The following is a 72,089-nucleotide window of genomic DNA, read 5'->3' on the forward strand; positions in this document are numbered from 1 at the left end:
AATGTTGGGTTGAGGTATACCGATTGGTCAAACACATGTCATACTGTCATACACGAAAAGCGGCGGCCGTTTGTACTAATTTGACTCCATAATATTTTCATACTATGTCGATGCCTAACAACTACATGGCTTGCCGTTTGGTAAGCAGGCTCCGTAGTGTATGGACGCCTGCAACTCCAGAAGTGGTACATTCGCGTTGCCGACCTTTATTTCGCACCCTCGTAGAAGGTATAAGGCCTAGGGTCTATTCGTTAGGTACTACTACATCAATGATAATATAGAAGTAGTTATTTGTTTTACAAGGGGGCAAGTTGTTGCCACCGGGTTGTCACCAAATGAAACACAATTTTTTGTACCACACGAACACGAACAAAATACTGACCATAGAACATGCCATCAATTTGTTCAATAGTTAAGATTCAAAATCATCTATAGGTAAATTCTACCAGCCAGATTAAGACACCTAGTTAAAATTTATGTGAAATCACTTTGCACTCTTGTGGATAAAATGCAATTTTGCCATCTGTTTTTTAATAGCAAAGATAACCTTTATTATTTGGTGTGTCCGCGACATACATATTTCCAAGCGAGAGTAGCATCAGTCGCACGCCTAGCGAATATTTTTTTTTTTTTTTTTTTATTTGGGGGCTGTTTCGTTTCAAGAAGATGTCGCCCAGCCTAGCGAATGTAAGCTTACATATTGTATAAGTTTACGTAATTAATCCGTACGTAAAACCCCTCATTTTATTACGCTCTATTGAGAACGTATACCTAAAAAGCAACTTCCGAGAAGCGTAACGATTCACGTCAAATTTACGAAAGTGGTCTTTTCTGCCCCAAATAAAGGTTAAAATGCTTCCGTTGAGCCTTTTATTACTGGCAGACAATAATCCCACATCAACTGCTTTAGAAGAAGAGTTGGCCCTTTGATCGGACAAGTTATAAAGACTTGTTTAACGGACGATGATTTCAATGGACATTTACTTGTAAATTCAACAAGGCATTTTAGATACAGGTACGGTCTACCAATTTCAATCCTAAGCTAGAACTCTCTCTTATTATAAACTGAAAACTCTCTCTTATTGACAGGATTTCATTTAGCTTAGAAGTCAATATGACGTTTAATGTGAAAAGGATTTTTTTTTTTATACTACGTCGGTGGCAAACAAGTATACGGCCCGCCTGATGTAAAGCGGTCACCGTAACCTATGGACGCCTGCAACTCAAACAGTGTCACATGCGCGTTGCCACCCCATTAGAAACTTGTACATTCCCTTTTGCTGTGTTAAGTACACAGCAAAAAGGAGTGTACAAGTTCCAAGGAGGGTTCGGGTTGCCGACGACTCAAAGGACAATAAACGGAACAAGTTAGTTCCGTAAGTCCTCCCGTCATCAGCACACCGCACCCTCGTTGAGCTCTGGCAGCCTTACTCACCGACAGGAACACAGTGGTAGTATTCAAATTGGTTGACTGTACACTCGTTAACATAGCGACTATGTGCATGACCTATGTTGTAGGAATGTGTTACTGTTATAGACATTGGACAAGGCCTAGCTTACCCTCTGGGTTGGAACGTGGAAGGTCAAATGGCAACCGCTTTCGTAATAACAAAAAATAAAACCGCCTTCAAAAATAAGCGCGTTACAAAACACGGAGAAACTAAAAAGCAAAAAATAATAAACCTTTGAATTCAGATTTCTTATCGTATTGCAATAATCTAAACATCCAAATTATAAACAAATCAATTATTTTTGTGGTCGGTACCAGACCTGTTCGTCTTGCTATTGCCTGTTTGCCCCACCCAACCATACACAGGCTGGTACCGACTCCAAAAATAATTGATTTGTTTATAATTTGGATGTTTAGATTATTGCAATACGATAAGAAATCTGAATTCAAAGGTTTATTATTTTTTGCTTTTTAGTTTCTCCGTGTTTTGTAACGCGCTTATTTTTGAAGGCGGTTTTATTTTTTGTTAAAAAGTTAATTTATTTGTTAATTTTTAGTGGTTCCTAGTGATATTACATGTATCAGTCCGAATATATGTACAGTAGTGAAAGAATTATCCTTTAACTCCTAACTATTGAGGAGTTGACCTTCCATCATCAGCTCAGCCACATAAAATTACTACCGTCAGGCGTAAATACTGGTGTACCTTTGAAAAATACACTAAAAACATTACATGTGCCTATAACATTTGAAGAGTTCCCTCGATTTCTCCAAGATCCCATCATCAGACCCTGACTTGGTGCCAATGGGACCATCTCGGGGTTATACCCGTTCGATCAAAAAAAAATTTTTGAAAATCGGTCCACGATTCTCGGAGATATCGAGTAACATACATACAAAAAAAAAATAAAAAAAAAAATAAAAAAAAAACATTCAGTCGAATTGAGAACCTCCTCCTTTTTTGAAGTCGGTTAAAAACTAGTGAATATGCCAAATCCTAAGATTAGTTGCTAATGCGATTGGTTAGGTTTAGGTGTCTAACTTATCTTATCTTATACTTTTAAACGAGCAATTCTTGTATATTTATTTATTTATTTATACCGACGATCTCGGAAACCGCTTTAACTATTTCGCTGAAATTTGTTATGTGGGGGTTTTCGGGGGTGAAAAATCGATCTAGCGTAGCCTTAGATCCCGGAAAACGCGAATTTTCGAGTTTTCATGAGTTTTTCTTTCGCGTTAGTAAACGTAAAATATGATCGTTAATTTCGCCGCGCGTGCATCGATTCCGCTTAGCTCAGTCGTACCTACGAGGTCGGTCTAATGTACGCAGATAGATCGTAGGTCGTCAGGGTTTCGAATCCCGGCCAGAAATTAAGTTTTTGTTTTTTGTCTTATTTTTTGTTTTTGAATTTATAAGAGTTTTTTTTATCTAAAGACGTAATATATTAAAATAGAACCGAGCGAAAGCATAGATAGAGGAATAAGTAAGGGAGGAGTTGTAACTCCATACATCAGTAAATGAGGGTTATTTGTAGTGACATCTAGCGACAATCACGTGTCAATCACGCGTCAATAAGCGTCAATTATCAGTACCACTACTCGATACTAGGTATCAATAGTGTCTCGTCTGCCAAAAATTGAATATTAGAACAGTTTACAACTTATATTACAAGCAGAAGGAATTGAAAACAGAATACTGATTAATACTATTGTAATATTAGATAAAAATTGGTGAACATTAGATTCTTCGTTCGCGACGAACATCTATTGACAAGTAGCAGTACTGATAATTTACGCTATTTGACGCGTGATTGTTGCGTAATTGTCACTAGACAACTTATATTACAAGCAGAAGGAATTGAAAACAGAATACTGATTAATACTATTGTAATATTAGATAAAAATTGGTGAACATTAGACTCTTCGTTCGCGACGAACATCTATTGACAAGTAGCAGTACTGATAATTTACGCTATTTGACGCGTGATTGACGCGTAATTGTCACTAGATGTCACTACAAAGAACCCGCATTTACTGATGTATGGAGTTATAAGATAGAGGCGAAAAAATAATATTAGATAAATGACTGCAAAATAGTAAATCTGCATATATCTGTTAGAATCGCATATAATTAAATGTGTTTGAATCTCATTTAACAAGATTTATTACACTGTTCTACATGTTTTTAAACAAACGTATTTTAGTTGCAATACATGCAGCTTAAACCACATTTACCAGGCGTGCTTTGTAAATTTAACACACATTTTGTAGTGTGTACAGCTTTTGTGAATATTGTTAACAATGCTCCGTATATGACAATAATAAACATGGTTATAATTTCTGGTATATATAAAGCTAGATTCAGAAATAGAACCAAATATACTGCTACTCTCCAAAACCGGTGACGATGTAGGTATAGATTTGTGTCCTCTTCTGTGACGCGCAAATTTGCCAATCTGACTTTTAATAGCATGACAATACTAACTAAAGATATAACTAGATATAATAAAGGACGATTATTTAACCTGACTGACAATCTTACCTATACAAAAAATGTTAATCTAATATGGTCCTTCGTGGATAAAACTAGATAGTGATGTTTTGAGGCCGGGAGTGGCAAATATCATATTATTTTCATCAATGTTTTTATATTTTTTAAAGAACAATGACATATTTTTGTGTATTAATATCATGATAATATTATACATATTTTGAAAAAAAAAAAAAAGAATTGCTTGTATGTAGGTCTCATCAGTGTAGTTACGATAGTATTTAATAGATGTCGCTAATAAACATAATTACGATGCGTAGTATGAAGATTATCAATCATCTATCATTCTTGGGTACAGCCAAGGTATGAAATATGGACACTACACATGTTATATGCCATAAATATGTATACACAACATTCCACGCATTAGCTAGTGCGTACATATCTGGCGTTTTGTCCATGTATTTACTGTACAATATCCGTTTTCCATGGCCCATCAAAATTCCAATAACACCGGCGACATTTCGCTTGCATTTAATTTCCAACTGCGTAATGAGCCTGAGATGCATATTTCACAGCGGCGGGCCGTTTGCCGGCGTTAAGTGGGGTATTTTATTGGCTTATTATACAATATTCTAAGCTAAAAATCGTGGAAAGAGTAGGTTTTTAATTGGGCAACGAGCTCGCGTGGTGCTGACGGGCGGGTAATTCATGGCTGCTTCAGAGCTTCGCTCCGTCGCGCCGTTAATTCTACTCGAGTTTTTTTATTACGCCCTTTATTCTCCTAGATTGAACTTTTTGAATATTATATTTGACCGGTTAAGATCGGTTTGCTCCTTTTTTCGTTGAATTTAAAAGTTATCCATACTAATATTATAAATGGGAAGGTGTGTGTGTCTGTTTGTTTGTCCGCCTTTCAAAAATGGAGCGACGAATTGTCGTGCTTTTTTAAGTGAAGATAGTTGAAAGGATGGAGAGTGACATAGGCTACTTTTTGTCTCGCGACCGTCGCCGTCGCGTCTCATACTTCCATATCGATAAGGTTTGATTTCGTATGCGTCGCATCGCCGTCGCGCGACCATCGCGCGACCGTCGCCCACGCAAGCCACGGCGTTAGCCTCTAACGAGTACAAAATACATAATTCGATGCCTCAATAGTGAGAACTTTAATAAGTAAAAAAATAAATAGAATCTAAAATTACAGACATTTTCCGTTGTCGCTACAAGTCCCATTTTCTGAACTTATCGCAGCCACATTGGACACGTCACGTCATATTCATTATTACTACCAAAGAGGATCGAGTGTTATAGAGAGTAACGCTGTGGCTTGCGTGGGCGACGGTCGCGCGATGGTCGCGCGACGGCGATGCGACGCATACGAAATCAAACCTTATCGATATGGAAGTATGAGACGCGACGGCGACCGTCGCGCGACGGTCGAGCGACCGTCGCCCACGCAAGACACGGCGTTACTGTCAAAATAAAATGTGTAATCACAGTGCATAGACTGCCATCCCTCGACACAGGCTTAAAACTTTTGGACCTCAGTTTTGACAATTTAACCTTTGACCCATATTGTTAGCTTGATATGTGTTAAAATGTCAAATATTAATATTAGCGCCATCTAGGCCACCGTACCTTTTTCTCTATGGCTTTGAGGTACGTTTTTTTCTTAGACCTTATCCGTCTATACGGAGTTACATATGTCTTTTACTCTTTCGGCAAATAATGTTCATTAAATTGCAAAAATAATAAAATGTGAATATTACCTACCCCACACATGGATAAGTAATCAGAAACGTAAAGGAGTCTTAGCTTTAAGCATAAGCAAACTGCAAGATAAACACGCAAAATGAAAGACCCATATACAAATTCATGTTTACTAAAGACCGACTGTTTACACTAGTTATCGCTCACCAGGAAACTCGCAAAAACGGTCAGTTACGAGCCAAATCTCACATGAATTATTCGAAGCAAATATTCATATCACTTCCCATAATATATCAAACAACAGTCGCGGCAGCTTGGCAGGCTAATTTAGCGTTCCGAGCCTGCGAGTCGGCTTGCAGGATTCACTTTTTCTTTTTAAAACTGCATATCTTTCCTCACAATATATTCAGAAGCACACTTTATTTTTACGTTCTAAGGTTACTTTTCAAAGAGCACACAATTAAGACCTATTTACACGGTGCGAGAACGTAAGCGAGTTTCAATACATTGCGGTATTTGATTGTATGCTGAATTGTACGTAAGCTCAACAGTCCGCAATGCAACTACAATCGCTTGTAAGTTCACGCGTATGGGCCCTTAGGAAGCATGATGTTTAGTAAATTATTTGACGTTTCTTGTAGAAACCGAGAGAGGGCGCACGGAACCTATTTCACGGGCATTACGCATCTGAATTATGAGTTATTAGAGCCGTAAAACTCAGCAGTACATCAGTTCATTTACTTCTATTTAAAAACTCAGCAGCACATCAGTTCATTTACTTTTATTTTGTGTTAATTTGGCAATGTAACTGTTAATACAAGACGTTTCAAACGATTGTGTTGGTATTAAAATCTATGCTATGTTTACAATGTTGACCTGTAGTCCAGGCAGGCGCACTATTTATTTTGTAAGTTCGATAGGGACGGCCTGTGTGCGTAGCCGAATCCACAAACGCTCACGAAACGCTCACGATAATATCTCTTTCATAGCTATCTACTTACCTCTATTGCTCTTGCGTATTGGCGCGACGAGTCAGACTACATTTCTGCGGCGTTTCGGTGGCGTTTCGCGTAGCAGAAATGCCATTCGGCTACGGCATGCTTGTCTGCCAGGTCCCGTGTTACGTGTTTATTTCGATGTTGTTTTGTTCAGTTCCCGGTGATAATGATTGCACATCGGTTTTTCGTCTTCATAGAGCGTTGTCTGTTACTTAATTGCCTATGTGATGTTAATTGTCTCTTTCCAAAGACCGATATGCATTATTCATCGCCGTTTTCATTGTTTAATCGTTATTACAAACAGCAACACCCTTAACTAACCATCGGTAGACTTTATGTCCTTGGAAAATGTTGTAATAAGGATTGACCACAACTTTTACGTTAATGATTATTTACAGCTAACAGTGTTGCTAATTAGAGCAAGATGAATGTCTTTCACAAGCCTAGTTCTTGTGAACTAGTAAAAATTTACAAAAATTTAAACAAAGTGAAGTATTTATTTTGAAAGCCAATAACCGCTTTAAAACATAGTGGACTGTGTGATATTAAATAGGCAATTGATCAAATGACGCATTGTAATGAAATCGCATGCGAGATCTCTCACCATGTAAACCAGCCCTTATAAAGCAGACTTTACGAATTAGCAAGCAATTAAGCAAGTCAAGTGATGAGTGTGATGACTTTTAATCATAACTCGGAGCTCTCGAAATATATTGCAACCTCTTTATAATGTGTTTTATAAATGACATCGAAACTTCTTAATGAACACGACTGCCATAAGGTCAACAACTTTGTACTTAGTAATTACCTATGTTATGCGTCGAAAATATATATATGTATTTGAGTCAGAAGATAAACGAATATTAAATATCTCATGCAAAAGCGGACCTTTTATACACCGTCAGTTTGTTTTATCAAAACTGTGAAACAATTATAGGTAACCTTCTTGAAGGGTCATCCCTTCCCATCCCAGAGTGATATATAGGCTACTTTTTGTCTCTTTCTAAAGCGAGCGAAGCCGCGGGAAAAATCTAGTATTATATATAATTAAATAAATATTTTTAGTTACCAAAGTTTTAAAAGTATATCGTGATTTTGTTTTTTTATACAATTGATAAGACAACTGAAAGTACCAGCACCTGAAAGTAGCTATCAGATAATGACCAAAGCATTCATTTAATGAAATTATTACCATTAGTTTAGTTAGGGCCGGTTGCATCAAACTATCTGTCACCGTTAAAGCGTTCGTTAAATTTTATTGTATGGAAAGTTCCATAGACGTCTGCAGCGTGACGATGATGTGTCTCTCAAATGTCGTTGATGCAACTGGCCCATAATCTTTCAGATTTCTGCCGTGTTAAGCCAAACTCACGTATCTTGAGATACTTGAGTTTAGGTTTAACCGGGTTTATTCGATTCTAAATAGTTCCTTTGTATATACACATTTAAAAAAAGATGTGTTTTCACGGTAGATGTTTGTCATAGCGACTGTGCTCTGGCAAAGCAGCAGGTCGCAGTTTCGAGTCCTGCCCGAGGTGTGAATTTCTCCATTTTTCCTTTAATTTAATAATATGTTTTAGACGTTTCTGAGAATTATTTATATACACATCATTTTTATTTTTATGAACCTTATCTTTTTTTTTCATAATGTGACATGAAACTGGAATTACAGATGTTGTCCATAAATCTCTGCCAATCCGAGACTTTCCTAGTCACCCGTGTATGGAGTGTCGCCGGTTGATTACCTCCAGTGCACAGCGGAGTGTGATATTATATCGCCCGAGTCGAGACTGTCCGGCGCCGCAAGGAGGAACGACCACTCTATGGTTGTACAACATGTGTGTCACATTATGTGTTATTTAATACTTATTAAGATCTTTAAGTAGCATTTGGTAATACACAGTGATGATATCTCTAATTACGATTCCTACTGGTAAACCTCATAATTATATTGACTCTGGTAAGTTCAAAATGTCGTAGGGGACAAGAAACAATAAAAAATCATAACTTGGAAATTATAAATTCTATTAAGACGGGTCTTAAATTAGTACTTTCTATAAAACTTTGCCTATGTCAATATAATTATTAATTAATTATTACTAAATATGTATAGTTGCCATAGTTTAGAAAATAGTGCCCCTTATGGTGCTCCCAGACTGACTGTTATTTATAACGTTATATAACACGGAGTGACAGGGACAGCGCGCCATCGCGCCATCGCGTTGTCCTTGTCACACCATGTTATATTATTGCCAGTGTGGGAGCACACATTATACGCCAAATATATTTTAGCTAATCCATACTAATATAATAAATGAGAAAGAGTGTGTGTCTGTTTGTTTGTCCGTCTTTCACGACAAAAGGGAGCGACGAATTGACGTGATTTTTTTAAGTGGAGATAGTTGAAGGGATGGATGAGGGATGGTGACATAGGCTACAGATGTAGTGCGGAAAGAGTTTCCTTCGTATTGTTACGGAAACGTTCGTATTTGTCATCCTAGTCGCTCCATAATTATTTCGATTTGTCCAGAATATCATATTCTCAAACTAGTTTAAAACTCACCTAGTGTGTGTCGTTCCTTTATTATTGAACTCTAACGGTTCACGGGTTACAACAGTACTTAAATATTCTGCTATTGCAATGAATGGTTCTCTATTTTCCCATATACTCGCATGGATGTTTCTCTATGCGGTTATTTCAACATAATAGGTGCAGCATACATACCTACTGTATAAAACAACGCGCAAAAAGTAGTTGCCATTCTCGAATACTTTTAGAAACAAATATATAAGTATGTCGACAGAAACGTACCATGATGACACATTTATTCACAAACAACAATTATATTATAGTTTATATTATAGCTTTTTTAAACATACACACACACATAGACATACACAATACACACACAACAAACGTGCTGCATGCGCTAGTAACCTATAAGTATAGGTATGTTAAGTTAGGGCACTGGTCTCATCGCGAGCTAGTAAGCTATGAGCTATCGGCTATAAAAACGAACAAAAGATAGGCACCCCCGTGCAAATAAAAGAGACGGCGATTTTGATAGCTCACCGCTGGGCGAGTAACTATAATTATCGCCGTGTCTCATTTATTTCCACGGGAGTGCTTATCTTGTGTTCGTTTTTATAGCCGATAGCTCATATCTTACTAGCTCGCGGTGGGACCAGTGCCTAATGCTATTTTGTTAAGACACTGGTCCCACCGCAAGCTAGTAAGCTATGAGCTATCGGCTATAAAAACGAACAAAAGATAGGCACCCCCGTGCAAATAAAAGAGACACGGCGATTTTGATAGCTCGCCGCTGGGCGAGTAACTATAAACATCGCCAATTTTGTGATTAGGTTAGTAACACTTGTCAAGTAAACGATATGGGTCAAATTGTCATTGCTGGCTTTTATTTTATCTTGAAATAGTGCAAGTTTGGTAGCTTTTAGTTTTTTTTTCCCTTTTGAACTAATACGGAACAGACATAACTATGATATGCCACCGATTAGGGCTTGTCTACCTAGCATGGTCTTGAAGATCTTGAAGTAACGTAAATTGTATATTACTTATTAAATTCTATTATAGATATTCAATTGTTAACCTCTTAACACATTTCTTTCTCAGCCCTACCATAAATATTTTCCTGCGAAACAATTTCTATCCCCCAACAAAGGCAATAAAGTTCTCAGTATTCCGAGAAACAACTCCCTGAAATCGACTATCGCCGTAATGACGTCACATTATAACTGTTCTCGTATCTGAGTGCTCATACTCGATGTCCAATAAAGTTTTGTCAGGGGATCTTTGCCGGTACATAATAAAGTATTACAAAAGGCAAAGACCGTCATTGTTGCTGGTACTTCAATCCCGGGCGCTTGAGGAGCGCTTGGACCGGGCGAGTATACTTGAACGTTACGAGGCAAAGATTTAACAGAAGTGTTTACTTAGGCTAGATTATCCTCATGAATTTGTTTACGTGGATTAGTACGTAATTATTTTTTAATAAAATAAATTACTGATGAATTATTTTAAAAGCAACATATTTTAGTCCATTAATTTATGACTCCCTAATTCCCTACCCTCTCAGGATCTGAAACTTGAATTTCTCATCATTTTCTAAGATTTTTTTTTCTCAAATCCAAATCCTCTCGTCTTCTCTTATTAGAGTTATTAAAAAACATATATTAATATTTCTTTATACACATGTTTTACTATTTAGAAACATTCTAATTAATGATTTATGCAATTGTACATACCTACGTAAAAAGTGCAAAAAATGTCCAAATGCCCCTAGCGACGCACGACTGATTATCCTCATCATTGTATAAGTTTAGGTTCTAAGACCAACCAGTCTGTTATGATTTACCTGATTTTTCTATTTTTGACCTTAATTGAAAAATAAGACTAATTTTTAATTTAAATATAAAAAACGGTTATTTTTTCCCTTAAAAACTAACACCTTACCTTACGAATTTCGATGACGTTTAGATCATTTAATAATCATCCTATGTTCTTCCTCGGAGGTGATTTTTTTGTCTATTATACCAATTTAAATCAAATATTACATCATCGGCTTAGGCATCGGCACGAAGATTTTCATTATAGGTTTTTACTTCAAAATGATGTGATAGAGATTGCTTTTTAGCGATAAAACAGCATCTATTGTTGATTATTTGTAGTTTTACATGCAAAGTGTACTTATTTTTATTGCTGTACTAAAAAATATTGAATTACTTACCACAAATGATTTGTTATCATCGTTTTGGACGAAAAAGTTGTAGCGGACATGAGTGCTACAAAATTGACAAAAGTGTCACAGTCAAACCAAGTAATTTAAATGTGAATTGACATTAATCAACTATTTACTGGGTAATATTATGTAGTAATGTAAGTTACTATATACAGGGTGGGGCCTGTAACAAAAGCAAAAAATTAAATGTAGGTCCGTGTCCTCCTTAAACTGACCAACATTTCTTGACTTTTAAAAATTATGAAGTCTTTAATTTTCTTATTTTTCATACAAAAATTATGCTTCAATGGACGTTTTTATTGACGGTTCCGACTTAGAATTCGCAATACACTTAGGAACGGTGATAAATAACCAAGTTTATTTTTAAAATGAACAAAGTGTAATTTAAAGTCGCCAGTTTAATGTCGGTATTATGTCGTTTTTAGGGTTCCGTAGTCAACTAGGAACCCTTATAGTTTCGCCATGTCTGTCTGTCCGTCCGTCCGTCCGTCCGTCCGTCCGTCCGTCCGTCCGTCCGTCCGTCCGTCCGCGGATAATCTCAGTAACCGTTAGCACTAGAAAGCTAAAATTTGGTACCAATATGTATATTAATCACGCCAACAAAGTACAAAAATAAAAAATGAAAAAAAATGTTTTATTAGGGTACCCCCCCTACATGTAAAGTGGGGGCTGATATTTTTTTTCATTCCAACCCCAACGTGTGATATATTGTTGGATAGGTATTTAAAAATGAATAAGAATTTACTAAGATCATTTTTTGATAATATTTATAGTTTCGGAAATAATCGCTCCTAAAGGAAAAAAAAGTGCGTCCCCCCCCTCTAACTTTTGAACCATATGTTTAAAAAATATGAAAAAAATCACAAAAGTAGAACTTTATAAAAACTTTCTAGGAAAATTGTTTTGAACTTGATAGGTTCAGTAGTTTTTGAGAAAAATACGGAAAACTACGGAACCCTACACTGAGCGTGGCCCGACACGCTCTTGGCCGGTTTTTTTATTTAACTTACATTACAGTTATATTGAATAGTTATACAGGATGATTCATGAGTCGTGAGCAGGAGTGAACAGGGTACTGGGGAGGGTCACGCTGAGCAACTTTCGTAATGGGGCAACACTCAATTGTGATTATTTTTCTTAACTATGACTTAATTGATAAGTACTTAATTGATAGCTAATTATCAATTACGTTCTAATTATGACTTAATTGATGATTAACTATCAATTAAGTCATAGTTAATAAAAAAAAATATCACAATTTAGTGTTGCCCCATTATGAAAGTTGCTCAGTGTGACCCTCCCCAGTACCCTGTTCACTCCTGCTCACGACTCATGAATCATCCTGTATATGTAACTCATTCAAAACCTAACAAGGTTAAATAAGAATTATTTCAACGAAAAATTTTTGAATTTAGTAGTTTAGTAACTTGCACGAGTAAATTAGGGCGTTCAAGTAGCGGTTTCGTACTAAACGCGCCCTCGACGGGGCCAGATAAGGTTTTATGAGCTCGCCACGTCGTTTCTGCGCGGCGAACAGCAAATGCATAGGTTTGTACAGAAAACCAATACCCATGTGAATGTTATCTATTCATTTAGGAGATTAGATTACGATTTTATAGTTTTAGGAAGAAAAAATTAACGCGATAAAATTTTAATCTCCTTTTGAGTAGCTATTGGTATTTTTGCGATTCGTTTAAAGAAATAATTAAACTATAAAATAATTTGTTTTATGTAATGCGGTGTATGTGAAGTTGCCAATTTGTATTGGGTTAGAGTACGGAGATTATAGCCCAAAATCTCTCACGTGAGCAATGGGGACACGTACATGTAGGTTCAAGTGTTGTTTTTTTAATGAATTATGATTCTGGTATATATTAATAAGAAACATAGGTATAACAAGAATAAGAAGGTAGTGAGGTCAATCAACTTAGTTCGTCAAACAAATTAGAATTAATACCAAATAAAAATTATATTGAGAGTAATAACGAGTCAACTAAAATTGTGTTTTAGATAGTAAGCTTATTATAAAATTAAACTAAATTAGATGTTCCCAATGACGAATAGGTCAGTACCTAATTTCATCAGTACAAACTTAGGCATTAATATAAGTATAGACTTCTAATACATACTTATTTCTGAGAGCATATAATGTTTCAAATACAAGAATGTTTTAGTTTATTAATACTCTCTTTATGCAAAACTAGTGCTACCCTCCATTTGTAAGCTATTCTATTTTTAACCGCCTTCCAAATCTCAAAGGAAGGGGTTATCAAGTCGTCTGTATGTTTTTTTTTTTTTTTTTTTTTTTTTTTTTTTTTTAATGTTTGTTCCTCGATATCTCCGTCGTTACTAGACCGATTTTGAAAATTTTTTTTTTGATTGAATGTATATGCATACAGATTGGTCCCATTTTTCTCAGAACCCAGTTCTGATGATGGGATCCTGGAGAAATCGAGGGAACTCCTCAAATCTGAAAGGCATACATATGGTGATTTTTGTGTTTTTAAAGGAACAGCATGCATTTACGTACGGAACAGTGACATTTGGTGCAGTGGAACTCCTGATGATGGTCAGAATGGAACTCCTCAAATCTGAACGGCACACTTATAGTGACTTTGGTATTTTTATAAGAACAGCATGCACTTACGTCCAGAACAGTGATATTTGGTGCAGTGGAATTGCTGATGATGGTCAGAACGGAACTCCTCAAATCTGAACGGCACACTTATAGTGACTTTGGTATTTTTATAAGAACAGCATGCACTTACGTCCAGAACAGTGACATTTGGTGCAGTGGAACTGCTGATGAAGAGTGAGCCGCCCCTGGTTAGAGTTCCGTTCTGATAATCATTCTCATCTGTAAGTACTTCAGAATCATCCAGATTTCAAAATTGGTTCAGAAATGACGGAGGTATCGAATAACAAACATTAAAAAATATACAGACGAATTGATAACATAATCCAATATTTGAAAGTATTTATCACCAGAACCCCAAAGGAAGGCGGTTTTTTGTTCTTAAAAATTTATATATCTTATGGACTAAAATTAGTTCCAACGGTCGCCGCTACGTATAAGTTACTTGATTAGTCGGTTAAAAGCAAAATGCTCACTTTAGTGATAAAAAATAAAGGATCGGTTTAGCCGAAGAGACGTGCTGCTAAAGAGCGAGCGGCTTGAACACTTATTCTGATTTAAATCTTTTAAAACTATTTTCAATTTCTGGGTAGTATCTGAGGCTACTTAACGAACCTTTATCCCTTCGGAAAAAACGAGGATTTACGCGCGAAATAAAACACACTCCGTACTATGACTTTAAATTGATTTTAAAATAAATAACGTGACAGACAGACAGACAGAGTCGCACCATAAGGGTTCCTTTTGTACCTTTTTGGCACGGAACCCTAGAAATTGGGCAAATATGAATACTTCGCTATACGAAATGTACGCATAATTGAGCGTTTCTTTTTTTTTCGCCACTTTTATGAAATGTGATATTTTTCAAAAACATGCTATTTCTACTCAGAATCACTAGCTTTTTCAATCCTACTAGTTAAAAAAATTGCCCCGTACGATTTTTTTCTTATTTTGTTACCATTTTCCGTACATGTTGTGTGGGGTAACAAAAGAGGAAAGTAACAAAAATGTATGGAAATTCTGGGACACTTTTTGTCTCCCGGTGAGATTGAAAGTACTCGTGATTCTGAGTACAATTGACCTAAAATTCCCTAAAAAAATCAAAATAAAAAAATGACAAAAAAAAGAAATGCTCGTTTATGTCTTGCCACTTATCTCTAATACCTCTAAGAGTTTTGAATGATTCACGGTTATTTTCATTAGACTTATATTGACCGGGATATAGACCGTGATTACCTTTTTGATTTTTGTCGAGCTCCCGATATTTCGACGCAGTTGCATGCATCATGATTTATCATGTCTAATACCTCTGCCACACTATGCTCCTCGCGCTGTCCCTCGTGCTGCTCCTCGCGCTGCCGCGATGTTGCCCTCTCCGGCCACACACTGCTCTACTCGCGCGATTATCGCACTAGGTTGTTGCCAGCCCTTTGACTCGCGCCAAAAAACCGACAGAATAGGGAGCGGTGGGCATGACAAGCGGCCGGCATCGGCATGACGAGTAGCGCGGCCACACTATGTCTCTGCCTCTACTTCCCTCGTTACTTCCCACGCCACTTGTCGATTCTGTGGCTGAGGTAAAAGGTTGGTAGATAAGACTTTCTGGCATTAAGTTCACCTTATGTAGGTATGACTTTTTCTCGTTTCACACTTTCAGAGTTTCTTTTACCTTCACAATTGCACTGCAGCGTCGTTATCAGAATCAGTGCACCGCATTCACCCTAAATAAATCCGGGCGTTATCAGGCGAGCATAACCGGGTCCCGTACAACCGGGACACTAAACCGTGTCACTCCTACAGCTGTAATGGAATTCTCATGCTCGCCCCGCTGACGGTTTGCACTCCTAATACATACTTTAAATTTGCACCGGTAACGCCCGCGAGCGCTCCACGATGAAACTTTTCACAAGTTTAAAGGGATTTAAATGGGCCTTATTTCAAGCTTTATCTCTGTATAAAGCGGCGAAAAAGTGTCGGTTTTCTTTTAGTGGCGACTTTTGCAAGTTGCTGTGTTTGAAACTAATGAAATAAATAAGATAGTTTTCAGTGTGTTTCAAATCGCGGTGCGGTTAGACCATTTTCACATTATCCGATCCGAAATCGGATGTCGGAAGGATTTCAATAGAAAAAATTCAAGATGGCGCCTGTAATGTATGGGATATCGGTCCGGCATCCGATATCGGATCGGATAATGTGAAAACGCTCTTAGAATGGAGCGAATTAAATTAATATTTTTAAGTATATCGTTTTGTTGTTAGGATTGAAAAATTTCATCTACTCAATGTAGGTAGTATAAATCAAGTAATAGCAAACACGAGTGTTGGCTAAAATACCATCTCAGTTACGAAAAATCTTAAACATTCTATCTACTACAGATAGCCTCAATGAGTATATCTCAGATTTTCCTGTTGTCTCTGAGACAAGATGATGGATACAACACATATCCATACTAATATTATAAATGGGAAAGTGTGTGTGTCTGTTTGTTTGTCCGTCTTTCATGGCAAAACAAGCGACGAATGGACTTGATTTTTTAAGTGGAGATAGTTGAAGGGATGCAGAGTGACATAGGCTGCTTTTTGTCTCTTTTTAACCCCCCACTTCCCTAAAATGGGGGGTGGAAGTTTGTATGGAGCATTCCGCAATTTTAGAATTTAACGCGAGCGAAGCCGCGGGAGAAAGCTAGTATTATAATGTAAGTATATTCAAATATCAAGATAGGTAAAATATTATATGAATAATATCTTTTATAACATATACAGAGTGGGGCCTGTAACAAAGGCGAATAATTAAACTGTAGGCTATTCTCCTTATACTGATCAACATTTGTTCGGCGACTTTTAAAAATAACTTGTATTTTGATTTTTATCACCCTTGAAAGCTTTTTCTAAGAGGTAATGTATTGCGAATTCTGTTAAGTCTAAAGTGTGACAGACAACGTCAATGACAACAATAATGGCGTACATTGAAGCTAATATTTATTTTGTATGAAAAATTTAAAATTTAAAAACTTCATAATTTTTAAAAGTCACTGAACAAATGTTGATTAGTATAAGGAGTACAGCCTACAGTTCAATTTTTCGCCTTTGTTACAGGCCCCACCCTGTAATTGTAATATTGGCCCCTAAAAACGTAGTTTTTAACCCCCGACGCAAAAACGACGGGGTGTTATAAGTATGACGTGTCTGTCTGTGTGTGTGTGTCTGTCTGTCTGTCTGTGTGTGTGTCTGTCTGTGGCATCGTAGCTCCCGAACGGGTGAACCGATTTGGATTTATTTGTTTTGTCTGAAAGCTGAGTTAGTCGGGAGTGTTCTTAGCCATGTTTCATGAAAATCGGTCTACTATGTCGCGGTCGGGGGTTTTTTCAAAATTTTATTTTTGTGGTTAGGTTATGAATAACCGTGCTGTGTAGCAATTAATGTAAGTACCTATACCTACGAACAACGATGTTTTGTACTGTTCCAGTTTATGTACAATAAACTTATTTCTAAGTTTTATCTTTTATATGTTAAGTTTTAATACTACTTAATACATGCAAAATATATGATTAAGTTTTAAATAAACGTCCAGAAAGCCACACAAAATGCGTTCTTCTTTTCTACGTTACAGAAAACGATAAACAAAAGAGACAATTTAAACATAAGCCCCAAACCAAATACATAATTGATCTAATTACATAACTAAAATGCCCTCTTGCCGAGCTTTACCCGTTATTCATACCAATTAAGCAATTCAGCGCAGCGGGTACAGGATGTAAAATAATTACTTTCCCATAAAGAAGCGTCGAACAGTCGGCCTAGCAGAACTGACTATCGTTGACGCTACGTGGCGATCGAAATGCAGTCTGACTCTTTCTCGCCATTATAGAAGAGCGATAGGGACAGCTAGCTATGTAAGTGTAATCGGTTGTAGCATTGGCTAGGCACCCTGAGCTCGTACCTCAATAAATGGGCGCTTAACCGACGAACAAACAACGGGAAGAAATAAAAGGCAGTGCATACTGTGAAACGTTTAGAACGTTCGCAGTCTATATCCTACCACTGGAAATGCTTCACGAAGGTTCCACGTACATTTATTTTTATTTTGCAGTCCCCATCTGATTTAGGAACGGGCAAAGAGCTCGCAAATATCGGAACACGGACTTAAACGCTTTGGTAATAGAGGCGTGTGCTGATATTTCTGAACACTTTGACCGCTTCGATATCAACTTTTTAATTTACATCAGCACCTGTACGTACATACACTTTAGTTAAGCACATCAAATGATTGTACTCTTAATTTAATATTCCAAATTGTTGTAATTATTTGATTGACTGTCACGTGTATTAGGGTGAATCAACTATTTTTATATTTGTCGTAAATAGTTTCATTTTATTAATGGGTGATCAATTGCCTCTTATTGCCATGGTTACGGTCCCGTGGGTCACGCTGGTTTTATGCAAAATTATGCTATTATGCTATCCATGTTTGTAGGTGGCAAAATAAGGAAAGGGCTTGGTAACACCAGAAAAATGCATGTTTGCATAGTTAAAGTAGCATAATTTTGCATAAAACCAGCGTGACTCAGGAGACCGTAACCATGGCAATAAGAGGCAAGAAAATGTTGATCACCCATTAATAAAATGAAACTATTTACGACAAATATAAAAATAATAATTGAGCCTATAGACGTCCCACTGCTGGGCACAGGCCTCCTCTCACGCATAGGAGGGCTCAGACTATAGTCCCCACGCTAGCTCAATGCGGATGGGGACTTCACATACACCTTTGAATTTCTTCACAGATGTATGCAGGTTTCCTCACGATGTTTTCCGATACAACAAATGCAAGCAAATTGTATAAGGCGCAGCACGTACCACGTATCAACAACTAGTTTCACTTTGAGTCGCACCACAGTTCTCTAAGCAATTCAATTAAATCTTGATAGGATTCTGATGTAGGAATGCTTTTTATTAGATAAAGAACCTACAGATCCGAAACAGGTAATTAATCCTGGTGGAATTCTTTTCAAGTCTTTGTCTTTTTGCTAAGATGCCATCAAATCACTACAATTCAGTTTTAGTATCATCGCAATGAAAATATAAGCAGTAGTTTAATACAACTTTGCGGCCAAATAATACTTAGGTTCAGTACATAGTGTGTGTTTTTTTGGTATTAGTTTGCAAAGTAGTATATTACTTGTCATGTCGAAACCTCGATACCTCCGAAAGGCCATATAAATCTTATACTATTAAACGAGCAATTCTTGTATATTTATTTATTTATTTATTTATTTATTTATTTATTTATTTATATATACCGACGATCTCGGAAACCGCTCTAACGATTTCGCTGAAATTTGTTTTGTGGGGGTTTTCGGGGGTGAAAAATCGATCTAGCGTAGCCTTAGATCCCGGAAAACGCGAATTTTCGAGTTTTCATGAGTTTTTCTTTCGCATTTGTAAACGTAAAATATGGTCCTTAATTTCGCCGCGCGCGCATCGATTCCGCGTAGCTCAGTCGCACGAGGTCGGTCTAATGTACGCAGATAGATCGTAGGTGTCAGGGTTTCGAATCCCGGCCAGAAATTAAGTTTTTGTTTTTTGTCTTTTTTTTTGTTTTTGTATTTATAAGAGTTTTTTTTTTATCTAAAGACGTGATATATTAAAATAGAACCGAGCGAAGCTCGGTCGCCCAGATATTGTACTGTAAAACGTCGTTTATTACAAGTGCGAAATTAATAATCAGCAACTGGTGTCGATTTCAAATACTCCCTTTCGTTGTGTTTTAAATTATCGCCATTTATTTCGAATTGCCTTTTCGGCGCAGCAAGTTTTCAATATTACCTAACACTTTCGCTACCAAGAACCCGACTGTCGGGCACACCGCTCGTAGAAGCGTAGCCGATTACATGGGTTTCCCCGTATGTAGCGAAAATGTCGTAGCGCCGCGTAGAGCCCGGTTTCGAAAGTGCTAAAATATATGCCAGCGCATGCTACATGATACGAACTTCGTAGCCGACACAGGGAAATACGTATGTACTCGTAGCGAAAAGCGCCTACGAACGAACCAAACTATTGGACTAGTGTGTTGCAGGTATATTATAAATAGTCTGACCAGAACTACATATGTATATGACTAGGCGCCATGTTGCGGAATCTTTTAGAACTATTTATGCGGCCGGATGAAAGCTGCCGACCACTATTTAGAGAGCTCGGTCTTTTGCCTCTCCCAGCGCTCTACATATATGAAATGTGTATTTTTGTCCACAAGTACAAGTCAATGTTCAAAAAAGCCTGCGACAAGAATCCTCGCTCATGCAGAGACCCAGGCAGACTACTACCAGATGCTCCTTCTCGATTGACAAAACACTCTAAAAGTTGTTTAATCACTAGTGTAAAAGTATATAACAGAATACCTGTCCAATTCCGCACAATGGATATTAATTTATTTAAAAATAAATTATACGAATGGCTTAACGTTAAAAACTTTTATAGTGTTAGTGAGTTATTCGAAACAGGATAAAATATTATAATATTACGTAAAATCTGCGTAAAATATATTAGTGATTAGTAGAGTACAGGAACAATAACTTCTTGGCTGTTTTTAACTAAATAGTTTATAAGAATGACACATACCTACTGTAATAATTGTAATAGTTTTAAGTTATTATTTTGCATACCAAATGAGGTTAAGCATGTAAACCTACCACTAAATATTATTAAGATCATGTACCTGGTAATGTTTAATGCAAATAAAGTATCTTTATCTTTATCTTCATACTGATACTGAACTGTCACCGCGTACAGCAGAATAACAGGCAGCGCCCTCTTTAACAATAGTCGTATATTTCTAGTCAGGCTTTAAAAATGGTGGCACAGCAAGAGCGGTTGTCGCAAAGAGTCCCATTTAAGGCATTTTGCCATTCTTGCCGTACGTGCGGTGTTCACCACAATTTTCCTCAAGAGTTCTAAAAAGTTACAATTTTATCGTTAACGATACAGACGTTAACGTTAAAGATACCGATTGCACTTCTATGTTTATGGGTACTGTGGCTTGAAACGAACAAAATTAGGAAGGATTTTGTCTTTTCCTCTTAGAGTAATAAAGGTGATCAGGATTGGCTGCAGGACAAAATGACTTGTTCAAAGGGCCATTCGATGGGTTAGATGAGAGTTTTGCTCGTTTAAGTGTATTAGATGCGCTTTACGAAGTTAAGCAATCAATCATATTAATATGCATTATACACATACAATAAGCATGATTTTGTAATACTAACTTGATATTTAAAGACATATACAAGGTTAAGAAAAGAAAAAAAAACAAATTTTAATTTGTTAATCTGACAACCTACAATTGCAAGGTGCTGTATGAATTTAAATGATAAATTTCAGAATTTTGGCATATATAAGTATTAAGTCTTGGAAAATGATAAAATATTTGTAACTACCTACGAGCGATTAAAAAAGTACTTTTATTTACAAAAAAATATTTTGTGTGACAAGTAATTATATGTAAGTACATAATTATATTATCATAGACATTTTATCTCCTAATTAATTAACTACCGATTACACTTTGCGAGTACTGACTACTGACATTATTGATTAAATGGTTGACCCTGACATTTTGAAATATTCCAAAGATTGAATTGTCAAATAACTATATTTACTACCCCATTATTAGCCTATTATTATTTACTCGTACTTAATATATATCGTAATAATTACATTTAATAAGTGTTGTCGAAATGTTCAGTTAGTACATTAGACTAATTGCGATGCGATGTCTAAACAACAAAGTGACCTACCAGTCAAACAACCTTACCGATTCAGCGCACAGTAAAAGAATGGCGGCCTTATGTCCGAACTAATGAAAAGTTCGCAACGGCGCAGCGGGTAGCCGATGGCGGCACGGCCAGCCGTGGTGAAAATTTAAACAGACAGTGGCCGTCTTATTCATAAAACTTCATCTCATTCCTGCGTTCCCAAATATAAAAAGACCTTGAGATCTAGAACAATCATACGCAATGAAAGACCCCACTGATGTTGGTTTTTCTGACTTTATGCGCTAGTGGATTTATGAACCCGTTGGACGCCCGCGCGGCCCGAGCAAGACAATTCCATTTACCTGACCAAAGTCTAGCTCTTAACCCGCAGCATACAACGAATATTTATCCTCATAAGACATCTGTGGGGATTATCCTTCCCTTTAAGTCTCCTTTGTCGCTCGTAGGCATTCCTTTGAGGCTTACATGTCTAATCGCTTCTTTTCTCTTGATTACAAATATGTGCTCGAACATTTCTACACGACCTATTCTTGTATAAATAATTTGATTATTGGATATTTGTTACAAGGCTGAGATAAAATGGTAAGTAAATCTTTTTTTTTGTAGGCATTATAATGCTTATTACGATATAAATCTCCTTTGTTAATCTAGGGTTATTTTAGTCTTTGCTCTTTTTAGGGAAAAAAAAACACTGCGTTCGCAGTCTGCTATCTATTCTGAAATTCCAAGAACATATTACGTATTATGTTTTTCAGGTATAGATGGGGACTATGCTTTGAATTTCTGAATGTCAACGAGAAATTAATTTTAGAATCAGAAGTCAGTATTTTAATTGAATATCACATTTATTTATACATCAAAATAACAGAATATATGTACGAAGAGTGAATTAACATTGAATTATTAAGTGATCTTTTTTCGAACAATGATTATAAGTTAATGCTGTTCATCTTGCACGGTTAAATGTGGTAAGTAAAGTTCAAATTTTATACCTAAAGTCAGAAGAAATCTTAAACCGTTTATTACCTTAAAATGACAAGTATAGTATAGAATATCACGAGACATCTAACAAAGATAACCGTAATACTATTAAAGCGTAATATCAGGCATAAGATAGGTAGTAACCTCAGCCGCTAACACAGATTTCCACCTTCCCCAGATAAGTACCTTTTAAATCAGAAAATGGAACAGTGAAGTTATAAAAAGAAATACGACACTCCTCTGTTTATTACCTTACATTAGTTATACTGTTTCCTTAGTGTCGTCACGGCATGAAATGGGAACTAATGAGTTTTTGATGTTTTTTTGACTGTGCTTTTATTTTCCTCAGTAAATGTAAAGATGCTGGGGACCTCGGCATGGAACGTCTGTGTATCATATTTTGTTTATGTTTTAGTGGTCGTTATATGAGAATTTTATTATGATAATGATAAGACATGTAGTTTTGTAATTGACTTGTTGAACATAGCCGTGTATTCAATATCAGTAATATATATTGGGACTTATACGTATGAGTTAATATTTTATATTATAGTAAAATTCTGTTTTAATAACCTACCCATGATACTGGAAAACCTAAAATATCTTTCATCTGAACTTTGTGTTAATTAGAAAATAAACCTAAGGAGAAAATAAAATAACATCAATTAAACACGGACTAATGAAAAGAGGATAACATATTACGTATTCAATAATCAAACACACGTAATTAATAAAATTATACATATATATTATGGCGAGTGGATAATAGCCATTTGACCAACGAACTCCTAGCAATAAATTAAATTCAAAAAAACACAGAACGTAAATCATGTGCAGTTGCGTTCTCGAGAGGCGCCGTAAATCTAGAACCTCTCTGACGTACCTACTGCGAATCAAACGCAAACCGTGATCAATCTTCGCCTATCTGTTGTGAAGATAGCAAACAAATGCGCGATACCATTGGCCAATAATATATGCGATTGGTTTATGCCACAAAACTAAATTTACTATAGAAGAAACAAGTTAATCTATTTGTATAGGGGCCGAGCGTGTCAGATTCTGTACTGAAGTTGTTACTTGCCTGTGATTTTAAATATATCTCAGGCCCTTGAGTGTTCATAATTTTTGTGTTGTTGCAATTAAATATCACGTAACGAGGCATGTTTTTGTTGACTTCAACTTACATAAATTGACGCTCGAAAGCTGCAAGCTGCGAATAAAGACGGACAACTCAGTGGATATTGCTGAGTTAATTTGACACGCTAAGTAGATACGTTTGCTTGATCTATGGTTTATGCAATGATATCTTTTGTAAACTTAAATATAATATTTCATTTATTTCATTTATTTGTTGTAGTCATGTACAATAAAATTAGGATGTTACATAATAAGGTACAAGTATTTAAGGCCATGACACCCTGGAAGGGCATGCAACAGAAACTTAAAACTAGACTAAAAGCTAAACTTTAGGTATTATTATATAATAACAATTAATTTAATGATTTAATTTGATTACATTCAATAAATACAATTCATTTAATATTCTAATATTATTTGAAAGATTATGGTATGCTATCCAAACTATTGTCATTAAGGAAATCCTTAACCGAGTAATAGCATTTATCAATTAGTATTTTTTTAAATAATTCATTTCTAGGTTCTAATTTGATTGTATTAGAAATTTTATTAAATATCAAAATGCATTTATATTGGGGACTATTTTTACACATTTCTAAATTAGTTTTTGGTAAAATATACACTTCTAACTTGATTTACAATATAAATATAAGATTAGACTTCGGATGCGACTTTCAATATAATGCGGCATTTGATTGTCCGGCTTAATTAAATGTTACTTCAGTAGTCCAGATGGAACTAAAATCACATGCGTATTCGTGCACTGTGTAAATGGGCCCTAAAGAAAAAGCGCGGTTGGGACGTTCCGCGCAAACTGAAGAAGCGGGTTCGATTCCCGCCACTGTTCACTTTTCTTTTATTCAATCAAGGACAGGAAAATTACATAATTGCAATCAAAATCATCGAAATGAAAACAAGTATCCCAGGTTATTGTGTATTATATTGTGAAAATATCTCCTATTTGATAATGAAATTGAAATCTAGATCAAGATCACACATCGCATTGCCTTTGATCAGGTGGTCACACCGCGCTTCTTAAAAAACGGTGACGGTACGGCATTGCAGTGACGCATCGTATCCGTACTGTTTTTACCGCATGCTACACAGACCGCTGCTCAAAAAACGCAGACGGTACGGAATCGCAGTGACGCATCGTATCCGTACCGTTTTCACCGCATGCTCCCCACACCGCTTCTCAAAAAACGGCGACGGTGCGAAAACGCACGACGTACCCCATACGAAAGTCACTGCGTTTCCGTACCGTCTGCGTATTTTAAGCAGCGGTGTGGGGAGTATGCGGTAAAAACGGTACGGATACGATGCGTCATTGCGATTCCGTACCGTCACCGTTTTTTAAGCAGCGGTGTGGTCGCACCTTAACAGAAACGCCGATATCTGTCGAACTGATAGTCAGTGGATGCGTTTAGAAATAAGAGCTTCTAAATTAGGGAATTCTAGACAATTACAGAGAAAATATAAACATCAGATATCCATTTAATTGGCAGCCAGAATAGTTCAGCGTAGCAGGGCTAGACCGTAAGCTCTCAAACAAACAGAATGAACTAATTTTCCCTACAACTTAAATTCGAATTCGAAACAAAGCCTGTATTCAAAGCAAGGACTGCTGAGAGTTGTCTCACACTGTTAATATACAGGGTGATTCAGGAGACCTGCGAATGTGCGAATATTGTAAGTTTAAACTGAGAGTTCCAAATTAGTATGTGCAGGGAGCGTACTTTTCATGCCGATGACATTAATCTGACGTCACGCTTCGTATAGGGTGATCCCAAATAGTTTTATTGTAAATTATTAATCATTAGTCGTCAATCATTTTAATCGTGTACAAATTACTTCAAATACAGTAGTCCATTTACATGTGGCATAAATAATACCTACTTGAAATGTGAAACGTGTATAAAATTATTTGATTTGTTTTTATAAATAAATTTAATTAAATAGTATTTATTAACAACACATTACAATAAATACGTAGAAAAGAGAATTTCTCTCTAACGTAAAGCACACCATCCTGCTTGCATTCATTACCATGCAAAGAAATTCATAACTTAAAATGATTGATGACTAATGATTAATAATTTACAATAAAACAATTTGTGATCACCCTATATGGAGCGTGACGTCAAATTGATGTCATCGGCACGAAAACTACGCTCCCTGAGTATGTGTTATGTAGTAGTTTTTTCCAAAATATGAAGGAATTTTAGAGGCGGGCCAGAGAGATTTACACCAAAATTGCTTTTTACTACAAGGCTGACCATATCTAGCGAATAAAATACATTCGCGGCCGTACATTGGTCACCACTGTGTTATCAGACCAATATTATTCCGCGCCGCGCCGGTCACCTTACAATAAAATTACGAGTAGTACACATGGGTACTTCAAATACTTTTTTATCCGTAGCAAGTGTCAAATTTAACGTCATCGCAGTTAAGTTACTATTGAAAAATATAAAGTACCTGCTTCAAGTACCTATGACTATTCTTTTTATTTTCAAAGTTCTATCATAACAGTTAATGAGGGTTGTAGCGTATCGATCCATGATAGAAATTTAATTTATCCTTACTCAATTAAAAACACCGGGCATAATTATGATTAAGAGTTTTGAATGATTGACGGTTATTTTCATTAGTCTTATATTGACCGGGATATGGACCGTGATATCTTATCTTTTTGATTTTTGTCGAGCTCCCGATATTTCGACGCAGTTGCATGCATCATGATCACAGTTTTCCATGCCGTCCTATATCCCGGTCAATATAAGTCTAATAATTATGATTTTCCAATATGGCGGTAAACGATTCATAAAATTGTGAATTACTTTCTTACACGTCTAATGAATCACTCTCTGTATAAACCACAGTTTACTTAAGTAGCAGACACAGCGACGACACACATTAAGTAATTAAAATACTGAAAATATCACCTAAAATAACAACATACCTCTTATTTTTTTTTAATACTACGTCGGTGGAACAAATTAGTTCCGTGGGTCCTTCCGTCACCAGCACACCACACCCCATTGAGCTCTGGCAGCCTTACTCACCGGCAGGAACACAACACTATGAGTAGGGTCTAGTGCTATTTAGCTGCGGTCTTCTGTAAGGCGGAGGTACTTCCCCAGTTGGGATCTGCTCTATTAGATTCGAGCGAGGTGATATCCGCTGTACTGTGCCCTACCACACAAAGCGGAATATCAGTCGCTATGCCCTACCTCTTGTTGTCGAGTACCATTTAGTCTTACATTGCTATTTTTACTATTTCGCGGGCGAATGATAACAAGATATAACGTTTTGGTCAAAATGTACGTCTGTATTTATTGAGCCTCCGGGTACAATTCTGACGCTACGTGTTCAGGGTGCGTAGCCGAATGGCACAAACGCTCACGAAACGAAACGCTCATATATCTATCGCTCTTGCGTATTGGCGCGACAGAGCCAGACTACCTTTCGCAGCGTTTCGCTTTCGTTTCGCGTCGTAAAAATGCCATTCGGCTATGGGGCCTGTTCCGTATAATACTTTTTATGTAAAGTCAACCAATTTCAATCCTAGGCTACTGTAGAACCTTTTCACAGTCAACGTCAAAAGTGACATCTATGGCCATTAATGCACGGTGTCAATATGACAGGGTTCTAGTGTAGCCTATGATTCAAATTGGTTGACCGTACTTTTATGAGTGCGTTTAGTAAAACGTCTCACTTTGTCGGTTACTATTAAGACGAGATTTACTTGTATCTTTACATACGAGTATATGAATAAACTGACAAAGCGCCTTTATAGCAATCGACGAAGTGGGACGTTTTCCCGCACATTTTACTTTATTTGTTTTTTATTGTTTTACGATTATTTTTCGAAAGTTTCGGCAAAATCATTCTCACGATTCTTTTATAACAATAACTTTGTCCCATTTATTTATATATGTTCTTCTGTTGCTTGTTGCTCATTCAAAAGAGATGTCTAATACATTCTTACGTCATCTGTCTGCAAGCGGGGTTGTCTGAAGGAAGAAAAAATATTGTGCTACTGTTTGCAAACAGGGGCTTATTTTCGTGGATCACCCTTTTTTAGAATCCTTACCCTAGCTAGCGAAGGTTCAATAAAATTCTAAAACAGCAATGTATGTAACATAAAATATATATATCAACCTAACCCCAAAGGCCAAACCACACCTCGGACACTGGCGATCAAATATATTGAAAGAGGCGCATTCCTAGCACACAGTCTTAGCTCGTGTAGGTGAACGCGTACTATGCTTGTATGAGTGAAATATGACAGGTCGACTGTCCGTGTTTTTGACAGGCGGTAACTGTGAGGTAACCGAGAGGGGGTTGACGGCACTTTCAGCGGGGAGCGGGAGTGGCCATACTGTACGATAGTACTCTTTATTATACTGTGCCCAAACTAAACACAGCTGCTAGGCGATTATATAGGTACATGCTTATTTACATAAGTATATACATAGAAAATATCCATTACTCAGGAACAAATATCTGTGCTCATCACCCAAATAAATGCCCTTACCGGGATTCGAACCCAGGACCGTCGGGTCACTACTATTTATTTAACCTTTATTGCACAACAAAACAAGGTACAAATGGCGGACTTAATGCCTCAAGGCATTCTCTACTAGTCAACCAATACACGCCAGACCGGTCGTCAAACTTTATGCTTCTAGCCAAAGTATGGTTTGCACGTGGACCTTGGGCTTGAGAACTGCAAAAATATTTGTTAGATATTTTAGTTTATATTCATTATTGATTAACATGCAGACCGATTTAAATATAATAAAATCAAGTTGGGAGGGGCACCTTTCATTTTTAGTTTTCATTTTTATTTAGGAAGCGCATAGGTAATTGTATGTTTTGGTTAGGTGTCTATACGCTAAATAAATAGGTGCCTTATATTGAAACGTTATTGATTAAATAAAAATGTCTACTATTAAAACAGGGGGACTTTCTTAAATTCAAGAGTGGCTTTCTTCTTTAAATCGAAATACTTCTCCACCAATATTGCATTAAAACGTAACTTCATTTAGTTTCTGAATTTGAAAATAGACAACTTTATCAAACTAATTTACTTAAAGCTCTCTCAACTCGATTTAAAACTTCAATATCTACTTTCTATTGTAGTCAAATTTAAGAAATTGCCTTTTGTTTTTTGACTATCGCTGAAGATTTCTAAGAAACAAAATATTTGTTTTTTTTTTTTGCTTGTTACGACGTGGAAACTATTAATTTTTATTTCTACTTAGTACGTTTTCACATTATCCGATCCGATATCGGATGTCGGACCGATATCTCATATATTTAAGCCGCCATCTTTGATTTTTGCCATTGAAATCCTTCCTACATCCGATATCGGATCGGATAATGTGAAAACGCACTTAGAATCACTGGAATATATAAAAGATAAACTCTATGTTTTACTTTCATTTTGTTAATATTTTTCATAGCTGACGTGTGGGATTTTTTTTTACAAAAATACAGTCACGGACAGTGAAAACGGGTCACTTTCCGTAGTGATTTCCCTACAAAGTGACCTGTATTTACTGTCCGCGAGTGTATGTATGGTGTACTAAAGTTAGGCCAATATGGACAGACACTAGGGTAAACTCGCCTCATTCGGTGACACGCCTAATTCGGTGAAACAACCAAAAATCGTCTTTCGGAACAGTGCTTCAAAGCTTGTATCACCTTGTATCACCGAATTAGGCGTGTCACCGAATGAGGCGAGTTTACCCTAACTATATTCTGACAGATACCTGAATATTAGTTATCTAATCAATCTTATTTAAATAGGGTATACAGCCTGTAAACTTAATACGGGCGATAAATGAAACCAGGCATATAATTCATTAATGTTATCATTAATTGAGAGGTGTTTATGAGTTACTAATAATTTTCACCCTAAAATAAATTTTTGAGAAAAATCCCAGCAGCAATGCATGCGTGGTTGCGATGACAGTCAATGACAACTGTCAACCAGCGTTTAACGCGAGTGTTTGCATTACATTGCGGGTCGAATTATTTTGCATGGATATTTTTAACCCCCGACGCAAAAACGACGGGTGTTATAAGTTTGACGTGTCTGTCTGTCTGTCTGTGTGTGTGTCTGTCTGTGGCATCGTAGCTTCCGAACGGATGAACCGATTTAGATTTAGTTTTTTTTTGTTTGAAAACTGAGTTAGTCGGGAGTGTTCTTTGCCATGTTTCATGAAAATCGGTCTACTATGTCGCGGTAGGGGTTTTTTTCAATTTTTTTTATTTTGTGGTTAGGTTATTTTACATTTATTTTAAGTAAAAATTATCTAATTACATTTATTATGTCCTATACTCACCACCGTTAATAGTATTTAAGCGTATGGCGTATATTTGCAGACAATTAATATTATAAGTCGACATCCAGGTTACGCAACCAACCGATCGCGTCAGGTGTCAAATTGGTATAGAGATCCACCGGGCTGCCTTGGAAACGTCTCTTAGGGCATCGTTCGACTATGTGCTGGGTAGTTTGATCCTCAAGGCCGCAGTCACATAACGGAGAAGCCCTTCGGCTTCTGAGTAGGATTTTGGGTACTTTTGAAATGGCCAGTTGCCATCTCCGACCATTCTTCCTTCCATGCCTGCTCTAGCTGGAACCCGACAGCCCTTAGTTCTCTTCCTGCTTCGCTCGTAGGTCAGCGCGACCGTTAATAGATATGCCGGTATTAGGTTTACACCCTGTAACTGGTTATAGAACCAATAAAGCTTTCTAGTAAAACATACTCTTAAATTTTCAAAACTAAAAACTTTATAAATCTCTTGTAGATATTTACGTTACAAAAGCCAGTGTCAAGACGACTGTGATATATAAGCTTGGAGCTAAGCATCCTCACATTTGTAACATTCTCGTAAGATTTCAGACACCAAGCTTCGTCTCCTATATCGCCTGAGACAACTATGCCACTTATTCAAACGTTTATCTGAACAATCCGTGTAAAGCTGAGTATACAACTATATTTACGTATTAAATTGTATTTAAGGCTCAATTTGAATACCTAATATACGAGTATTCTCTCATTTTATATTATAAGTTGACTAGTTACATTTAAAAAAACTTAAAGGAACAAACAAACAACCTACCCCGTACCGTTCCTGACTGAATAGAATATTCTAAAAAATATTATCTCTTGCTAGATCGAATATAATTTTATATTTATGTAAGAGTCAAAATGACGTTTCTTCAAATAAAATGTTTCGTTTTTGACACTGACGTATCCGTATTAAAGCGATTTGTATCTACATAATACTTATCTAATACCTACAATTCATTAGTGTTAACATTGGCTTGTAAGTATATTTTTGAACTCTGGATTGTACGTATGTGAGTATTTATGCACCCCAAGTTTGGGTTGATATCCCCCGTGAAAAAAATATGTACAACGAAATAAAATAATTGTAAGTACGTTTTATCAAATCGTTTATTTCACAAGGAAAATAATTACTGCATTTTTAAGATAAGACAGTTCTTGTAAATAAAACGAATAGGTATAAGAAACAAACATTTTATATTTTATCATTTAAGTTTATTGGACTAGTCAAATTAACATTCATTACAAATTATCTAATTACTTGCTAAAATATTTTGTTAAGATTTATACAACTGGTATCACCACATAAGAGAAATTAGATGTCACTTACAAATTACACTGAACAGACTAATTTCACAGCCAGTCTAAATATCTTGCAACATAATTAAGAGTAGGTAACTCTTTTGTCATTTTTAGGTCTCATAATCTAATGAATTACTACAATATTATGATAATAAAACTATTACTTTAACTATAAAATTTGTATTTAATAAATGCAACATTTACCCGCGTATGACTTCTTTTTTATGAAACTCATACAAGACATATTTAAAATTATTTATTTATTTAAACTATATTGCACAGTTAAAAAAAAGCACAAATGGCGGACTTAATCTCTGTACCATTCAACTATAGGGCAAAACACAAATTCGCGAAGCTGAGAAAAAAAATTGTAATAAAATTATTCCTGTAGTATTAATTATGCATTTCATATATTGTACCTATTAACTTCACAAACACACTGTAATAAATATTTATTTACCTACTGAACTCAAATTAATAATAACTCTCATCGTAACAAGCTGCCGAATATTTTCTAATGCATATAATATATGCATTTTTTTCGACAATTTCCAATTACTCCAAAAAATATTCCTTATCCAAGTTACGTCATCCCTATTAATTCTTGTTCTTTCTTCTTTTGTTTCTCACTTTTTCTCAATAACAGCATATCAGGTATCCAGGTAGCTAAAAGAACTACCAGTAATAAGTTCTGTGCCGTTATACTAGCGACAAAGCTTCCCGTGTAATCTCTGATCCATCCAAGGAAGTATCCTGCTGGGGGTACAATTATACCCATGGCTAACATGCCCAGGCCTACAGCGGCTGGCACTTGGTCCATCCTGACCTGTTCTGATATAGCAATGTTCCTTGCGACGATAACCATGCTTCTTCCGAAGCCGTAGATCGATGACATGGCTAGGAGAACCATTTGATTTGTTTGGTATGCCAGAACTGGAAACAGAATGTCATTGTTAATAATGCTTCGGCTACTATAAATAGCAAGAAGGTTTTAATACATTATTGTGATACAGTTTACTAAGCCGAATGGCGCTATCTCAGAAGAAAAGCCATTTCGAACTTATATTTTAATATCAGGGTATAAGTAGCTGAAATTTTCATTTTAAAAGAAATTCGTTTTGAAATATCGCTACTTGGTTTAGCACAGTACACATATTTTAAAGTTAGTGTAATAAATCGTCTTTCAAATGATTATTTTTCTTTAATTCCGATTTTGTGCCCCGAAAAATTATTGAGATATTCCAGCCATCAAAATATTGACATCCTGCTGTCTATCATTTTCAAGTCTCTGTACTAAAATAACTGTTTAACTGCATTTATTGATAAACTTACTCTGCCTTACAACGATGAGCCATACACTGGTCATGATGAGCATCCACCTGGCCTTGATTCTGTACTTGTCCTGGAAGACAGGCAGTAGCAATCGCCCAGCAATATCAGCCATGGCCACGGCAGACATGCAGTTTGCCGTCTGTTGTTTATCCATGAGAGCTACTTTCTGTAAAAAAAAAAATATTTTGCAAAGACAGGTCTCACAGTCATCAAGAATGAATCACATTTCGTGAACACACGAGTACGCTATTGGCTCGCGCGCTTTTGGTGAGATCATCCAATAGGAACTGACATTCTAGTGGTGAACACCAATTTTCACCATTCGAAAATGTTCGGTTTGAAATAATTTCAACTCTAAATTCCCGCACGGTTTTCATATTAAATCTTTTTTCTACTCTCGTACTGTTATTCGTGAGTTACAAGGTCGTGCATAGAACTTTAAAACCCTACATAAAAGATGTCAGGACAAGTCTATCTAGTCTATACCCTGAAAACATTTAGTAGCAGTAGCACGATATAGCTGTTACAGTTCAGTAAATACATTGCTACCAACTTAACAAACCAATTCGCAGAGTCGAGACTCCTTCGTTTTCTGCTGCGTTCATTGGCGACGCGTCGAATCGCGTTCAAATGTATGAGAACTCGATTCAACTCGGCTCGATTCGTCTTAGTGGCCAGGCTTCAAAAAACCATACCATAGACAGTTTTATTTTCATGTTTGCACTCAAACTGCATATTCAAAATGGTAGGCGGTCCACCTAGATAACTAAGATGACTGAAAGTAGGTATTTGTTGAATTTATAATTTTCTTTCATAATAAGTGCTTGGTCGTAGAAAAAGTATTGTATGCAACGGTGTTTAACTGAGTCAAAAAATGCTCGTGGCGTCTTTATTAACAATTTTCGGCTTCGCCTCAAATTGTTACCCACGCCACTCACCTTTTTTGACCTCTTTTAACCACCAGTTGCATAAAATACTATAAGAAAACATTTGATACTAAAACATTACACACATTGCATTGTTTAAAGATGCGAATCCATCTTGAAAGGAGGATGAATAAGATTATTAGATTGAAAATTGTGACGACCAGTCTGGCCCAGTGGGTGGTGAGACTAGTTAATGAGTAAGTAAATGACACTAGATGCATTCAAAATATTTATATTTTTTTTTTATTTAGTTTTATTTAAGTACGCAAAAAGTGTAGATTCATATATTTTCTTACCTGTAAAAAGAACGGATACAGCATACTGAAATTCTGTATCGAAGTTACCGCCAGCGACGTTCCGATAATGATATTTAGAAAACGAGGGCTCGATAAGAGAGAAATGTCGAATAAATCATACAACTTCTTAACTAAACCTTTCTTGGGTTCCGGTATTGCGACGGCGTTGTTATTTTCTGGAAATTAAAGAAAAAATATAAATTTATATGTTTATCTGTGCGGCGATGTATTACAAAGAATATTTCAATGCTATTTAAGGGCAGATGATAAATCTCCTGTACAAAATAAGATTGTTGGAAAAATAATATAGGTACTTGAAATATTAAACGTTAATAATGATCTGTATTCTCCCTGGTAACACGGTACCTAGCCAACGTTACATTAGTTGTCGACGTCGCGTATCGTAACTATTAGCTCTCTCTGTCGCTCGTCCGTGTGGGCGCGACAGAACCAGTTGCGTGCCAATCGCCACGATTGTCACTTCGGCTAAGCCGGCAAATGTATGTTTACGATGTGTTAAGCCTATTATCAATCAATCCTAACAAATTTGCCTGTATCATTTATAAGCCTAGTTAATTGACATATAATTTGCTTCTATGATTGATTTAGAAGATTCGTATTTCAAAACGTTTCGTAGAACTCGGATTTTTCCAGTCATCAGTGAATATCTACGCATTTATTTCACGTGTAAGGCGTGACAAACAATATACAGTCAAGTGTAAAAATATGGGTGTACGAAATTTCAAAATTGAAAAAAGTAGGTTCCGTAAATCCTCCTAATAATAGTCTAAATCTCCCAACTATGGTCCAAAATTAACTGTAAATATTTCGTTCAGGTGTGCCTTTTATTACTTATATCATTTGTAGGTCTAAGGCTACCTAATAAATTAAATGGATAAACATAGACTCAACAAAAAGTACCATTGGTAATGTCGGATTTCCCGGAATAATTTGCCAATCTACAAATAATGTCGACGAATTAGTGAGTTATGGGACATAAGTATGACTTGTTATATTTTTTTTTAGCTAATTTTGTACTCAACAAAAAGTACCATTGGTAAGGTCCCATAATTTGTGTCGACGAATTAGGAGCTATGGGACATAATTACTTGTTTTTTTTTTAGCTTTTTGTATACCCATATATTTACCCCCTTATTCACAAAGGTTCACTAAAGTTATCAAGCCGATAAAGTTCGTTTGTCCCTTTCCGACGTATTGGTGTGATAGAAAGGGACAAACGAACTTTATAATGAACGAGGCTTTATAACTTTAGAGTACGTTTATGAATAAGGGGGTTAGTATATTGATTTCCTTTAATACTTAAATTATTTTTGAACTTACCATTCACACCATTTTCTATAGACTTTACGCCATTGGTTAACTCTTTATTACTACTGAACTTTTGACCCAAGTCAGTTTGTTTTTCTTTCCCCAGAGATTCAGTGGAGCGACCCAGTCCGCTATAAATTTCTTTTTTTGTGATGGAATCTTTCCTTATCACGATATCTTTATGTTGAGCTTGTAATAACTGTAACTTTTCATCTAAGATAACATCTTCTTCTACTTTTTTCATATGCCATTCAACAGGTTGTATCAGAAGTGTTCCACCAATCTAAAAATACATAAAACACTTTAGTTTTTCTTGCAGGCTATTTAGAGGTATGTTTTCGACTACACAATTTGACTTGGACATTATAATCCGTGTGTGTCTGTTTGTTTGTCCGTCTTTCACGGCAAAACGGAGCAACGAATTGGCGTGATTTTTGAAGTGGACATAGTTAAAGGGATGGAGAGTGACATAAGCTACTTTTTGTCTCTTTCTAATGCGAGCAAAGCCGCGGGCAAAAGCTAGTTATGTATATACCTAATTTGTGAAGCTCTAACAGTAGTTTACCACCATTTTGTAAAGGATTACTTTACATGCTATGTCTAACTTTAAAAGACCATAATAAATTATTAAAAATAAAAATCATTTATTTCAGACTGACTGACCCGGGACCCTGAGTCTGAAATAAATGTTTTTTTTTATTTATTTTTTTATTTATAATAAATTATGTAGATACTGCAAACATGACTGTACGCTGCCAATACACGTGTCAAGAGGTACGAGTAATTCGCAACTCGTGTCAATTTAGAACACTCTTTGATCGCTTATTAATTTATCGCCACTTGTTTTGAATTACATCCTTTCCGCTCTTGTATCATAATGTACTATTACAGTACATACGGTCCTTTTTTCTCGCAACGGTGCGCAAAGTAGTAAGTACCTACTTCGTGTACTATGTCGAAATTTCAAAGGATGCTTTGTAAGACGTCATAATAACATTTTTTTTTTGCTAAAGTAACCAATATTGACCCTCTCTATACTTCGTTTCTTTTAAGATTAGAATTATCTTTTCGATTTCGGCCGATACCACTGATTTCTTGGAACTTATAACTTATAATACTATGTACATAAGTTCCAAGAAATCAGTGGTATCGGCCGAAATCGAAGAAGGAAGGTCTACGACCACTGCTTCTTTGTTTACCCGTTTGACAGATAATTCTAATCTTAAAAGAAACGAAGTATAAGCTCATATAAATAAATAAATAAAAATATTTACCCCGTTCAAACTTAAACCGGACAGCAGCAAGCAAGCGCCTTGGAATCCGTAATTTTCCAGCAGGTATCGCACTAAATGGGGCATTACAGTCTGACCCACACCTGTGCCCACGTTGGCCAGGCCCACTGCGCGACTCTTCTTCAGTTTGAAGTAGCTGTTTATGGCTACGAATGAGGAATTCTGGACGAAGCCTAAGCCCAGTCCTGGAAGAAAGTTACGACTGTTAATGTTCTTTGTTTAAGTAGGAAGTTGTTTATTTGTAGATTCTGTGACATGGCACATTTTTAGCCACTCGTTTCTCCCACGCCGTCACTATTTTTCCCACACCCGGCTTTTGAAAGCCTCGTCACAATTCTTACATATAATTATAAAAATGGGGGTAATTTTAATCGAATCGGTTTTCGTTTATGTAACGATAAATTAAATAGGTAAGTAATTATAATTTGGCAAGCTAGAAGTTAGACTTGTCGGTAGAAAAGGGGCGGCAATATCAAAAAATACATATCAGTATTTTTTTCTCGGCGCGAGATTTGGTCTCCAATTCAGAATATTGGTTCCTCTTGTACTGCCCTCGAGTCAGTGCATATAATTTAAAAGTGTTCATAAAAAGACGCCTTACCCAATAAAACGCCATATGTGAGTATCAAATGATAAATATTAGTGGAATAACCACTTAAAAATATTCCTGACGTGCAAAAACATGCGCCAGTGACCGACACCATTCTAGGTGACGTCAGTTTCAGCAGAGCACCCGCTATAGGGCCGCCGAAATTTGTGACGAACAACATTGTACTGAGGACGATGGCCGCTCCTGATGTTTTGTGGCCCATCGCTTCTAAGTGGTCTCCATATAGTAAACTAAATAGTGATAGCATAGACTGGTTAAATATCTGAAAACAAAAAATATTGATTTCATTACAGACTGAAAACAATATATATATAGTTAGTATAGATATGCACGTGGGACGATTAGATTTTGAAATAGAGTATCCCGAATGCCAAAAATAATATTGACTGTGTTTGTTTCCTAATTGAGATATTTAAGTTTTTATCAATACACCGTATTATTTTAAGTGTGAAGAAGCTATTTTTAAACAAAACTTCAATAGGCTGTTTTCGAGTTGATTAACAAAATCAGTGATATCTCGGAATCGATAAGCGACAATGTGGTACCATGACTATGAAAACGTTACATAGAAATATGATGCTCATACTAAACAAGGGTTCCCATGGAACTAATTATAAAATAATAATGTTTACATTAAACACATTTTTAGGAAACCCATTGATGATATTGTTTTTATATTTGTAAATCTTTATCACAACAAATTTTTTTTAAACATATATACTACGCCACAATTGAATTATCAAGTGTGGCGTATCTACTAGATATCGTTTTTCAGATCACAAATAGTCGCAATAACATTGTAGTGTTTTTATTAGTGTTAAATATATTTATTTACTAATTCTTATTTTCTACGACCAGAACAATTAGGATCAGATCGGGTTTCTACCCATGAGTACCAGTGTCTATTAGTATATAGTTACATACAGACAAATTATAAATAAATAAATAAATAAATATTATAGGACATTCTTACACAGATTGACTGAGGCCCACGGTAAGCTCAAGAAGGCTTGTGTTATGGGTACTCAGACAACGATATATATAATATATAAATACTTATATACATAGAAAACATCCATGACTCAGGAACAAATATCTGTGCTCATCACACAAATAAATGCCCTTACCGGGATTCGAACCCGGGACCGCGGCGCAGCAGGCAACAAAACGAAATCTTATTTTTATGGGACCGTAAGTCATATTTTCACACCATTACACCTACATCTCAATTTTTTTATGTACCTACAATATGTAAATTAAATAGCTAAATCCTAAATACTGCATATGGGTTCAATTAGATACTGTTATAATTTATATAACCCCCGTATCAGGCACCGATAAGCAGATACTACAATCGCTATTAGTTACAAACGTAAACACTTCGGCCTTCGGGATGGTCAACTATCGATACCAAGATAAATGGTAAAAAATATCCTGTTTCTTTGTTTCAACGAGGTGATGAAAACAAATGAATCTTATTATCATTGTCGATAACAATACAACGTCCTTAAGGTTATCAGGCAAGAATGGGGACATGCCGAGTGGATTACAAACAATTAATCTGTCGGGTATTTTTGCTTTGGATTTAGCTTTATCCGTGTACAAAATAATAGTAGGCTGTTATAAATATATATCTTCTGGGCGAGCTCACTCTATCGTAGGCCACGTCTTTGCCTTTGGTTAGTATATTTGGTCAAGAGTAAGCCCATTCATAATAATAAAAACAATAAGGCCAGATGCAGAAGGCGGTGATCTTGGACACGGCGCGGATAGTCCGACGGTTCTTCTCTCTGCAGCCCTAACCACCGGCAGCTTGGGCCCTGCCCCGCTGCTGGCGGCACCCTAGGTTAGGTTTTTTATATTGTGTTTATATATTTTGTATTGTTTTGTATCTGGTTTTGTATTTTACTTTTATACTCATATTGTAAAAAACCTAGCTTAAGAGAAAAGATAAATAAAGGAGAAAATAATAAAAAATAATTTAAATGATTGAGTTAAATAATTACTTCGCCGCCATATTTCGGTTGTAATAAGAATATCTCCAGTTGTTAAATTGAAGCCTGTTTTTAACAAACATTCATAATTTACGATGTAGGTACCTACTTATTAAATTTCAATTGGGTAGGTAAAGTATTTGATGATAAGCAAATAATACGTCATTTCGGTCACTAAAAAAAGATAATAAATAAATTATACGAAATAGAAATAAAAGAACCACCTTTCCGTGATCGTTATAACGTTTTTTTTTATCAGAATAATATATTATTTGCCTATCTTCAAAAATCTTTACCTAAAACGAGGGTTGATAACAATATATTTGATATGCATTAAGGAGCACATATTTAACTTTAATATTGCAGAGGGAAACCAAAGCAGTAAATTATTAATTCACTTGTTCCACTAACATGCCAAAATAATTGTATACCGAGTAGAATAGTTTTGATAGGTCTCGTTCGCGTTTTCAATCAGTGAAGTGATAATCTACTATAATCTGAAACTGTTATGTTTTGTAATAATGTTATGTTAACAATGCATGATTAGCACTCTTGATGCAATATTGTTTGTAAACTACATGATTTTACTACAGTTGTTATCGATACATATTCGAAACTAGCAAATATTTATATTAGTGATAAAATCGGCATACAACATTTATTATAATCGATAAGTGTGACGTTTTCATGTAAAATGTACCACAATATCGCTTAACACGAGTTTGTTTATTTATTATGTTAGAGAGTCTTATACTATGCGACAATTTGGTACCTTTTGCTTGAAAACGGCACACATACTTGTAGAAACAGTACGGTATTTACTTAATCAGACTTTTGCCCTAAATAAACACGTGGAATAGAAGGAAACTGGCTGGTCGTAAGATTATTATTGAATTTGAATAGTGTATGTATATGAGGATGTGAGAAGATATGTATAATTCTGACTGAGAAATTCCATTTCACAATTAGCTTTTACATAAGAGGAATAGCGTAGAAAAAAAAAAACAAATTGTTATTAATTAACGCGTTGTCGCTGCCGTGATCAATTCTAAAAATGGGTTTAAGTAACAATCAAAAATATAAGTTTTCACTAAAATAGGCAATCACACCCCGTTACTTAATAAAAGACTATTAAGAAACTACGGTGTGCCGGATTTTTTGGAGGATTGCGCTTCCGGCGGGATTTGAACCCACGCTACCTGTGATCCGTCCATTGCTCTTAATTAATTCAGCTACGAAAGCCCTACTGAACTCTCTAAATCTAAAAAAACATGTTAAAATATATTAGGTGTCCCTTAAACCAGCGCCAAAATTAAAAGGGTGATAGGATATCTCTCATTAGCTATTATATTGAGCGAATTTGACCTGAATGAAAATGTTGTGGTTTTCGAGATATTGGCCGTTTAATTTATAAAACGTAAAAAAGTGCCAATATCTCGAAAACCATGACATTTAAGGTAAAATTCGCTTAATATAATAGCTAATGGAATGTCCTATCACCCCTTTTTGGCGTTGGTTTACGGAACACCCTGTATAATTATGTACTGATTATTGCAATTCCATTGATTACTTACATTAAACACGGCGACACCGAGTAACACCATCCAGCCCCATCCTCCATCAGGTGGTATTAACTTCACCCTTTTCTCAACACGCTGAGATGGCACTAGTGAGTTCTTCTCCGAAATAGTCATCTCTATTGTCTTTAATACATTAATATAATTTAGTAAGATTATACTATCTGAAAAAAAAAAAAAAAAAAAAACATTTTTTGACATCTGAAAAAATGTTTATAACTTTTATTGATCTGTTAAAACCCGTAATCAGATACCGATTAAAATTGTATATTATACTGATTTTTTTTAAATCATACGTATTTAGCGGCTACGTTTAAACCTTACCAGAAGTATACGACTACGCACCATGTTGGAGAATTTCAAGAAAACTATTTTTTTTACGGTACATAGGTATTATACTAAAATGTCACCACGCTATTAACAGCGACGCCCTCTTGACAATACTCATTTATATTCCATGGTCAGACTTTACCTAGATCCGTATAATCAGGTAAGTTAAAGGTCTAGGAGTTAACCGATTATCTGAAGACGCTGATACTAATCTAGGCGCTGCGAGAGCCCCTCTCTCGCTTTAGTTTAGCTTTTTTTAATGAAACCTATTGAAATGTATAATTTACATATGAATTTTTCAATAGCAACCCTGATCAGTCAATGACCAAAATTTTACATTAAATGTAAAAAGACGATTTGCACTATCAACAACAACAAAATGTTTGTGGTTGTTGTTGATAGGGCAAATCTTCTTTTTTTATTTAATATAATAAAATTAAAAATAAAACATGAGACAGGACTAAATCCTGGGACGCATTACACCATGCAGGCGTGGAGGTGTGAATTAATAAATACATATTGGGGGACACCTTACACAATAATATATAAAATATGTTATTTTTCCAATCAATGGTAACAACCTGCATCTATAGTAGTCCAATTGAAATGCAAACCAAATATAGTAAAACTAGCTTTTACCCGCGGCTTCGCTCGCGTTAAATTCGGAAATTTCGGATTGCTCCATACAAATTTCCACCCCGCATTCTAGGGAAGTGGGGGGTTAGAAAGAGACAAAAAATAGCCTATTTCACTCTCCATCCCTTCAACTATCTCCACTTAAAAAATCACGTCAATACGTCGCTCCGTTTTGCCGTGAAAGATGGACAGACAGACACACACACTTTCCCATTTATAATATTAGTATGGATCGTTGTAAATAAGTATTGTCCTTAATTTGAGCATATTTTTTATTATTTTACATTCATTTTCGTAACTATACGCAATTGGTTTATGTTATTTCGTACGCCAATTTAACCATACAAAGTACAACGGCTAAATATCTTATGACGTAATTTAATAAACGGGTGTGTCCTGATAAGTGCGGCAATATTATTACTATGGGATCAAAAGTCAGTCGGCTTCATGGAAACAATCTCATTATCTTGCATACGCGACGCGTTGACATTATTATGCAAATGTGTCTTAGGGATGACTTATTAATATATTGAGGGATACCTATATTAATATTACATAGATCAACCTAGCCTTGCATACCTAGCTTGCACAGGTACTACAAACATGAACAGGGCTTAGTAAATATGTCTTCATCATACAAATAAATACTGTAGATAATAATATGTTATTTTAATTTTAATTTGTGGTATGCTGTTATAACTTAATAGATAATTATAATGAATTATTATGATACATTTAGAAAAAAACCCCGACCGCGACATAGTGGACCGATTTTCATGAAACATGGCTAAGAACATTCCCGATTAACTCAGCTTTCAGACAAAAAAAAACTAAATCTAAATCGGTTCATCCGTTCGGGAGCTACGATGCCACAGACAGACACACACACAAACAGACAGACAAACAGACAGACAGACAGACACACACACACACACACACACAGACAGACACGTCCAACTTATAACACCCCGTCGTTTTTGCGTCGGGGGTTAAAAATGACATGTAATAGGAATTATTATCAATAAACGAATATGAATATTGTAACATGTCAGAAACTTGCTTCCATGTTTCATCATATGCAAGCATAATAATTATATTTTTTTGTTTAGTTGATTAAATTCCTGTTCCAGTCTCACGATACTTAAAATTTTGTTTATCTCAAGTAGATCATATTTTAAAAATACTAGATGGAGAGCTTGGAGATTTATAGTGGACCAAAATATTAAGATACTTATTTATAACTCAATTTGAACCTTGTTTCAAAGTCATAAAGGTTTTGCAGTAAGGGTTTTAAGAAATGTTGCCTGGTCAAATTCAAATCTACAAGAAGTTGTGTCAAATTTCAAACTGTACAATTAAATGTTACTAGCCAATAAAAACAAATTTAAGCCATATTGAACCATATTACAAAGAACGTTAATTGAGACAATTCGTAAAACATGTGCAAATAGATAAAAGTCTAGTGGGCCAATACTAACATGTGGAAAAAACTAGTTCGGCCACATCCAATGAGTAGATCAAATTGGACCTTATTCTAATCAGGAAATAAAACATATTTTATTTAAATATTGTATGAAGTTATGAATTTCAGCGTTGGTTAAGAAATACCAATCAGGAGTGAGGAAGTGGGTGCTAGTGGGAGATTTCAGAATCTTGGAAGGGATGTTTGAAATGGGATGCAAGGGATTGCATGGGGTTTCATTGATTATTCATTCATTGATTTCGGGGATTAGAGAGCCTTCTGCTCGACCGTCAGACTGGTTCTATTTAGGTTTATTTGGGTAAATCTAGATTACCTATATTATGTCCTAGCCTAGATTTTGCTAGTATTTCATGATACTGGTATAGTTTGGGTTGGAGGATAATATAGAGTATTTTGTTAATAAGCGTATATTTCAGTGTTTAATTGGTGTAAATTTAAGTGTCTTAATTGTTATTGTTTTGGAGCTCGATCACTGCTAGTATTATAAAGTGTACTAGTAGAGTTTAGAGTTGTAGAACAATAGTATTGCTAAAGTTTTAAAGTTTTGTTAGATTTGTGAGTGTTTCTTATTAGTTAAAGAGTTAATTGTGTTTTAATGTGTGAAATGTTTTAGCTTGGATTGCTTTAGTGGTATTTTACGCTAGAATAATCTTTGTTGAAGGATTTCATATATTACTTAGTTCTGTTAGTTAATTAATAACTTTTGTAAATAATTATTGAGATAGATTATTTTAGTAGGATGAACTGGTCTGATATTTTGCTGTCTTTTGGAGGGATAGGGCGGGTAACCTAACGGTGTTCAACTACAGCCCTAGTCAACCAAGAGACATTTCTTGGGTTATTTTAGTAGAGTCCAAGTGAGCTCTTGGCAGTTTCCTGCATTTATTAAGACAGGATTTTGCTCCTGGAATCTGGACGATTTGAGTTGTTATCTAAACTTCTTAAATTTACCAGGTTCTTGTCCAACTTTCCTATTTTATTTTACCCGTCTGGCTGACTTCTTGCTGTCCCAATCCCTAGTGTGAGAACCAGCCCACGTGAAGAAATAGGGTGTCAGGTCTAAGGGTTATTCTTCGCCCGTCTTAGTTAGCTTTAGCTAGAGATTTTCCATTGCACTTTCGGAAAATCACGCGAGTAAATTAAATGTGCGATCCGGATCGCTAGTTTGCTAATATGTCGGTAGAGTAGATGGTTAGTTTAGCTGTTAGGGCCAGGATTTTGTTTGGTATAGGAAATATTAGTATTAAAATTGTTTTCTCTTTTTCAAGTCTTTATTCATTTTCTAAAAAGTAAGTAAGTAAGTAAGATCAAAAGTTAAACTATATATTTTTAACACGGGTTTTGGCTACTTAATATGTTAGACTTTAACTGTGTGTGATTTTATAAATTAAAAATAAATAAATAAATAAATATTATAGGACATTCTTACACGGATTGTATGAGTCCTGCGGTAGGCTCAGGAAGGCTTACAGTTAATAATGTGCAACTATTGATTTGGGATTAGTAGGGCTTATAGGAATTTATATTAACTATGTTTATTTATGACAAAATGACAAACTCGACATACTTATACATTTATGACTTTATATATATTTTTGGTCCCTTGTATACCTACTGGTAGTAAATAAATATATTGTGAGAAAATTAAAATAAATAACTCACAATATAATGTAAGATTGTAAATTCATTTTGTTTTTAAAATAAAAATGATTATTTTTAATTAGCTTGTCCCTCAGCAGTTTTTCTGTCTATTCTGTTATCTATGAACCTGTGATTTCTACATACATAATGGCTTTCAAATATAAAGTCATATTATTCCAAATACCTATCATAAATGATTTGTCTAGACTGGATCGAGGCAGAAAGTTGCAAGATCGTGGTTTATTTTGGTCCAAAAGGTGATACAAAATGACTACATTAACAGTTTGGATAATATTATTTTGATAAATACCTACTAAAACAATGATGTACAAAGTTACAGAATTCTGGAGAATTGGAGTGGTCAGATACACTGCTCTACTACCAGTATTTGATATTTTAAATTGTCCCTTTGAAAATCCTCTCTGTGGTGATGAAAATGTCACAACATAATGGCTCGGGCAAATGAAAGTAGTCCTGTCATTATGAAAAGATGTCCCTTCAGGACCACAAAATAGTTCCTTCAGAACTGGGGCAGGGGTCTGACCCGCAACTGGATGATGGCCATGGACTGTCGCGGAGGCGGAGCGACATCTATAACCCCAAAAATAAAATATTTTAAAATATATTATATTTACTATTGACTTTCTTTATTATAATATGGTGACATTTTAGATTATTTACTGACAAACATTAGTTATTTTAATTTTGACATAATTATGCTCATTTGTTTATTTGTTTTATTTAACTAAAACATTCTGATTATATTTGATTAAACCCCATCTTTTAATTACAATTTATTATTCACTCTGATTTATGCTGTGGACTTAATCCATGTATTTTGGCTATTGACTTTTAGGATTATTAGGCGTAATAGGGCATTACTGTTTCATAATATGCGAAAAGGACTGGTTACTATTTGCGGCTACAACATTGGGTTCTACATAGACACTAAACGATCACAAGTCAAAATACTGATCCAATATAAGATATTAACTTAATTGATTGATTTCGTTTCATGGTAATTAATTTTATTTAATACAATTTAGAGTTTCAATTTTTGTATGGTTATGTAGGTTAACTAAATAGGTAATTGATGTTAGTTAGGTATTGATAGGGTCAGAATATTACAATATGAAATGCCCTTATCAGGATTCGAACCTTGTACCATTGGCTTAGCGGCAGGGTCAATTATCCACTTTAGCTGTTAGCTACACATTTATTTGTTATACTATGCAGATGTGGATATTAAAAGTTTTATATAAAATTTAAGGCAGGACAGATATAACGTAGATAGATAAGGTGCATCAGAGTAAAAATATTTGTATGTGTAAAATTTGAAGTTTTATTAATATAACAACTTATAAGTAGGTACCTATACATATCTAACTTTATTATTGCGTTACTATTAGTTATCGGTCAAAGACCGACTGTCAGTTTACATAACAACTTAAAATTGACTTGTTTTTTACTCAAACCTTAACAAATGTATCAAAGAGCAAGTCACTACTGAACTTTGGCATTAGCTTAAATACTAATATCAGTAGGACATTGTAATATCCCGATAAAATTTCATCATTTGCTTTGAGAAAAATATTATTCTCAAATTATTTAAGGTGCATTAGAGTAATTCCGAAAGTCGTCTCATTTCGAAAGTCTCATAAAAATCACAATTATTTCCAAATTATCAAGATTCCCCTTTCGAAATTACCCGAGCATTTCTGTCATTCGTAATTACCCTAATGCACACATTCTTATTCAAACCGGCCAAGAGCGTGTCGGGCCACGCTCAGTGTAGGGTTCCGTAGTTTTCCGTATTTTTCTCAAAAACTACTGAACCTATCAAGTTCAAAACAATTTTCCTAGAAAGTCTTTATAAAGTTCTACTTTTGTGATTTTTTTCATATTTTTTAAACATATGGTTCAAAGGGGGGGGACAACATGGCGAAACTATAAGGGTTCCTAGTTGACTACGGAACCCTAAAAACAGTGAAAATTCATCCTAAGAGCCCTATTATCCACTGCTACGCCGCGGTCCCGGGTTCGAATCCCGGTAAGGGCATTTATTTGTGTGATGAGCACAGATATTTGTTCCTGAGTCATGGATGTTTTCTATATATATAAGTATTTATATATTATATATATCGTTGTCTGAGTACCCGCAACACAAGCCTTCTTGAGCTTACCGTGGGCCTCAGTCAATCTGTGTAAGAATGTCCTATAATATTTATATTTATATTTTATATTTATTTATTTTAGAAACACGGAACTGCGCTCCAGAACTCGAGTTGCAGATAGGTTCAAGACCGCTACGCTTTGGAACTGGGCTGGACATGTCTGCCGCATTGAACGGTGGACCAAAATGGTTAGTGGGACCCACGGAACACCGTGGAGGGTGCAGGCCGGGGTTCAGGCAGACCGAAAAAGAGATGGCGGGACGACTTGAACGCATTTTATCCAAGCTGGCAAAATTACGCACATGACAGGGTTGAGTGGAAGAAGCGAGGGGAGGCCTTTGCCCAGCAGTGGGACACTACAGTAGGCTAATAAAAAAAAAATATTATGGATATAGACCTGATCAGGGATAACATGATCTAATCGTCATCATCATCATTTTGGAAAAGTAATTAGAAACTATAAGAATGATTACAATGATTTTGTGAAGATATATTATATTTATTAGAAATTTGAGAATAAAATAAAGTAAATAAAAACTTTTTAACCGACTTAACCCAGTTGATTCAGAGTTGGTTCTGTATTCGATCAGTTTTTTTATTTATTTTGGTAAGTATTCTTTTAATAGATATGTCAAATTGTCAATAGATTTATTTATTCTGATACTATTTAAAAATTTACGCTAGTGAATAGTAAATGTAGATAAGTACGTGTGTAATGTGCTTTATAGTGATAAATTTCGACACTCCTACTCAATGTTGAAACGCAGTAACTCCTAATGCATCCTCTACCTAGTTACTACATTTGACTTTTCATTGACAGAAGATAAGAATTTTTCAAAGTAGTGACGACGACGTATCTACACCTACCTAATAACCACAAAATTAAAATTTTGAAAAAACCCCCGACTGCCACATAGTTGACCGATTTTCATGAAACATCGCTAAGAACACTCCCGACTAACTCAGCTTTCAGACAAAAAAAACTAAATCTAAATCGGTTCATCCGTTCGGGAGCTACGATGCCACAGACAGACACACACACAGATAGACAAACAGACAGACAGACAGACAGACGGACAGACAGACAGACAGACACGTCAAACTTATAACACCCCTTCGTTTTTGCGTCGGGGGTTAAAAAAATGTGCAAAGCTAAATGCTATGCTATTTTAAAACATAAGAATACCTTTTTATTCGTACGTACGGTCAACCAATTGGTACCCTAGGCCACTGTAGAACTATGTCACAGTGACGTTATAAATCAGATTGTAAGAAATCTCGTACTGCTTGTCATTTTGACATGGTTGTAGAGTGGCCTAGGGTTCCAATTGGTTGACTGTACACATGTGATCATTTTATGTAAGCACGTCATTTGGATAAGTGGTTCACTAATATGAATTATTTTACCTATAATTAGTTCGAGGGCGGCTTGTTTTTGTTTACGTACTAAGCTAACACACATACTATGGCATTTTTAATAGATTAGGTTTTGTAAGTTCTTAATATTACGTTCTGCGAAACCTATTTGAGCACTAGTATTTTTGAAATTTCTGATGGATTTGGAGAGTAGTCGTATGAACACATTTTTTCACAGTTAGGTACAATAAAGCTTTAGCAAGACAACATTTCTTTAAATATTTGTTTGATATCCATACTAATATTATAAATGGGAATGTGTGTGTCTGTGAAACGGAGCGACGATTTGACGTGGTTTTTCAAATGGTGACAGTTGAAGGGATGGAGAGTGACATAGGCTACTTTTGTCTCTTTCTAACGCGAGCGAAGCCGCGGGCAAAAGCTAGTACCTATCAATATAAAAGACATGAATATTAGATCTATATCTTGGTAATCTATTCATAAAAGCACTCTTCGCGTCATAAGTAATTTAGCGGCATACAACAAGAATTTAATATAGTATTAAAATACGATTATTAAGTGATAATGTTTTACCTGTCATTTTCTCCATTTTTATTAATCTTGATTTTTGCAGCTCTATCATAACATAATCTTTATACTCGTAGCCGTGATAACATTTAGGTAAAACAGCTTACAACATAATTTTGACAGATAAAGCAACAAACACTACGCCTAGCCGTGACCGTCACACACGAAATAGTATACTGACACTATTAGTAATATACACAATGTATAGGCATTGTTTGCTATTGTACTAGATATAGGAGCACTACAAACATACCTACCCAATTAGGTGTCATTATCACGGCGAATGCTCATTGCTCATCCGTTTTGACATTCAAATGCAAAAGCCATAATTATAATCGCGTCGAAAAAGATAATCTTCACAAATATGGCTTCATGAGCGAGTGAGTCATATAATTCTATTTGTAAAAATCCTAAGATGTTGCAGTAATTTCGTTTGTTATTGTTTTTTTTTTCTTTGATTGACATAAAGGAAAAATAATGGTCGTATATTTACTTTGTATGTTTTTCAGCCAAAACAGCTTCTATATAAGGTAAAGCGGGGCAAATGTAACTGGTCCATTTTTTCCATGTTTAACAATGTTTGCATTTTTAAATAGAGTTTCCACCGGTTATATATGGTAGGCGTGTTCAGTGGATACATGTAGAACTCAGCATCATAGTTACATTATGGAAAAAATGAATTAGTCGAGATTTACCCCGCTGTACTAGGTACATAATATTAAAGCAAAGTCGCTTCCCGATTGCTTAGATCATTAAAACTACGTAACGGATTTTGATGCAGTATTTTTAGATAAATTGATTCAAGAGAAATGTTTATGTAGGTATACCTAGTAGTACTCGTGCGAAGCTAGCGTTGAAAAAACCGGAAAAAATCAAATGATTTTTCCCGAAGTTTATGAATTTTTCGTTTTTTTCGGTATTTTTCGGGTTTTTTAAGAAAAAAACAAATACATTATTAAAATTAGTATTCTATTAATCACTCTCACTCTCATCATGTACTGACGGTCAACTGACCTTGGCAGTAAAAAACCGGCCAAGAGCGTGTCGGGCCACGCTCAGTGTAGGGTTCCGTAGTTTTCCGTATTTTTCTCAAAAACTACTGAATCTATCAAGTTCAAAACAATTTTCCTAGAAAGTCCTTATAAAGTTCTACTTTTGTTATTTTTTTCATATTTTTTAAACATATGGTTCAAAAGTTAGAGGGGGGGGGACGCACTTTTTTTTCCTTTAGGAGCGATTATTTCCGAAAATATTAATATTATCAAAAAACAATCTTAGTAAACCCTTATTCATTTTTAAATACCTATCCAACAATATATCACACGTTGGGGTTGGAATGAAAAAAATATCAGCCCCCACTTTACATGTAGGGGGGGTACCCTAATAAAACATTTTTTTTCCATTTTTTATTTTTGCACTTTATTGGCGTGATTAATATACATATTGGTACCAAATTTCAGCTTTCTAGTGCTAACGGTTACTGACATTTTCCGCGGACGGACGGACGGACGGACGGACGGACGGACGGACGGACGGACGGACGGACAGACAGACATGGCGAAACTATAAGGGTTCCTAGTTGACTACGGAACTCTAAAAAGGCGGTTAATTTGAAAAATATAGGGCTCACCGGCGAATTGTCTTCATAAACCGCGTGCCTTCTTAAACCTTGAAGTTGGCGGAATCATCGACGACACTTAAAAAAATATTGAAAATGTAAGGGCGAAGGATTAATTCCCATAGAAAATTCGAACTTCGCGCCATTTTTAGTGCCAAGATTTGGTTGACTGTCTGTATTTCAGTCATTTCTGCTTCCATGTCGTCGGTGTAGCCCGTTTGTAGGTGCAAATTCGCCCGAATAAAGATTAATTTATAAAATCGTCGTTCGGGCAATAACCGATTTCTATATCTGGTATGTGTCCGTCCAAACAATGACAAATTTCTTTCATATTTCATGTTTTTTTTTGAAAAATAAGAGCCGAAACATTCGCGGTTTTTTTCCATAAATTTCTGAAGAAAACCAAAGGAAATGGAAAAAACGGGAATTTTCCGGCTTTTTTCATCGCTATGCGAAGCAGGGGCGGCTCGCTAGTTTATAATAATTTAATAATTATTTGTTATACAAGGGGGCAAAGTTGTATTTTAACGCCGAGTGTGGAATTGAAAAACGAGCAAGTGAAAGGATTCTATAGTTGAACCACGAGCGAAGCGAGAAGTAAAATACATTTGCACCCGAGTGTAACACAAAACTTTTCCCCTCACTATAGCGAGGAAACTACAACGCAAAAAATGCGTCTATTACTGTTAAAGGATAAAACACGTGTTTCCGAGCTAGTCAGGGGAAATAATATTAAACGGTAGGGCATGGGTTCCGGATACCTACATACCTACTTAGGTTTGTTGATGTCGAGTTTTTTCTTTAATGTCTGTTTATTGGATATAATATCCAATATTAAATGGGTATTTTCCGTAATCGATACTCACTAATTTATCTGTAACACGACGTTTTGATAATATGTATTGATAAAACCGGTGCCGGTCAGTTACAGCGTATCTATTTGAACTTTCGCAATTTCGTCATCATTCATTGATATTCTGTAAATTCCATCGTAAATATGGGACATTATTCAATAACACACCATAACACACCTGATATGATAGTTCAATAGCTCTTCTAGCTTTTTGTACTACATAGTAACCCCGTTATTCATAAACGTACACTAAAGTTATCAAGCCGATAAAATTCGTTTTTCCCTTTTTATCACACCAATACGTCGGAAAGGGACAAACGAACTGTATCGGCTTGATAACTTTAGTGAACGTTTATGAATAAGGGGGTTAGTAAGTATTTAGTTCTCAATGACTTAGTATATACAATTCATCATTCTCTTGCCCTTATCCCAGTCACTTGGGGTCGGCGCAGCATGTCTTTCTCTTCCATACATCTCTGTCACTCGTCATCTCATCATTAACTTGTTTTAGTTCCATATCATGTCTCACACAGTCCATCCACCTCTTCTTCGGTTTTCCCCTCCCGTTACTTCCATTACCTTCCACATTCATTCGTAATACCTTTCTCGTCACATGCCTTTCATCCCTCCGCATTACATGTCCATACCATGCTAGTCGATTCGCTCTTACTTTTTCAACAATCGGTGCTACTTTCAGGCTTCCTCTGATATACTCATTCTTTATCTTATCCATTCTTATCTATTCCATACAATTATTAGTATCAAAGTAGGTAGGTAGATTCAATATTACATATATCATGCATTATACACAAACTATTCATGTAATTATTTATTTATTTTAACTTTATTGCACACATTAAAAATAACAAGTACAAATGGCTGACTTAACGCCTTAAGGCATTCTCTACCAGTCAACCATTGGGCAAAAGAGAAAGTTAGTTTGATATTAAATTGATTATAAAATAGGCATATTATCAGCCGTAAACGTAATAAGGGCGATCCAAAATGAAATTTTCACATAGGCATATAACTTTCCATATTGTTATCATCAATTGTATGGGTGTTTTTGAGTTACTTTCCATTTCAACCCATAATTAATTTTTTTAAATTTCCCAGCAGCAATGTACTTTTTCGTGACAATCAATGACGTTCAAGAAATTTAAGAGTGTTTTTGATTAAGTTGCGGGCCGAATTAATTTGTATGGATAATGATTAAATAAGTAAGTACAGGTCGATACTATATAATAGTTTGAATATTTTATGTTTATTTATGGAGAAATAAATAATACATACTTATATAATAATAATTAGTAATGTACAGCCTCGCCTATTAATTACGTTATCGTAGGAATTGTTTTACGTATTTTGTAACATCAATTAGTGAAAGTACAAAAGTAGGTACACACATAGGTTATTAATGCAAAGAAAAACTCATAAATTAATTTTAAGAAGATACTGTAAAGTGTAGGATATTATTGTTTATCAATTTAAGTTTATAAAATAAACCCATTTTTAATAGTTGGTCAGTAAATTTTAATTACAAATTAATCCTTATTTTGAAAGGTGAAAGGTGGTGAGTCAACTTATTTACTTTGTCAAATCACAATAAGTACATTGGGACGAGTCGTCTACAGTCAGAAAAATCTAAATTTCCACAATTTTGACAGCCTGTTACTTTAAAATCATCAGTGCATGTTACTTTAAAATATATTTTTCTATGGAATTATGATGTTTACTTAAAAATATCCAAATCGCTGCCAACATAGGCCGGTCTGATTATAGCTTGATTCTACGATAATACAAACATATAAATTTACAACCTGAGTGTTTGATACATTCAGGTTGTAAATCATCAGAGTGGTAAAAACACAAAATGATGGACCAAAAAATTAATCAAAAGTAACTGTCAAAAAAGAAAAATGAAAATAATAAATTAATATACTAACCTTTGGTCACAGAATATGTACTACAAATAAAACAATATGTTTAACAAAACAAAGATTCACAATCGGGTGTTAGGTATTCGCGCACATCTCATGCTGATTGACAACTCAAACGACCGCCGCGATCGAACACTCGCTCATCAATGAATATCGGCACAAAGTGACTCAAAGTGATACATTACAACACTGTTACATTTCCATGACTACGATACGATGTGACGTGCGATAGCGGAAATATTTTTTGTTGTTGAAAAGGGCTGACTATTTCATGAAGGTATAGGAATTAGGAGTATCTATGCTAGATGACTTCAGAGGCCTAAGATTTATGGTCGTTGTCGTATTCTTGTACGGATTTTTGCTAATACGGTGACAAATGCGAATTAAAAAGGATAAGTTATTTTGTACACCTCGGTACGAAATCATAGCGATACGAATAAACTGTAAATTTAACATTTGTAAGTGGTGGAAACCACACTACTTTAGGTAGTCTAGTAATAGGCCTTTGTGCTAGCGATGTAAAAAATATGCTGTGTCTCATATTGTAATTCGCGATATATAATAGCATCATTCATGAATTTGTACGAAAGTACCTAATAGTAAAATGTACAATCTGATCAAAACTAACATACGCGTGATCGCTCACTTAATACGTCATACAAAAAAGTTCTGAATATTATTGGCCGGTTTTGTAGATGTTACTTTCTGCATATCTTATAGAATCAAATGAGAGCTCATATTTAAAAAAATGTAGTTTCTCCTGAGTCCCCACGTACTTGTACAAGTACAAATTAAGGATAGCAGTTAAGGCCTGACATTTCAACGACATATATGAAGGAAAGGCCTAATGTACTTACCAAAGTACAAACTTTTGTTTCCCCATTTACCGGGTAGTTTTTTTACAACGGCAACACTGACACGGACATTCTGTTTCTCTACTCTATGGTCGATTCCGCCATGTTGCCCAGGTAACTGTCAACTGTCAGTGTCAGTGTCACTTTTTCGCAAGATGGCTACACGGTCGGGTCGCCGGGCGGCACGAGGTAAGTTAATCTGTTTATATTAAAGTAATCACTTGTTATTTCTTTTGTTTTTTATATTAATTAGTATATACAAATTGTGAATATTGTACATTAAACAAAATTTTAACGAAAACTGTATGCTTAAGTTGGTTTATGATCAGTCAAAATAATTTGTACTTGACGTCGTACGTTAGGCGTTTGTTATACAAATGACTGTTTAGAATTTATTCTTGTGGTTGTACGTTAGGTCTATAATACAAATGTTTTTTTTTTCAGCCTTCAATGAACAACAGATATCGCAACTTAGATAATTCAAATGGTAATATATAAGTATGTTCGTAATTTTGATACATTGTTACTGTTTTTAATTGTGTAATTTTGATACATTGTTACTGTTTTATTAAGAGTTGATAGAAGACTTTTATAATTGTTTAATTGTTTCAAGAGAAGAAGACTGTTTATGTTGTAATTCAATAATGTTTTTTACTTAAATGTTGTTTAGAGGAAAAATGTGATTTATTTTTGATACTAATATAAAATTTTCAAACTTTTATGTTGTTTTCATTATACTTTGTCTAGGCCTAATGTACTCACAGAAGTACAAAATATTTTCAATAATTTTCTCGTTAGACTGTTGCTGTACACAATAAACATACCATAAAAAATACCAAAAAAAATATATCACTTTAAAAAATGCCTAAAATCAACAATTGTTTGTCTCGGTCTTAAGCACTATTCTTAGTTTGTACTTGGTACAGTACATTCGGCAGTAATGACTACCAACGTTGGAAAAACACAGGACTCAGGAGGTTAATAGCCAAGCCGTTAATCGAATTGTCTATTCTGTACATACAAAAATTAATCCCAATGATGTAGGTCACAGGTACCTGCGATTGATTGCCATGCAATATTATCTACTTATCAGAATACTGAATTGATAATTTTGGCACATTGTGTTTTAGGTGAACCATTGCAATGCATTGGGCGCAATAACTTGTCTTAAAGTAATATTATTAAATTAATATTAACGATTATGACACACGTTTAGCTTTGTAAACAGAATGATGTTTAATTGATAAAATTAATGAACAATTAATTTATCACAAGATACATTTAAAAGTGGGAAAATACTACCTATCTTGTGTGAGAATTGAACTCCATTTATTCTGAGTTAAATGGCATCGTGCGAGCGTTTCCATTGGTTAAAAACCGGCCAAGAGCCGTCGGGCCACGCTCAGTGTAGGGTTCCGTAGTTTCCGTATTTTTCTCAAAAACTACTGAACCTATCAAGTCCAAAACAATTTTCCTAGAAAGTCTTTATAAAGTTCTACTTTTGTGATTTTTTTTCCTTTAGGAGCGATTATTTCCGAAAATATTAATATCATCAAAAAACGATTTTAGTAAACCCTTATTCATTTTTTAATACCTATCCAAAAATATATCACACGTTGGGGTAAAAAATCAGTCCCCACTTTACATTTAGGGGACCGTACCCTAAGAAAAAAATTTTTTCCACTTTTTATTTTACCACTTTATCGGCGTGATTGATATACATATTGGTACAAAATTTTAGCTTTCTAGTGCTAACGGTCACTGAGATTATCCGCGGACGGACGGACGGACAGACAGACAGACATGGCGAAACTATAAGGGTTCCTAGTTGACTACGGAACCCTAAAAACGAATTTGTCGATTTCTGAGCAAACGCAAAGGCAACGGTTTTTAAGTACCTACGTAACGATTGTCGAGAGTTGACTACCACTTCTCATTTTTGTATTGCTTATCCATTTTATTAAAAAAAATACAATTGTTGTTTAATGTGTGGTTTCCACATTGTCAATGTTACTGTTATTAATCTTAATTAACAATTCCAGGTGGCTTCGGACATAAATATCCATACTAATATTATAAATGGGAAAGTGTGTGTGTCTGTTTGTTTGTCCGTCTTTCACGGCAAAACGGAGCGACGAATTGTCATGATTTTTGAACTGGAGATAGTTGAAGGGATGGAGAGTGACATAGGCTACTTTTTGTCTCTTTCTAACGCGAGCAAAGCCGCGGGCAAAAGCTAGTACTTAATATATTCCTTTAACGCGGAAATGCTACACCAAAATAGGCTACTAGACCTTTGAGTAATTATGTTAATTAGAGAGGGCACCTCAACTTGATTTTATGTAACAACACTTAGAGCCGATCGGCAAAAACGCGCTTAGTCTGTGCCTGTGCCGAACGGCTGTGGTAGATTGACGTATCGCAATGAAAAATATTTCGTCTAAATAATGCCGTCATGTGTAGTGAGGTACTGTACAAACTGCTCAGGAAAATCTAACTAAAGCCAAGGAGTGACTTTTCATACGTAGGTTTACTGCATTTTTGTTTAAACACGCTTACTTTTAAAAAAATGTATCAATATAAACTCATGCCGAAGCGCCATGTTGCGGCGGCCATGTTTCGTTGAAACCAAAGAGTAAAAAATGCAACAAAAGCAGACGTGACAGTATCGCAAGTTAGTTTAAGTTTCCTATCATACATTAAATTATATATATTTATCGACGCAGAAAAGGTTATTTAATTATTATTGTCAGAATTGCACAGTTTTCCGACATGTCGGTATAACAGATTCTCAATACGCGTGTCGAATTTCATGTGAGTATGTAAATGTAAGTGCAGTACCTAACCTGCCTGAATGAATTTGGGTAGATAGACGGTCAAGGAAATTATGAGAGTATAAAAACGCGCGAAATTCAAATTTTCTATGGGACGATAAACCCGTGCCCATAGCTACATACATGGATGTAGATAAAGTTATGTATGCGACTATACATAATTAGGCATTAAAACACTCATGTTATCGTATTAACACAACAAAAACAACACTCATGTTTTAATGCCTACCATTATGCAAATGTCACATAAATAACTAAATATCCAGTTGCGGCTACGTGTACACATGTACGCTTAGTCCGTATGCAGCTTTCTATGTGGGCATTTAAGAAAATTGGGACTCACAGTGTTAAGAAAAATTTAAATCGCTGTCAGTTTTGCAACGATTAATTATCGCATTAAATTTAGCATGGAATTTCAATAAAAACATAGTTTTTGTTTTAATTATGTAAATTATACTAAGCTATAATCTAAATTCAGAACGTGAAATAAGTTTAGTTTTAAATACAGATTTCAAGCTTGATTGCCGTTACAAAACTAACAGCGATTTATGTTTTTTGTTAACAACTCACGCTAAATGTAAACCCATGTCGCTTCTATACTACGACTTCTAATCTATGCACTCTATGCAGGGCTCATCATCGCGACCGAAAGGTCGTAAGCGCCGAGTAAAATCGTAGCGCTTGCGACGTTACGGAAGCAGGCCATTGGTTCACACCCCGCCCCCTCGCCCCGCCTTCAGCTTACAGGCTGTGACACGTTCGTTGTTTGCTATAGCTCCTCTATACGAAGTAATAATTACTCAATGTACTAGACCCATATTGAATTTGGCCCAATAAATGATTGTCTTCTGTAGTATTTGATATAAAAAAAAACAATATTTATAGATTTCGGGTATTAAAAGTGTATGATGAATTGATGACTACGTATTTTCGATTAAAAATGTGTATTTTTATTTTTATTTTCGCCACTGAAAACGCTGTCAGCGATGTAGTGACGACGTCGAATTCGAACTTACTTCATGTCAAAATAATAACTGACAATGAACTTTTTGCCTCATACATAAAAGTCAAAAAATGTTGAAATAAAATTATGGAAACGGATTAAATCGCGTATGATGAATTTACAATTCATCCCGACGTTTCGAACACTTTACAGCGTTCGTGGTCAACGGGTGACTGAGGAAAAATTACAACGTGCAAAAGCTACCCACAATACCCACATACAAGAAATATTAACGAACCATGACCATAAATAATATAGATTTTTAAGGCAGGTTGACACACTATAATATTTAAATACCATCCTATGTAAAATGAACATGGTTGCAATAAATGATGATATGATATTTCATGAGTAACTATCGCGATAACCGAAGTCAAAAAATGTTGTTTTTCTACTTGTCGACTGCAATCTGTCAATTAGGGCACCACAGACTAAACTATAAGTGCTAACTTTTCAGTGTTGGATACTCTATGGCAGTTCCGACTCAATTATAATAAGCTCATTATAGTTGACTTTAGTTAACTGTAATAATTTCAAAAATAGAACTTCATACAATTTCTTTACTAATTTGCGATACCTAGCAAATTTTCCTGCATCTGAAACACATTTTTTTTATCTGTCGCGTTATCGGCCAATCAGAGATGATTATTACAAACAATTGGTTGCTAGGTAATGCGATGTTGATACGACGGTGAACGACTCTATTAACATTATTTTTAACTTGCATGAATGATGATATTTCCGTCCATTGATGATGAAGATGATGACTCGTAGAAAAAGTATTGTATACAATAGTGATATAATTAAGCTTTTCACTCTCGTACCGTACTATTAGGCCACTCAGCAAGCTTCGTGGCCTAAACATGGTACTCGACTGAAAAGCTTTGTATTATATCACGATTGTATAAAATACTATTTCGAATATAATGACAGGTACAAGCCTTATATTACAAGTGCGCGAACTGTCAAATCGTATGGGTTGTCATGGAAACACAGTTGTAACACCTTTCGAGAAACGGGCCCCTGATGCACAGATATTCTATAGATTAACATGACTGTGTTGTTTCTGCCTGATTGAGTAAAAGTATAATTTAAAAATATTTTTTGCTGTTTTTAGGTCCTAATAAAATATGGTAATATTTTATTTTGGTTAATTGGACAGTACTTAATCATATAAGACAGACATTAAAAAAGGGTCAAGTAGCCTATTACTGGAAAAGTTACGATGTCTGGAGATTACAAACTTCTAGTAAGTATAAATAGTTAAGCAAATTAAGTGTTGTCGAAAGTGTACTATGCTCGAATTGTTTTTTTTTTAGACTTACTACTAGAAAGGTGCCCAAAAAGATTAATCTAGGGCCCGCGTGCGAGTTGCCGCATCGTGTAAATCGGGCCTTACGTATTCACACCTTCACTGATAAGTAATGATTATTGGCGGTGAGTAAGTAAACAGTTAACTCCTCTTTGGCACTTACTAACGGCCTTCTACTTACAGGCTGTTTCCTTAGTCACCAACAATAATGTAAGAGTTGGATACACAGGTGAATCTTACTGAGTAACTTTAACTATGAAGTCATTGGAGTCAAGCTCGAAATCGCTGACTAGAAATTACTTCCCTACAGAAAATATCAAGGTCGAAGAGTCAAAAGGCATGGAATAGTCATTAACATAGTAATGGTAAATTTTTTGAATATTGTATAACTAGCTTTATTTATAGTGTGTGAACCTGCCTTAGAAATCTATATTATTTATGGTCATGGTTCATTAATATTTCTTGTTTTGCATATTGTAATTTTTCCTCAGTCACCCGTTGACCACGAACGCTGTAAAGTGTTCGAAACTTCGGGATGAATTGTAAATTCATATTACGCGATTTAATCCGTTTCCATAGTTTTATTTCATAGTCATTTTCTTTCACGCGATTTGATCCTGCAGGGTTAGCACATGATTGCCGCGAGAGTATGTCGCCGCGAGATAGACTACCCGTCCTTATGTCATTAATACAATTAGAAGACGTGTGATCCATCTCGCGGCGACATACTCTCGCGGTAATCATGTTCTAGGCCTACTGGTCCCGCACTAAAAGTTTCTCAGTGTGACCTTTAAATATATGCATGCCGCATATCATAAAATATAATATATAGAGCCTATATGATCGGGCTATGACCTGTCAGGTTTTCGGCGCTTTATGTGATACATATACTGACATGAACTGAACATCCTGTATTAGCATTGTTCTACTACTGCCACTAATGACGCTCTAGTTCCTTATCGGGCATAAATCGACTCTACGAGAGCGAGATGCTACTAATTGCTATTGCATCACAACACAAAACTATAGCTCTATCGGCACTTTCCGTGAGATTGCTATTTAAATATAATAAAACAAGTAAGTAAAACCGTTAAAAAATACAATGAAAAAGATCCGGAATTTTAATTATCAAAAAAAAACGATTTATCAGAATGAAGTGTAACATGAGGTGCTTAAAATTCATGTTAAAGTGGAAAAATATTATCTTAAGACTTGCAGTCACGGCCTATGTATCTATATTCCAGCGCTCTGCCAACTGAGCCACCAACGCATCTAATTGGCATCGATTGTAGACGTTTCTGCTGCTCAAAATGTTAAAAAATGAGGTACAGTCCACCAATCTGAATCCTAGGCCACTGTAGAACCTTTGAACAGTAAACGTCAAAGTGACTTCTATGGCTAATAGACAACGGTGTCAATATGACAGGGTTCTAGAGTGGCCTAGGATTCAAAGTGGTTGACCGTACTTACTTAAATCAACAAAAAAAAATCTGGCTATGTCTGTACTTTTCACGAGATCGTAGTCAAATACTTTACCTGTTTACATTAAAAAAATACAATGCAAAAGTTCCAAAATGTATTACTTTGTTTATTTAAAAGATAATAATTATGTATTTGCAGAAAATACTGTAGCATGAGTCTCATTGAAATTCATTATGACCAAACGCACGTCCAAGAATCTTTAGGTAGCAAGAATAGGTAGGTGTTTTTACACATTAATTAATAGTATGATAGGAGCTATGAGTGATTCACTCTAGTTAATGCGTAAATATGGTAACTAAAGATACATAGTTGCCATCACAGTTCAAAGATCTAGTGTTGTAGGTAATTGACACATACACGAGTAGGGAATTGATAAAACTGAGGTATAAGTAAAGTGAGGTATAATAGAGGATGAAATTGCATAACGTTTTCAGACTATGGGGATGGGTTAAATGGCGTAGGCATGGCAACCGTCACTTTCACAGTTTCGTTTTCTTTCAACTTATTTGCCAAGAGTGGCTCAGTAGTTTATGTGTTCTGCCTACCCCTTATGGGATACAGGCGTGATTGTATGTATGTATGTATGTATGTTTTCAGACTTCGCTCAATAACTTATGGAACTTATGACAAAATATCATAAATATTATTATTGAAATTGAAATTATTACTGTTCTTCCCCTCGTATGCTTAGACACGGATCCGTGCGTGGGTATTTTAATCTATTGTTTTAAATGTCAAGGTCACTATTGCAATGATCAAAATTGACAGGCCGCATACCAGGGGTTAATCCTAACTATCTAATCCAATTAAAAAAATATGATGACTGCTCATTACTCATACTACCAACTCGTGTCAGCTTTATTCACGAAGTCAGCAAATTTGTTAACGTATCGATTATACGAGGTAATTTTCCATACCATTAAGTAGGCTGTTAATCCAAAAGTCTAGAAATATGCCAAATGATCGGAACACATTAGCTCATTTCTTACGGCTCTGCAGAAGCAACGCGTCTGAGATCGTAAACTAAATGTAACCTTTCAACGCCCGTTCTTAAAATTAAGCTCCTCTGAATTTTCCTTACGTGAAAAACACTTTATTCCAATATCAAAATTGTTACCAAGAATATTTTTTTCGTAAAACCAGGAAATCTCGGATCCTGGGGACGTGTAAGATTAAGACAGACAGCGTCATGACACTCGCCGCTTCCTGCTACGCGACAGTACTGACTCACGTCGCCTTTAAATGCGAGGGAATTTCGGTTTTCGCGATTTAGCTATTAGCGGTGTAGTACTTATCCAGTGATCGGAACTATGGGAGCAAAAGTTTATCAAAACTTGCTAAGTGGACATTATTTAGTGCTTACAGCCCTGAAAATATTAATATCCTTGCAGTAAAGTATTGTAAATCTTAGATTCAGCTATAGAATCAAAAACACTGATCAGAAAATAATAATCTTTTTTTTTTTAAATTTACGTCAGCTCTAAGGTTTTGTTAAAGTTTTGCTCCCATAGTTCCGATTACTGGTAGTATCGCTCTGCAGGGCAAAGGCCTTCCGTCGCTTCTTCCACTCAACCCTGTCACGTGTGTAATCCTGCTAGCGTGGATAGAATGCATCCAAGTCATCATTAGCGATTTAGGTTAACTTAACGTATTAGTTCATGATCCTAAAGCCACTAGACATTAGTAATGTAAGAGGTTTCATGTACGGAATGAAACCTTTTACAGCATTTTGATATTCGCTGACTGGCAGTCCCCGAATTGAATTTAGAATAATAGATAAACGTCAAGGAGAACGAACACTTGACGGGGCATTCGAATAGAAGCAGCGATTGAGAGTAGTTGTTTGTGATTTAACTCCCTTGAAATAAAAAGATATTGAGATAAAGAGTGTTTTAAATACAGAGTGTAACAAAAATGGTGGTGATCCGTTTAAGGGCGTACTCAGTATCGTATTCTTATCAGGAAAAAGTAGAAGAAAATTGTTATCCATGTACTATACTGATTCAGTAATTTGAAAACGACTCATAAATATTGATCATAACTTAAAATAAACAGGCTTAAGATGGTTTTATGACATAACGCCTAATAACATACATCCAGAAATTCATGACTGTATTCCCAAAAGGGATAGGCAGAGTACGTGGGACTGTTCAAGTATCAGCACAGTGCAACTCTCTCTAGAACATAGCCCACATCATTATAGTATCTTTCTACAAGATGGGAGGTAAAGAAGTGGTGAAATATTCTTAGTTCGTACCACACAGGGGTCTTATCAGGGTATACAATTTCACTTATTTATATTTTAAGATACTGTATTGAACTTAGCTCGTACAAAAGGTTGATATTTTGCACATTGGGATTACGAAAGTGGTGAAAGTACCTTCTGTGGCTCAATTGAAAAAGGGTACAAGTCTCGCGGAGCGCAGGGTGAAAAACGGCATAAGTCATATATGGGCCACACACCCTTTTTCATCGGCGCTCCGCGAGACTTGTTACACTATAACCTCAGCTATATCATGTGGTGCATTTTATTTTATCAAGATTTTGCGTCATAACTTAAAAATATAAATATCACTCAAACGACACTGAAATTACGTAATAATCCACGATTTGAGTGCATGAACTTCATTCCAAAACACTTATCCTTAATCTTATCTACAATGATTAAATGAAAAAGAATGTCAGAGCTACCTGTTATTGCTAAAGTGTAGTGTCTCATAAACCAGTTAATTGTAAACTCAAGATTTTGTGTTCTTTTTACGCGTCTAGTGGTCATACTGAAATGGTAGCCTTTCAGTCGGCACTAGTATGTGTAACTAATGTAAGCTAAAAAAAAATTTTATCTACTTTTTCCTGATAAGAATACGATACTGAATACGCCCTTAAACGGATCACCACCATTTTTGTTACACCCTGTATATGGATGCTCTTCACCAATAGGCCGTCTCTCTTACAGTAACTCCCTCGTTGATTCCTCGTTCATTTTATGTACGGGTTAAACTACCTATCCTTAGCTAGCTACTATATAGCTACTAGTTATTATGTATTTAAGCGCAGGGGGGCGATTTTTGAATCTCGCATACGGGATTTTGTCACTAAAACACCGGTTTAAAACGGTGACTTGCTTATTATTTTCAGTGACAATTTTCTGAATTCGAACGTGTGAGACTCAAAAATCTGCCCGCTGGTAGCCTACCGGTAAGTAGGTACGTGCTACTTTCGTTCCGGAGGTCGCGGGTTCGAACCCCGGCTCGCACCAATGAGTTTTTCGAAATTTATGTGCGAAATGTCATTTGATATTTGCCAGTCGCTTTTCGGTGAAGGAAAACATCGTGAGGAAACCAGACTAATTCCAATAAGGTTTAGTTTTTACCCTTCGGGTTGGAAGGTCAGATGGCAGTCGCTTTCGTAAAAACTAGTGCCTACGCCAAATCTTGGGATTAATTGTCAAAGCGGACCCCAGGCATGCCGGGATAACACAAGGAGGATGAATAAATATGTATTTGTTAGTTTGGCCCGATAGCTTTTCCAGTGTTAAACAATTGTAATTTTTACACACTCTTATCTCATTTTAAGCTTCTTCATCTTAATCTGTAAGTTTTCAAGATTTTGATATCAAGTTTTGTCCAACGAACTTATTTAGGTTCTCAATGAACATACCATATTTAGTAATTATTTCCATTACATGTTCGATCTTATTGTGAGTCTACTAATTGATAGTTTTTACTTCAAGGAGTCATTATTAATTTTATTTTTTTATAATCGACTTTCACACTAATCACACTTCACACGAGTGACACTCATCGATAAAAAAATACAAAAAGTAACACCCGGCGTATCATGCTGCCAATTTTATCACTTATCCACGTGGATAAGACATCTGTCACTCTCACACTGACATACTTGCTAAAGCGTGACGGATGCTTTATCCACGTGGATAAGTGATAAAATTGGCAGCATGATACGCCGGCTGGGCCTAAATGACAGTTATAATAATCTAGATTGTTTTCCTTCGCTTACACATACTAGTGCCGACTGAAAGGCTACCAATTCAGTGTGACCTCTAGACGCGTAAAAAGAACACAAAATCTAGAGTTTACAATTAACTGGATAGTATGAGACACTACACTTTAGCAATAACAGGTAGCTCTGACATTCTTTTTTCATTTAATCATTGTAGATAAGATTAAAGATAAGTGTTTTGGAATGAAGTTCATGCACTCAAATCGTGGATTATTACGTAATTTCAGTGTCGTTTGAGTGATATTTATATTTTTAAGTTATGACGCAAAATCTTGATAAAATAAAATGCGCCACATGATATAGCTGAGGCTCTAGTGTAACAGGTTACAAGCCTCGCGGAGCGCAGGTGAAAAAGGGTGTATGGCATATATGACTTATGCCGTTTTTCACCCTGCGCTCCGCGAGACTTGTACCCTTTTTCAATTGAGCCACAGAAGGTACTTTCACCACTTTCGTAATCCCAATGTGCAAAATATCAACCTTTTGTACGAGCTAAGTTCAATACAGTATCTTAAAATATAAATAAGTGAAATTGTATACCCTGATAAGACCCCTGTGTGGTACGAACTAAGAATATTTCACCACTTCTTTACCTCCCATCTTGTAGAAAGATACTATAATGTTGTGGGCTATGTTCTAGAGAGAGTTACACTGTGCTGATACTTGAAACAGTCCCACGTACTCTGCCTATCCCTTTTGGGAATACAGTCATGAATTTCTGGATGTATGTTATTAGGCGTTATGTCATAAAACCATCTTAAGCCTGTTTATTTTAAGTTATGATCAATATTTATGAGTCGTTTTCAAATTACTGAATCAGTATAGTACATGGATATTAAAAATTATAAAGTATTTACCTAAATTCCCTCCAGATTCCATCACTTACAGATAAACTAGCCAAGAAGCCGTTAGCGGTTGAATGAGGCGCGAGCGAGTGCTATTCACAAGGATAACTTAAGTAGTGCATTGCCATACAACCCGGTATAACTTTGATATGATAGCAAGACATATCCCCTCTCCCCTAGAACAAATATACAGGCAAACGCAAACGAGGTGTGGTGTAGTAGTGTTGGTTTGAATTGGCTTGTATATTTATTTATTCTACATAAACGATATCCGATATAAAAATAAAGATGCCACAGTCTGCTTATTTGCCCGTGCAAGTAACATCCAATGTATAGAATGGCATCCTTAATACGTGCAGCAGTGCAGCGTGAGCCATAAGAGTATTATCGTCACAGAACTGACAGCGAGTAGCGTACCACAATTACATAACAACTTACGCTAATTGGGGGGACCCGAATCCTGAAAATGCCCATAAGACTCATAAGCGAGCGATATCACCTAATGAAATTGTTCGTCTTCACATAACTTGTCGCCGAAATCTTGAACGCTAACAGATCCAGTAGGCCTAGCACATGATCACACATCTTCTAATTGTATTAATGACATAAGGACGGGTAGTTTATCTCGCGGCGACATACTCTCGCGGCAATCATGAGCTAACCCTGCTGGGATCATCTTATATTAGGGTCATATACTAGGAGTACTATTACGTTTTGCGAACAACGCAAGACTCGCTACTAAGAAAGGGATGTGCCCCGTGACAAGACTCAAATTAACGAGGGACTCGCCTAGAAATTTACATGGGTATGCATGTTGCGCTCCTACACGACTACTACAGTACTGGCAACCGGATTTAGTGGCTCGAATAGTTTCGGAACTCCCCGCTTCAATGCCACTACCAGGAGTTCCTGACGTTTTGGAATATAAAGTGAAATTATTGCCATATACAAAGAAAAAGTGACCAAGGCTTCCTTGTGTCCACTCCATAGCAGATTTCGAACCAGAGGGCCGATTTTTGAGTCTCACTTTCACTAAAATACCGGTTGAAAATGGTGAATTGCCTATTATTTTCAGTGACAATTTTCTGAATTCGAACGCCGTGAGACTCAAAAATCAGCCGCCAGTTTCGTCCTTCCACCGGACGGATTCCTAAAACGTTCGGCCGTCAGGGGCCCGTTATCGAAAGGTAAAAGCCTTGTATTACAAGTGCGCGAACTGTCAAATCGTATGGGTTGTCATGGAAACACACTTGTAGTACAAGGCCTTTCGAGAAACGGTCCCCTGGCCACAGTGGCAAGGATTAAAGATTCCAAGTAGGTATATTACAAATTCCCGAAGGCTTGTGGTTGCCCCCTTGAATGTTAGCTGAAGGCAGTTATAGGATTTGTTACACGATAGCGACACTGTAACGGAAAGTGTATGTAATGTTTGGTTCTATTACAATTAATTATTATAATTATTAATTTCTCTTACAATTAATTTTCCGTGACGTCTAAGCTATCGAGTGACGTATTCTAAAACGTCAAAAACTCAAGGTAGAGGCTCTATGCCCTGAATAAGGAGCTGTAATTAAAGAAGACTTGAATGAACTTCAACTTTAAGTAAAGGACGTTGTTGTAGGTTCGGGATCTTCTCTCACTCTCACTAAGCTTAAGTATGAGAAAGATAGTTGCGCGTGACCTAGATGGTGAATATCTTTTTGTTTTTAACTTTAAACAGTAATGTAAACTTTAAAAGAGCTCTCTAAAAATTGAGTTTCTGTTTTCAGCATTTTATAAAAAAGGGCTTATTAATATTTGGTAAATTTTACACCTTTTTGTAGATTCTTTAGTTCCTGATTTTTTTATATCAAGCGAAAGTCAATATATCCCTATACTAACCTGCTAGTAATATTTTTGGCAGCCCTTTTGTGATTCATATATTTTGGATCACGATTCAAAAAGTGTGTTAGCAACTAACATACTGTACCTTTATCTCTCTTTTTAGGAACTGGAACGGTTTTTTTTTTTGCGTTTTTCTACTATCGCTAATGATAATAATATTTATCACACACGTGTCAATATTCTGCATAAAGGCGAACTCAGTGATATGTTGACATTTACATAAGATTATGGTTATCTATGTATCTTACAAAAATCGTTGTGTCGGCGGATGCACGTAGGTAGATACTTGAGCAAGTAGTACAAGTAGGTAAATAATATCGATAATGCATTAGCATTACATATTACTAATGTTTTCGTCAGTTTTTCGTAAATTTTAACTGATTAGAAATCGAACATTTTTCCCTTTTATTCATGAACAGGCGTCATTACAGCAATAGAGAAAGATGTTTCGAATTTACGAACTTCGATAGGCCGGATTTTAATGGTGGGGGATAAAACGATAAAATAAGCAACATTTATCTCTTACTTACAAGCTCAGTTCCACCGGTTCGGTAGGAAATCATAAACCAACGAAAATTGGCAAACTTAAAACCAAGTTTATTTGTTAATTTTGGTCATTTCCTTAGTGGATGAAATATGGTTAAATATTGTTGGAACTTTTGCTGGTGAAATCGAATTTATTGGCTTAGACGTATATAAATAAACATACAGAATGCAAGTTTAAGTGTATCTTTGTAGTAAATGCTAATGCGATATTTATGCGGCTACCGCCACTTTGACACTGACATACACGGTAGCGTGTAGGTAGGTACATAATTTACTCTTTATGGATCTCGGTCATACAAAAGGTACTTGCACATCATTAGTGCGAGCATATTGCATCTAATTATTTTGCCACTCTTGTGCATAATCATCAGGTTTTTAAAAATAGAACCTAAACCAGCTGGTGCGATCAATATTCATGTATTTAAAAACCTCAGTATTCAAAACCGCTGCAGGTTTAGCCTGGATCACGCAGCAGCTGCACGGCGATTAGAGCGGCGCAAGACGCGGTCGTGCGTTTACCGTAACACATAGCCCTGCAGAGCGCTTAGCACGGAATTCGATTCAACTAATGCTATCTAATCCTGACCGACTAGAGATGTGCTCGATAGTGTTACACTTATTATTCAAATCAACGTTGCATTGTACCTGAAACTATGTATGTCATACAGTTATGAAGTATCGTAACACATAGCCCTGCAGAGTGCTTAGCACGGAATTCGATTCAACTAATGCTATCTAATCCTGACCGACTAGAGATGTGCTCGATAGTGTTACACTTATTATTCGAATCAACGTTGCATTGTACCTGAAACTATGTTTGTCATACAGTTATGAAGTATCGTAACACATAGCTCTGCAGAGTGCTTAGCACGGAATTCGATTCAACTAATGCTATATAATCCTGACCGGCTAGAGATGTGCTCGATAGTGTTACACTTATTATTCAAATCAACGTTGCATTGTACCTGAAACTATGTTTGTCATACAGTTATGAAGTATCGTAACACATAGCCCTGCAGAGTGCTTAGCACGGAATTCGATTCAACTAATGCTATCTAATCCTGACCGGCTAGAGATGGGCTCGATACTGTTGCACTAAGAGACTTATTCGAATTAACGTTTTGAAATCGAGCACCTGAGACTGTGCTTATAGGTATGAGTACAGTCAAGGTATGAAGCAGCGTAAACACATAGACCCGTAGACCGTATAGCACAGAATTCGATTCAACTAAATGCTATCATCTAATCCTGACCTGCTGTATTTATCATGCGCTAAATTACATACAGGTACATTAAGGGTCACTTGCATCACCGAAAATGGAGGGTTAACCCGAGGTTAGCCCACCATTTTATATGGAATTTGACAGTTGACAGCCCACTAACGGGTTAAGCGGGTGGTGCAAGTGGCCCTAAGCGTTTGAAGCAGCAGATTGGACTAGGCATCAAAACTGATAAATATTTAATTTCATGGTTAATAAATTAATGTATTTATATAGCAAGATTTTTTTATACTTATGTAGGCAGGGGGTAGAAATTGTTTCATAAACATTACTAAATAAAATAATAATGAACATGCAGAGATAAGTTTTTTTTTGCAAATGGGCTTACTCTTGGCCACAGACTAGCCAAAGGCAAAGACGTGGCCTACGATGGAGTGAGCTCGCCCAGAAGATGCCTTTTCAAGTACATTTATTAGTGTGGTTGGTAATTTTGATAAGTTTATGTAAAATTGTAAAAGGCAGGGAGATTAATGAATTGCTTGTTAACATGATGTCCTTATTAAATATAATTCATCGTTTAGCATTAACTCACGAAACAGAAAATGTCTGTAAATCACAGTAATACAGTCTCCAAAGGAAGACTTAAAAAGTACAAAAACTAACTCCAATCACTTAACCCACAACGTCCGAATGGTCATCCCATCTCTACGGACACAAATGGCAGTGGGCGCATTCCGAAAGGCCATGTGCAATTTGCAGTTGGTGATTGATGATAATCCCCGAGCATTTGCACTACGGAAACAATAGTCTGCGACTGTCTCTTGTAAAAATGGCGCGCTGTATCAATTTGTATCTTTCACTTTTCCTCGCTTTGTTTGTATATTTTGCAAGGCTGTTGTTGAATGAACAGGAATTGTTGTTTTTTTTTTTTCTTCTTGCAGGAAATTGTAAAAAGGCATGTTTTATTAATTAAGTACTTACCTATGTAATATTCAAACACAATTTATTATTGTTTATGAATAAATAAATGAAAATGAAATGAAATGATTTAAAATGTTGATAATGCTTGTATTTATTTAACAAGCTGCTTCGTTAGTTCCACAAATCCAATATGGACACAAACATGCAAATAAATGCAAGAATTAATTATAGAAAAAAATGTTTTGGCCTCGATATATCACGTCTATGTATAAAAACTTTAATTAAATCAAAAACTTTACAAAATATTAATACATCCACAGCGCAGGCTTCGACAAAGTAATAACATTATGTAATTTATCTATCATTAGCAAATCTGGTCATAAACATTACTAAGACTAAAATATTCCTCCGTGGATCGTATCTGGCTCATGGTATACAGAATTAATTCACATTTTTGTGTATATGTTTGGTTTTAATGACCATACAACTTACTTAACATGTTCATTCCAATACCTAATATCTACAGGTAAAACCATCAAGAAGCGTGTTATAATGGTAGTTTTTTTTAATAACTGTATGTCTTTAAATAATTTATGTCTTTGAGACGGACAACAGTTGATAGTGTCTTAATATTATCACAGTATAATAAAGAGTACTATCGTACAGTATGGCCACTTCCGCTCCCCGCTGAAAGCGCCGCCCACCCCCTCTCGGTTACCGTACAGTTACCGCCTGTCAAAAACGCGAACAGTCGACCTGTCATATCTCACTCATACAAGCACGGTATGCGTTCACCTACACGAGCTTAGAATGTGTGCTAGGAACGCGCCTCTTTCATACGACCTCTTTGACGACCGGTCTGGCGCAGTCGGTAGTGACCCTGCCTGCTGCGCCGTGGTCCCGGGTTCGAATCCCGGTAAGGGCATTTATTAGTGTGATGAGCACAGATATTTGTTCCTGAGTCATGGATGTTTTCTATGTATATAAGTATTTATATATTATATATATCGTTGTCTGAGTACCCACAGCACAAGCCTTCTTGAGCTTACCGTGGGCCTCAGTCAATCTGTGTAAGAATGTCCTATATTAAAAAAAAAAAAAAAAAATGTTTGATCCGCAGTGTCCGAGACGTGATATTATTATTTACCTTCTATCAGTCAAGGTGGGACACTTACATTGGAATAAATCCATACTAATATTGTAAATGGGAAAGTGTGTGTGTCTGTTTGTTTGTCCGTCTTTCACGGCAAAACGGAGAGACGAATTGACGTGATTTATTAAGTGGAGATAGTTGAGGGGATGGAAAGAGACATAGGCTACATTTTGTCTCTTTCTAACGCGAGCGAAGCTATAGACCGTCAACCAAATCTTGTCACTAGAAAAAGGCGGCAAATTTGAAAAATCGCGCGCTAGCAACACTAATAGTTTTGAAAATCGGTGGAAATTCGCGTGTCATTTGTATCTTATCTGTGGAAATCTCCAATCTACCAAAAAGAGAAATGACTAGCACATATCCGTCCCTTTTTAATACATTATCTAATTCGTAAGGAAGGAGGGAGCCCCTTGAAAAAAAAATATCTGTGGCTGTTC

General features: G+C 35.8%; 1 protein-coding gene across 1 annotated transcript; it reads right to left on the reverse strand.

The window, feature by feature from the left end:
* Positions 1-31,390: 31,390 nt before the first annotated feature.
* LOC125225611 (monocarboxylate transporter 9-like) lies at positions 31,391-53,715 on the reverse strand. Its single transcript, XM_048129398.1, has 8 exons — positions 53,582-53,715; positions 40,954-41,120; positions 37,377-37,647; positions 36,758-36,960; positions 35,496-35,766; positions 34,155-34,330; positions 32,933-33,098; positions 31,391-32,533 (listed from the first exon to the last, which is right to left on the reverse strand). Exons 2-8 carry the CDS (start codon positions 41,071-41,073, stop codon positions 32,184-32,186), a joined length of 1,557 nt encoding a protein of 518 aa, XP_047985355.1. The 5' UTR covers positions 41,074-41,120; positions 53,582-53,715; the 3' UTR covers positions 31,391-32,183.
* Between the last annotated feature and the right edge of the window lie 18,374 nt (positions 53,716-72,089).

Source organism: Leguminivora glycinivorella, chromosome 4 (genome assembly GCF_023078275.1).
Source record: "Leguminivora glycinivorella isolate SPB_JAAS2020 chromosome 4, LegGlyc_1.1, whole genome shotgun sequence".
In the NCBI taxonomy this organism is placed as follows: domain Eukaryota; kingdom Metazoa; phylum Arthropoda; class Insecta; order Lepidoptera; family Tortricidae; genus Leguminivora; species Leguminivora glycinivorella.

Excerpts from the sequence above, each read along its gene's own strand:
- LOC125225611 (XM_048129398.1), bottom strand. The coding sequence starts at position 41,073 with ATGACTATTTCGGAGAAGAACTCACTAGTGCCATCTCAGCGTGTTGAG. Across the intron at positions 35,767-36,757 it reads CCGGTTTAAGTTTGAACGGG|ATTGGTGGAACACTTCTGAT; the intron begins GTAAATATTTTT and ends ATGTATTTTTAG. Across the intron at positions 34,331-35,495 it reads TATAGAAAATGGTGTGAATG|AAAATAACAACGCCGTCGCA; the intron begins GTAAGTTCAAAA and ends TTTAATTTCCAG.